At 40.9% G+C, this 70,240-nt stretch overlaps 7 protein-coding genes across 16 annotated transcripts in view; 3 read left to right on the top strand and 4 right to left on the bottom strand.

Moving 5' to 3' along the window:
• Positions 1–5,919: 5,919 nt before the first annotated feature.
• Positions 5,920–20,668, bottom strand: ccdc149b (coiled-coil domain containing 149b). Of its 8 annotated transcripts, none has more exons than XM_058386796.1 (13): positions 20,476–20,668; positions 18,417–18,578; positions 17,006–17,044; positions 16,791–16,898; positions 15,383–15,499; positions 14,423–14,595; positions 13,050–13,122; positions 12,827–12,911; positions 12,009–12,156; positions 11,642–11,718; positions 8,940–8,972; positions 8,720–8,806; positions 5,921–7,307 (listed from the first exon to the last, which is right to left on the bottom strand). In XM_058386796.1, the coding sequence occupies exons 1-13, from the start codon at positions 20,524–20,526 to the stop codon at positions 6,796–6,798; spliced, it is 1,665 nt and encodes a 554-aa protein (XP_058242779.1). In that variant the 5' UTR covers positions 20,527–20,668; the 3' UTR covers positions 5,921–6,795. The 8 variants fall into 8 exon arrangements, with proteins under 8 accessions (XP_058242783.1, XP_058242781.1, XP_058242779.1 ...); XM_058386794.1 differs by having other exon boundaries at positions 8,708–8,806; XM_058386793.1 differs by having other exon boundaries at positions 5,922–7,310; positions 8,708–8,806.
• Positions 20,669–23,695: 3,027 nt separating this feature from the next.
• lgi2b (leucine-rich repeat LGI family, member 2b) lies at positions 23,696–32,795 on the bottom strand. Its single transcript, XM_058386801.1, has 8 exons — positions 32,514–32,795; positions 32,303–32,374; positions 30,995–31,066; positions 29,290–29,361; positions 27,640–27,711; positions 27,203–27,372; positions 26,534–26,698; positions 23,696–26,441 (listed from the first exon to the last, which is right to left on the bottom strand). The coding sequence occupies exons 1-8, from the start codon at positions 32,705–32,707 to the stop codon at positions 25,627–25,629; spliced, it is 1,632 nt and encodes a 543-aa protein (XP_058242784.1). The 5' UTR covers positions 32,708–32,795; the 3' UTR covers positions 23,696–25,626.
• Positions 32,796–35,962: 3,167 nt separating this feature from the next.
• cdk2ap2 (cyclin dependent kinase 2 associated protein 2) lies at positions 35,963–39,634 on the top strand. Of its 2 annotated transcripts, none has more exons than XM_058386827.1 (4): positions 35,963–36,617; positions 37,446–37,537; positions 38,266–38,386; positions 39,382–39,634. In XM_058386827.1, the coding sequence occupies exons 1-4, from the start codon at positions 36,563–36,565 to the stop codon at positions 39,447–39,449; spliced, it is 336 nt and encodes a 111-aa protein (XP_058242810.1). In that variant the 5' UTR covers positions 35,963–36,562; the 3' UTR covers positions 39,450–39,634. The 2 variants fall into 2 exon arrangements, with proteins under 2 accessions (XP_058242810.1, XP_058242811.1); XM_058386828.1 differs by lacking the exon at positions 35,963–36,617 and adding an exon at positions 36,722–37,336.
• Positions 39,635–43,193: 3,559 nt separating this feature from the next.
• Positions 43,194–46,405, bottom strand: aip (aryl hydrocarbon receptor interacting protein). The gene is made up of 7 exons (XM_058385983.1): positions 46,252–46,405; positions 45,119–45,301; positions 44,812–45,000; positions 44,500–44,676; positions 44,110–44,251; positions 43,753–43,982; positions 43,194–43,642 (listed from the first exon to the last, which is right to left on the bottom strand). Exons 1-7 carry the CDS (start codon positions 46,348–46,350, stop codon positions 43,637–43,639), a joined length of 1,026 nt encoding a protein of 341 aa, XP_058241966.1. The 5' UTR covers positions 46,351–46,405; the 3' UTR covers positions 43,194–43,636.
• Positions 46,406–46,601: 196 nt separating this feature from the next.
• Positions 46,602–50,663, bottom strand: sod3b (superoxide dismutase 3, extracellular b). Of its 2 annotated transcripts, none has more exons than XM_058385985.1 (2): positions 50,504–50,663; positions 46,602–48,207 (listed from the first exon to the last, which is right to left on the bottom strand). In XM_058385985.1, exon 2 carries the CDS (start codon positions 48,190–48,192, stop codon positions 47,590–47,592), a length of 603 nt encoding a protein of 200 aa, XP_058241968.1. In that variant the 5' UTR covers positions 48,193–48,207; positions 50,504–50,663; the 3' UTR covers positions 46,602–47,589. The 2 variants fall into 2 exon arrangements, with proteins under 2 accessions (XP_058241968.1, XP_058241967.1); XM_058385984.1 differs by having other exon boundaries at positions 50,498–50,661.
• A 1,803-nt stretch (positions 50,664–52,466) lies between these two features.
• On the top strand, positions 52,467–55,977 carry ing2 (inhibitor of growth family, member 2). Its single transcript, XM_058386849.1, has 2 exons — positions 52,467–52,795; positions 54,419–55,977. The coding sequence occupies exons 1-2, from the start codon at positions 52,657–52,659 to the stop codon at positions 55,135–55,137; spliced, it is 858 nt and encodes a 285-aa protein (XP_058242832.1). The 5' UTR covers positions 52,467–52,656; the 3' UTR covers positions 55,138–55,977.
• Positions 55,978–66,160: 10,183 nt separating this feature from the next.
• stox2a (storkhead box 2a) overlaps positions 66,161–70,240 on the top strand; it is a 60,296-nt gene continuing 56,216 nt past the window's right edge. The window contains exon 1 of the mRNA XM_058385703.1: positions 66,161–67,155. Coding sequence (XP_058241686.1) covers positions 66,834–67,155 — 322 coding nt within the window. The 5' untranslated portion in view covers positions 66,161–66,833. The remainder of the gene's footprint in view (positions 67,156–70,240) is intronic.

Here is a 70,240-nt window from a genome sequence, read left to right on the forward strand (position 1 = left end):
ATCACGATTCTACTGAAACAGACTTGCACACGTGAATCCTGCGCATGTGAAATCAGCCTGAGGGTCAAACTGTCCAATAAACAAACATGATGCAGTAAACACAACTGTTACAATCACACCCTCAGGAAAAAACTGACAAAACAAGACAAAACACACACACACTTGGGGGTAGTTTATTATGTACACATATGAGCACATGGAGATGTGTATATATATATACCACTGTCCAATCTCCAGATGTGAACCCTATTGAAAACCTCTGGAATGTTATCAAGGGGAAGATGGATGATCACAAACCATCAAGTAAAGCTGAGCTGTTTGCTTTTTTACAAAAAGAGTGGTATAAAGTTCCCCAGTAGTAATGTGAGAAACTGGAGGATATCATGGAGCTAAAACCCATGCAGATCGGGGTTATTCCACCAAATACTGATCTCTTAATGTTATTTATCCAAAGCTTTAACACAATCTGTTTACAAATTATTTACATTTTGTTTTATTTGAGTTATTAAAGCTCTGTAATACTGCATGATCTGGGGTTATTTTGATGTGATTTGATGTCATTTCCTTTTATATTTTGAATTTAGGAGAAATATTGTCAGCAGTTTATAGCAGTTATAGCAGTTTATTTTTTTCCAGAGCTGTATATATATATATATATACACTATATTGCCAAAAGTATTCGCTCACCTGCCTTGACTCGCATATGAACTTAAGTGACATCCCATTCCTAATCCATAGGGTTCAATATGACGTCGGTCCACCCTTTGCAGCTATAACAGCTTCAACTCTTCTGGGAAGGCTGTCCACAAGGTTTAGGAGTGTGTTTATGGGAATTTTTGACCATTCTTCCAGAAGCGTATTTGTGAGGTCACACACTGATGTTGGACGAGAAGGCCTGGCTCTCAGTCTCCGCTCTAATTCATCCCAAAGGTGTTCTATGGGGTTGAGGTCAGGACTCTGTGCAGGCCAGTCAAGTTCATCCACACCAGACTCTGTCATCCATGTCTTTATGGACCTTGCTTTGGTCACTGGTGCACAGTCATGTTGGAAGAGGAAGGGGCCAGCTCCAAACTGTTCCCACAAAGTTGGGAGCATGGAATTGTCCAAAATGTCTTGGTATGCTGAAGCATTCAGAGTTCTTTTCACTGGAACTAAGGGGCCAAGCCCAGCTCCTGAAAAACAACCCCACACCATAATCCCCCCTCCACCAAACTTTACACTTGGCACAATGCAGTCAGACAAGTACCGTTCTCCTGGCAACCGCCAAACCCAGACTCGTCCATCAGATTGCCAGATGGAGAAACGCGATTCGTCACTCCAGAGAACGCGTCTCCACTGCTCTAGAGTCCAGTGGCGGCGTGCTTTACACCACTGCATCCGACGCTTTGCATTGCACTTGGTGATGTATGGCTTGGATGCAGCTGCTCGGCCATGGAAACCCATTCCATGAAGCTCTCTGCGCACTGTTCTTGAGCTAATCTGAAGGCCACATGAAGTTTGGAGGTCTGTAGCGATTGACTCTGCAGAAAGTTGGCGACCTCTTCGCACTATGCGCCTCAGCATCCGCTGACCCCGCTCCGTCAGTTTACGTGGCCTACCACTTCGTGGCTGAGTTGCTGTCGTTCCCAAACACTTCCACGTTCTTATAATACAGCTGACAGTTGACTGTGGAATATTTAGGAGTGAGGAAATTTCACGACTGGATTTGTTGCACAGGTGGCATCCTATCACAGTTCCACGCTGGAATTCACTGAGCTCCTGAGAGCGACCCATTCTTTCACAAATGTTTGTAAAAACAGTCTTCATGCCTAGGTGCTTGATTTTATACATCTGTGGCCATGGAAGTGATTGGAACACCTGATTCTGATTATTTGGATGGGTGAGCGAATACTTTTGGCAATATAGTGTATGTTTCAGTCCTTCTGTAAAGCTGCTTTGTTGTCCATTGTTAAAAGCGCTATACAAATAAACTGAACTGAAATATCTAATATATATACACTATATTGCCAAAAGTATTCGCTCACCTGCCTTGACTCGCATATGAACTTAAGTGACATCCCATTCCTAATCCATAGGGTTCAATATGACGTCGGTCCACCCTTTGCAGCTATAACAGCTTCAACTCTTCTGGGAAGGCTGTCCACAAGGTTTAGGAGTGTGTTTATGGGAATTTTTGACCATTCTTCCAGAAGCGTATTTGTGAGGTCACACACTGATGTTGGACGAGAAGGCCTGGCTCTCAGTCTCCGCTCTAATTCATCCCAAAGGTGTTCTATCAGGTTGAGGTCAGGACTCTGTGCAGGCCAGTCAAGTTCATCCACACCAGACTCTGTCATCCATGTCTTTATGGACCTTGCTTTGTGCACTGGTGCACAGTCATGTTGGAAGAGGAAGGGGCCAGCTCCAAACTGTTCCCACAAAGTTGGGAGCATGGAATTGTCCAAAATGTCTTGGTATGCTGAAGCATTCAGAGTTCCTTTCACTGGAACTAAGGGGCCAAGCCCAGCTCCTGAAAAACAACCCCACACCATAATCCCCCCTCCACCAAACTTTACACTTGGCACAATGCAGTCAGACAAGTACCGTTCTCCTGGCAACCGCCAAACCCAGACTCGTCCATCAGATTGCCAGATGGAGAAGCGCGATTCGTCACTCCAGAGAACGCGTCTCCACTGCTCTAGAGTCCAGTGGCGGCGTGCTTTACACCACTGCATCCGACGCTTTGCATTGCACTTGGTGATGTATGGCTTGGATGCAGCTGCTCGGCCATGGAAACCCATTCCATGAAGCTCTCTGCACACTGTTCTTGAGCTAATCTGAAGGCCACATGAAGTTTGGAGGTCTGTAGCAATTGACTCTGCAGAAAGTTGGTGACCTCTTCGCACTATGCGCCTCAGCATCCGCTGACCCCGCTCCGTCAGTTTACGTGGCCTACCACTTCGTGGCTGAGTTGCTGTCGTTCCCAAACACTTCCACGTTCTTATAATACAGCTGACAGTTGACTGTGGAATATTTAGGAGTGAGGAAATTTCACGACTGGATTTGTTGCACAGGTGGCATCCTATCACAGTTCCACGCTGGAATTCACTGAGCTCCTGAGAGCGACCCATTCTTTCACAAATGTTTGTAAAAACAGTCTTCATGCCTAGGTGCTTGATTTTATACACCTGTGGCCATGGAAGTGATTGGAACACCTGATTCTGATTATTTGGATGGGTGAGCGAATACTTTTGGCAATATAGTGTATATATATACATATACACTACTCACAGAAAGTTCAGGATATTGGGCTTTCGGGTGAAATTTCAGGATGCACCTAAAATGCACTATAACCTTCACATGTGAACTTAATTTGACCTTCTCTACACTTTTGAATGCACATGTCCAACTGTTCAGTGTTTCAGTACTTTTTTCAGAACTTGCTGTTCTCTAACAAGGTGCTTAACGGCAAAATTCACAACTGGTGTTTGATCCATGAATCCACCAATAAATTTTCTGGTTCAATTAGAATTGGTATTTAAACAGTCCTCTTCATCATGCTGTTCACATTTTGACATCATGAGACCAAGACCACACCTAACAACTGATCAACAGAACCTCGCCATTGTGAGGCTTCAAACAGGATGTTCTCAGAGGGAAGTGGCCACTGAGCTTAGAGTGTCACAGAGTGTCATCAGCATTGTGAACAGTGCCCTGCGGAACCAGATGATGAACGCCACTCAACTCCAGGCACATTTAAGGGAGGTGAGAGGAACCCAAGTGTCACATCAGACCATTCGAAACCGTTTACATCAGCGTGGTCTGCGTGCTAGACGACCTGCAATGGTACCTGACCACACCACCAGGCACAGGCGTCGGGGCCAGGGAGCATTTACGCTGGACGAGGGACCGGTGGGCCTCAGTGCTGTTCTCTGATGAAAGTCGATTCACGCTGAGCAGAAATGATGGCCACCAACGATGTTGGAGACGTCAAGGAGAGCGCTATGCATCAGCCACTGTTGTGGTGGTGTTACAGTCTGGGCAGGTGTGTCCACTCAATACAGAACTGACCTACATCTTGTGAATGGTACAGTGACAAGCCAATACTACCTGAATAACATCATTAATCCAGTCATTGTGCCCCTGCATGAACAACACAGGCCTAATTTCATCTTCATGGACGACAATGCTCCAGCTCATCGAGGTCGCATCATTAGGGAACGGCTGCTGGAGGCTGGGGTACCTCAAATGGAGTGACCTGCACTTTCTCCAGACCCGAATCCCATAGAAAACCTCTGGGATCAGCCGAGTCGCCGTGTAGAGGCTCGTAACCCTGCACCCCAGAACCTCAATGACCTGAGGGCCGCCCTTCAAGAAGAGTGGAATGCCATGCCTCAGCAGACAATAAGTCGACTCGTGAACAGCATGAGACGTCGTGGTCAAGCTGTAATTGATGGTCAAGGGTACATGACAGATTATTGAGACATTGAGATTTTTTGTTGTGGTATACCCACCACTGTTGTTGGCTTTTGTTTCAATAAATTGTTTGAGATGAGGAAATCACCACTGCAGCTTCTACTTAAATGCCCTACTTTCATGATATAATATCACTGTAGTGTGAACTTTTTACATTTTCCATAAATTTCACCCAAAATCCAAATATCCTTAACTTTTTGTGAGTAGTGTATATGGTTTACAGTGTTACCACAGTGTTGTGTTATAAACACTGCTTTAATGAACAGCATGACAGCCTCATTAAGAGACAAAGCTTCTTCAGATTCGTTCAAATATTTACTGAATCCTGGTTTCTGATTGGTCAGAAGGTCTTCATTCATTTTCAGGTGAAGATCATTTGGCTCGCTCACAGAGACCTGTCGCTCCACATAAACAGGTTTAGAAGAACTTGTGTAAACTTTAATAAGGTGACGTTTTCCTCACCGTGAGGAGACGTTTATTTATTTGATGGAAGGAGTCTCCAGTGTCAGAGCTAGATATCTTAATAATCTAATATCTTTATCTCTCTCTCTACACTGAACTCTTGGTTGCTGTTGTAGAAACCACATTATTTACATTTATATTATTATTTCCTGTCCAGTGTCACCCAGATGAGGATGAGGTTCCCTTCTGAGTCTGGTTCCTCTCAAGGTTTCTTCCTCAGATCATCTCAGGGAGTTTTTCCTCACCACCGTCACCTCAGGCTTCTCATTAGGGATAAAATAGATATATAGATGTATAGATCGATATAGTCTAATTTTATTCTTCTATGTTTCTATCCTTTTGTAAAGCTGCTTTGAGACAATGTCCATTATCAAAAGTGCTATACATATAAAGTGAATTGAATGTGAATTATAACGTAGCTACGATAGCGTAAGTGAGACACTGTTTCACAACATTAAGTGTAACTATAAATGGATAAACAGCACGTGTCGTTCTTTAATACATAAAAACTGTAAGGTTGCTGTAGTGTAAGAGGAATAAAACACTTAGCAATTAATGGAAATACGATGAACTTCTCAGTGGTGACAGAAACTCCTCTTCACCACACCACACTGTTGTTGATTATTTTCCCGTCACAGCACAGCACACTCCTTACCCAGAGCGTATTTCTTCCTCTGTGGACTTGTGCACGTGTTTGTGTTTCCCTTGTGACGGTGATCTGATGATGTTTGACACGTAGCATAACACTCTTCTTGCTAACAGACGCTTGAAGCCAGCTCCGGCCAACATCCTGTTTATAGCGTCCCAGAGTCCACCGCTGTAAACATTTAAAAATGTTTAGCTCGTCTTTTCCTCAGAAGTCTGTAGTTCCTAAGATTTACAAAAATGATCAGCACCTATAACCTACAGGATTACAAACACAGACGCAGTGAAAGTGACCTTACGACGAATATTTAATCGCTAATTAATCGCTAATCAGCATTGGGGTTAGTCAGCGTTAATAAAGCATATAAATATTCAAAAACTAGGTTTTTTTTACATATCCAAGACTATTTACTTTTAAAAGGAGTGATTTTTGGCTGTTTTCACTATTTCGATCCTTTAACCTGTAAGAGTCAACTATTTCAGTTCTTAAATGACTCACTTTCAGATCCAAAATGACTCACTATTTTTTCTAAACCGGATAAAACATAATCGTTCTCCTTTGTCTAACTATAGCTGGATTCTTGTCATAAAATCTTACAGTCTTTAGAAACATTTCAATTAAAACACTCTGGAAACGTATGAGCAGTGATAACGTTTACATGTTAATGATTCGTATATGTGAATCGACTCACCTAAAAGATTTGTTCAAAGAGTCGACTCATTAGCAAATGGCTCATCACTATGAGAAATATTAAAATAACGTCTGATGTACCAAGACTAAACCAGATAAAACATAATCGTTCTCCTTTGTCTGACTATAGATAGATTCTTGTCATGAAATCTTACAAAAAAACATTTTGGTAAAAATTTACACGAGTCGACTCACCTAAAAGATCTGTTTAAAGAGTCGACTCGTTAGCAAATAACTCATCGTGTCCGATGTTCCATAGTGTTTATGCACCAGAGATAAAGTGTGTGTTACTTTTGCGTAAATTTGTGTTTTTTAACACGGGAAGATGGAAACCAGGAGGATCAATGTTTATTTCAGATACGTTAACAAGACAAAAAAAACCTGACCGATGTTCTGAAGGCTACGAGAGCGTGATCTTATCGTAAAAGATGCTTATGTCTCTTGGAAAACTCAGATGTTTAGTAAAGGTACTGTGTCAACATTACAAACCGTGATAAAGGTGTAGAAGCATTGGATCAGTGTTTCATTAAGAGTTCTGCATTCTATGTGCTCTGATCTGGAGTGTCTGGTTCCGGTTCTTGTCTCATCATGTTCTCTGTTCTAGCATCAGACGGTTCTGTGCAGTCCACATTACACACCGTCTTGTTACTTGTGTCTCTCTCTGCTCCGTCCATATGAATATCAGGACTGTCCTCTGAACATGTGAATGGAGCTCCGCCCTCTTTCCCCTCTTTCCCAGCATCCTCTGCTGGAGGTGTGCTTGTGCTTCCATGGTCACGGGTTGCCAGATCTTCTTTACTGTGTAATGTTTCCGGCTTGTAATCATGTGTTCGTGTCTTCACAGAACTCTTCTGTGAGCTGCTGGAGGTTTCTGTGAGAGGATGACTGCTGGATTCAGATGTGTGTTCCAAGCAGACCGTGCTGTGAGGATGATGATGATGACGAAGATGATGAGGAGGATGATGATGATGATTATGATGATGCGGCCTGGAAAACTCCTCAGCAGTGAGAGCTGTATCTTCTGTCACTTCCTCTCCGGTTACGACTTCCTCGTCTCCTGAAACGATACGATCACAGTGTGATATCACAGTTCGCTTTAATACCTTATCGTTTCTATAGAAACAGCTTATTCACAGGAACTTGAACTGTCATCGTTCATGGTTTATGTAACATGTATGGAAGGAGTCTCCAGTGTCAGTGATGCAACTGTAGGTTTTCAGATATCTTCAGGACAGAGGAGTTTACACTCTCTACTGGTTTTTGTGGGACATGCTGCGATTTTTGTCTTATAAATTTTAAAGAGGCTGGTTAAGGGAAGGAATGTGTATAGCTGATATACACCGATCAGGCATAACATTATGACCACCTGCCTAATATTGTGTTGGTCCCCTTTTTTGCTGCCAAAACAGTCCTGACCCCTCGACTCATGGACTCCACTAAATCCCTGAAGATGTGCTGTGGTATCTGGCACCTTACAGGACTTAAAGGATAATTTTGATAAATATTGACCACTGTAGACCGGGAACACCCCCAAGAGCTGCAGTTTTGGAGATGCTCTGATCCAGTGGTCTAGCCATCACAATTTAATCCTTATGGTCAAACTCGCACAAATCCTTACGCTTGCCCATTTTTCCTGCTTCTAACATCAACTTTGAGGACAAAATGTTGACTTGCTGCCTAATATATCCCACCCACTAACAGGAGCCATGATGAGGAGATACTCAGTCTTATTCACTTCACCTCTCAGTGGTCAATATGTTATAGATGATTGGTGTAACTGCCAACCCAGAACAAGAGATCGAGATACATTATAATGTATCAGTCTTAAATAAATTAAAAATATTAATTATTAGTAATTTGCTGAGTTTAATCACAGTAACTGTAACTCCTCTTCATCACTGTAACACTATACACTGTATTTACATTGTTTTGAATGTTTTATACACTATATTATTATTTATTGTTTTTCAGGGGTTGGGCTCGGCCCCTTAGTTCCAGTAAAAGGAACTCTTAGGGGATGACCCCTTCCTGTTCCAACATGACTGCACACCAGTGACCAAAGCAAGGTCCATAAAGACATGGATGAGTGAGTTTGGTGTGGAGGAACTTGACTGGCCTGCACAGAGTCCTGACCTCAACCCCATAGAACACCTTTGGGATGAATTAGAGTGGAGACTGTGAGACAGACCTTCTCGTCCAACATCAGTACCTGACCTCACAAATGCGCTTCTAGCGGAATGGTCAAAACATTCCCATAAACACACTCCTAAACCTTGTGGAAAGCCTTCCCAGAAGAGTTGAAGCTGTTATAGCTGCAAAGGGCGGGACAACTCCATATTACATTCATGTGCAGGTTAAGGCAGACGTCCCAAAACGTTTGGCGATATAGTGTACTTCATTTAAATCTGAAACCATGTCTCTGTTCCTGTGATGCAGGATTAGCAAGTGACGTACCTAGCGTCTCACCTGCAGAGCCGTGCTGCGGCTGCACCGCATGGCCCACAGACGGCTGGACCTGCTGATGTTCTCTCAGAATGATCACGTCTCTTCCTCCTGTCAATCAATCACACTTCAGCTCATCACTAACTAAACTGCAGGTAAATTCAACATACAGTACATGAACACGTCAAGAAAAAGCTGACAAAAACGACAAGGGAATATAGAAGCAGAAGAAGAAGAAACATACTCCCCAGTCCCACAGTCACGTTATAGGTAAGGCCTAGGATTCATCAGGACAGGAAAAAGAAGGGGAAAAAAAGAGAGAAAAGAGGCAGTTAATAAAAGACACGATAGTCACAAAGCTGAAATAATATCTCAAAAACATTCATGTCTTAATACACTCACTCCAAAACACCTACATCAACATGAAGGGAAGAATTTCAGTATCTGATGTCCCAATGTACAGTAATATTTATACAGGGAAAGTTACACATATTCAGAGTCAGGTTACACACGAGAGTAAGACGGTTATAAAAGCAGAGACAGAAAAGTAAAACTAGACTGAAGAAGGAAAGAGTGTTTTATTTCTTTGCTGTCAGATGAATGAGAAGATCACGAGCACTGAAATATATATACACTATATTGCCAAAAGTATTCGCTCGCCCATCCAAATAATCAGAATCAGGTGTTCCAATCACTTCCATGGCCACAGGTGTATAAAATCAAGCACCTAGGCATGCAGACTGTTTTTACAAACATTTGTGAAAGAATGGGTCGCTCTCAGGAGCTCAGTGAATTCCAGCGTGGAACTGTGATAGGATGCCACCTGTGCAACAAATCCAGTCGTGAAATTTCCTCACTCCTAAATATTCCACAGTCAACTGTCAGCTGTATTATAAGAACGTGGAAGTGTTTGGGAACGACAGCAACTCAGCCACGAAGTGGTAGGCCACGTAAACTGACGGAGCGGGGTCAGCGGATGCTGAGGCGCATAGTGCGAAGAGGTCACCAACTTTCTGCAGAGTCAATCGCTACAGACCTCCAAACTTCATGTGGCCTTCAGATTAGCTCAAGAACAGTGCGCAGAGAGCTTCATGGAATGGGTTTCCATGGCCGAGCAGCTGCATCCAAGCCATACATCACCAAGTGCAATGCAAAGCGTCGGATGCAGTGGTGTAAAGCACGCCGCCACTGGACTCTAGAGCAGTGGAGACGCGTTCTCTGGAGTGACGAATCGCGCTTCTCCATCTGGCAATCTGATGGACGAGTCTGGGTTTGGCGGTTGCCAGGAGAACGGTACTTGTCTGACTGCATTGTGCCAAGTGTAAAGTTTGGTGGAGGGGGGATTATGGTGTGGGGTTGTTTTTCAGGAGCTGGGCTTGGCCCCTTAGTTCCAGTGAAAGGAACTCTGAATGCTTCAGCATACCAAGACATTTTGGACAATTCCATGCTCCCAACTTTGTGGGAACAGTTTGGAGCTGGCCCCTTCCTCTTCCAACATGACTGTGCACCAGTGACCAAAGCAAGGTCCATAAAGACATGGATGACAGAGTCTGGTGTGGATGAACTTGACTGGCCTGCACAGAGTCCTGACCTCAACCCGATAGAACACCTTTGGGATGAATTAGAGAGGAGACTGAGAGCCAGGCCTTCTCATCCAACATCAGTGTGTGACCTGCTTCTGGAAGAATGGTCAAAAATTCCCATAAACACACTCCTAAACCTTGTGGACAGCCTTCCCAGAAGAGTTGAAGCTGTTATAGCTGCAAAGGGTGGACCGACGTCATATTGAACCCTATGGATTAGGAATGGGATGTCACTTAAGTTCATATGCGAGTCAAGGCAGGTGAGCGAATACTTTTGGCAATATAGTGTATATATATATAATTAGGAGTCTTTTATATTTCTGCATAAATAATCTGAATTGTAATGATCACATAATGGCACAAAATGGGGTCAGCAATTATTCAGCAACTCACAGAATAGCACTTGATCCAGCTTATACTGACATTTTACATTTTATTTCTGTCCATTTCTGCTTTTTATTTTATTAGACATTTTTCCTCCAACAGATACTTGGGAATACAACTCAAAGAAAATATAAAGGCACAAGATCCTAAAATTCATATCCACAATGCCTCTTAAGCTTAAATTCAAGTTCAGACTCGAGTCCTAAACAGCTCTGAAGTCTGAATATCCATGTGTGTAATTTTGTTATTGAGTAAAATGTTTACAGACGGTGGAGAGCACTGGCTAACACATCACACCTCTGAATCCTCAGGGACTCAGGTCATTTCAGAACTTAAATATAAAAAAATATATACATACCAAATATCACCTAAATGTTTAACACAATATTCAGGATACACGCAGTTCAAAGCATAGACTTTCAGGTTAATAAAGTGTAGAAATAATCAAAAAATAGTTTTTTTTCCAACATACCAAGACTATTGACTTTTAAAAAGAGTGTTTTTTGGCTGTTTTAACTATTTAGATCATTTGACCAGTAAGAGTCAACTATTTCAGTTCCTAAATGACTCCTAAATGACTCACTAATTTTTCTAAACCCGAAAAAACATAATCCTTCTCCTTTGTCTGACTATAGATAGATTCATCATAAAATCGTACAGGAAACATTTCGATTAAAATGTAAGAGCAGTGATGACAGACATATAAATGACTTGTGTACATGAGTCGACTCGCATAAAAGATCCGTTCAAAGAGTCGACTCGTTAGCAAATGACTCATCATGTCTGATGTTCAATAGTGTTAATGCACCTAAGATAAAGTGTGTGTTACTTCTGTGTAAATTTGTGTTTTTAAACACAGTAAGATGAATGCCAGGAGAATGAAATACATACCAAATATCACATAATACACACAATATTTAAAATCCATGCAGTTCAGAGCGTTTATTAGAAACCTCAGTGTGTGTAAAGGTGTGATTACCAGGTAAACTCCACAGTCCAGACATCTCCAGTGCTTTCAGCTTCCCTTCCAGCTCGGCTACTCTGTTACCCAGAATCCTGTTCATCACACACAATAAACGTTCACATGACACTGTGTAGCTTAATAACATCAAGCATCTTGATCCAACAACACATTATATTTATTCAGGCTTTGGGTAATAAAAATATCCACATGGGGTGCTCCAGAGGTTTTGTGAGCTCCACCCCAGGTTCTCAGAACAACACTACATTTTCTCCGAACACTATGTCCAGCTCTGGATCTTATCTGCTGAAACATGAGGTTCACATCAGCTTTATGAAGTGTCAGAAGCACAGCTATGCAGTCTCTGTGTAAACTCAACACTCACTTGTTGGTCTGGCGTTGGTGCTGAATGACCATGTTCTTCTCGTGGATGGTCTCCAGCAGCGCTGTGGCTAAAGACTTCAGGTCGCTGATGGACTGTGGTGTCACGGGCAGACTGCAGCCGTTTTCCTCAGACAGCAGCAGTTCCTGAACTGCACACACAAAAGTGATGTAGTGATGTACAAAAGGGATGGCTCTACATGTGAGAAAATGTAATAAAGTGCCCTCAAGGATGTTCCTACACAAAATGATGAAATGTCCTGTAGAATACCCTGACCTGTATGAAGCTGGCATAATGTGCACTCTAGTATGCCCTTACAGTGGACAAAATGGGAAGAAATGCCCTAATGGCTGCCCTTCAAATGAAAAGGACATGATAACCAGTGAGCAAATGAGATGAAATGCCCTTTAAGGTGACCCTACATTTGAAAAAAACATTATGCACTGCCCTTTTGGGTTCTCTCCTAATAGAATAAATGATCTGCAGTGCCCTATAGGTCCTTCAAATGAGGTGAAAAAGGTGAAGTGCCCTATAGGGTGCCAATTCATGCAAGAGGAAGAAGTGCCCTTTAGGGTTCCTTTGCATGTGAGAAAATGTGACGAAGTGCCCTCTAGATTATATGGAAGAAAATGATTCCTCTAGAAATGAATCCTAGGTGCTTTGTTAATCATTTTCAACACTGCCCCCAGCCTGTGTCCACTTCTGCTTATTAGTAAACTGATGCATAATCACAGATAATTGATTCCAGAGATGACTGTGTCATTTATTTTACAGTAAACATGACGGATGGACGCTCAGTGACGGCTGAAACAGTTCACTACCTTGTTTAGCCGAGAGCACTCCGGTCAGTGCACTACTGTTGGTCTTGCCGTACACTTTACAGTTCTTCTTACTCTCCAGTGCAGTCTGCCATCCAACACAAGCAGGAGAAATGTGTTATACAGATGAGGAGGTGTTTATTCATCTCAGGATAAATAAATAAAACTACAGTAAAAGCTAAAAAGTCTGAGTGTGATATTTCATGTGAAATTACTTTGCACTGACCTTGTACTTCATCAAATTGGTTTTGAGGAGAGAGACTTCTTCCTGAAGCTGTACAAAGCGTTCATGGAGATATCTGCAAAACACAATCAAGAAAGATAACACAGAAGCCGCAGTACGTACAGTTTCCCTCACGGGACAGAAGATTCTTCATGATACATTCTTATTATCAGAGATTTGTGGATTCGCATCAGACATACACCGATCAGCTATAACATACTGACCACTGAGAGGTGAAGTGAATAAGACTGAGTATCTCCTCATCATGGCCCCTGTTAGTGGGTGGGATATATTAGGCAGCAAGTCAACATTTTGTCCTCAAAGCTGAAGCAGGAAAATTGACAAGGATTTGAGCAAATTGTAAGGATTTGAGCGAGTTTGATGAAGAGCCAAATTGTGATGGCTAGACCACTGGATCAGAGCATCTCCAAAACTGCAGCTCTTGTGGGGTGTTCCCGGTCTGCAGTGGTCAGTATCTATCAAAAGTGGTCCAAGGAAGGAACAGTGGTGAACCGGCGAAAGGGTCATGGGTGGTCAAGGTTCATTGATGGATGTGGGGAGTGAAGGCTGGCCCGTGTGATCCGATCCAACAGACGAGATACTGTTGCTCAAACTGCTGAAGAAGTTAATGCTGGTTCTGATAGAAAGGGGTCAGAATACACAGTGCAGGACGGGTCAGGGCTGTTTTGGCAGCAAAGGAGACCAACGCAATATTAGATAGGTGGTCATAATGTTATGCCTGATCAGTGTATAGTTTACTACTGCGAGAAAGTCATTTAAACTCTGAGAAAATAGTTTATGTGTGGTTAAAAAAAAGGCAGCGCTGTTGATAAGAAAGGAAATAACAGATTTTGTTTTGAACGAGTGAAAAAAGATAAAGAGGAATAAAATGTCGGTACGGTGATCAAAGACCATTAAGTGCTTTCATGTCATTATTTCTCATGTAATTGCAGCTAAATTTTAGATTTCAGAGTATAAACTTCAGCGATTTGATCATTTGCCAGTCAGCCTCCCATCAGCCAGCACTTTGCTATCACACCACAGCTCTGAGGGTAACACGTATTTCCTCCAAGACACGTGATGTATGTGTCTGAAGTTCCAGAGAGTGGAGTAACACACTCAGAGTAAAGCGATGTCCTCGTACATAAGCTCACAAATGCTCACGATGGGATTGGCTAGTCTCTCTGTGAGTGACAGGAGAGAGTGAGTAAGTCCCTCCCACCCAGAAAACACAGACGATTCTCTCTTGGCTCCCAGTCACGTATCATCACAGCTCTGTAGAGACCTGAATTCACCAAGACCCTTATCTGTTTCAGCTTTCAGGATTCTAATCATTTCTAATAAATCAATGTTTCCTTCTCCACAGCAGCACTCGCCTGTTCTCCATACACAGAGCGTCCACGTCTATGAGCCGGCCGTCATGGCGTCTCAGGATGTGGTTGAGCTCGACGTTGAGGCGGTGAGCTTTCTCCTGATACACGTTTCTTTCCGCCCGCACGTCCTGCAGCTCGTCCATGGCCGCCTTCACACTCTGCTCCAGCTCCGAGTTCTGCACAGAGCAAACACACGACATACACAATCAGTGTGTGTATACACACCGTCACACACCTCAGGCCCTGATTCTGACTTTATACAAATAGTCATCTTTTAATGGGAGAGGTCTGATAACGAGTCATGTGACCTGTTTGTTTAATACTATAATAGAATTGGTTATATAGTGTTAGTAACATGATTACAATAAGATTGAACCATTCAGACTCTTGTATGTTACATAAACACTGTTATAAAATTTTTTTATGTCACGGCGCTCTGGAATTCTGGATCGTGATTGGATGAACGCTGCATGTCAACGCTTTATATAAATGCTTTCGTTATGCTATCATTTCTATGGCAACAGCTCATTCACGTCTATTTAATGTAGTGTTTATGGAAAAAGAGTCTCCAGCCCCATCACTTTGTACCCGAGGTAAAACTTTGTTTTCTGACATTTTCCGGAGTTTATGCTGTGTGCTTTATCTGCAGTAAAAATACAAAATGCATCATTTTTTGTCTTAGAGAGAGAAACAAAAGACTGAGGTGAGGTGAGGAATGTTTATAGCTGCTATAACGTAAGTGAGGACAGGAATTAACCGAGTATTAAATGTAATTATGAAGAGATAAAACGTCTGATGTAATAAATTGCTGTGGAGAAGAAAATATTGTAGGATGTCTTCCATAAGCACACACACACACTGATCTCCTTTTTTTTTTTTTTTTTTTTTTTACAAATTTGTCTATAACTGTAATAACTACATTACACCTTCTCAGCTCATATGTGTGAGCAGAAGGATGGTCACCTGCTCTCGAGCTTTTTCCAGCTGCAGGACGAGATCTTCTCTCTCGTGAGCCGGAAAGTGGCGAACTCCGACCTCTTCATCACCAAGGCGTTGTTTAGCGATGGTCATCCTCAGCAGCTGTGACACAGACACACTCATGGTTAGTTAACTGAGAACTCCTTTACGTCACACTGGGTATTTCCTATTTAACTGAAATCTGCTGTTTCTTCTTATTTATTATTTGTGAGTTACAGATGGGTTCATTATAAAACTGTGAGAGTTAGCAGGAGTGAGCAGAGGAGTGAGCAGGGGAGTGAGCAGGAGTGATCAGACGAGTGATCAAAGGAGTGAGCAGGAGTGATCAGAGGAGTGAGCAGGAGTGAGCAGAGGCGTGAGCAGGAGTGATCAAAGGAGTGAGCAGGAGTGATCAGAGGAGTGAGCAGATGAGTGAGCAGGAGTGATCAGAGGAGTGATCAGAGGAGTGAGCAGGAGTGAGCAGAGGAGTGATCAAAGGAGTGAGCAGGAGTGATCAGAGGAGTGATCAGAGGAGTGAGCAGGAGTGATCAGAGGAGTGAGCAGATGAGTGAGCAGGAGTGATCAGAGGAGTGATCAGAGGAGTGAGCAGGAGTGAGCAGAGGAGTGATCAAAGGAGTGAGCAGGAGTGATCAGAGGAGTGATCAGAGGAGTGAGCAGGAGTGATCAGAGGAGTGAGCAGGAGTGATCAGAGGAGTGATCAAAAGAAGTGAGCAGGAGTGATCAGAGGAGTGAGCAGGAGTGATCAGAGGAGTGATCAAAAGAAGTGAGCAGGAGTGATCAGAGGAGTGATCAGAGGAGTGAGCAGGAGTGATCAGAGGAGTGAGCAGGAGTGATCAGATAAGTGAGCAGGAGTGATCAGATGAGTGATCAGAGGAGTGAGCAGGGAAGTGAGCATGGGTGATCAGAGGAGTGAGCAGGAGTGATCAGAGGAGTGATCAAAGGAGTGAGCAGGAGTGAGCAGAGGAGTGAGCAGGAGTGAGCAGAGGAGTGAGCAGGAGTGAGCAGAGGAGTGAGCAGGAGTGAGCAGAGGAGTGAGCAGGGAAGTGAGCAGGGACGTGAGCAGGAGTGAGCAGAGGAGTGAGCGGAGGAGTGATCAGAGGAGTGAGCAGGAGTGAGCAGAGGAGTGAGCAGAGGAGTGAGCAGAGGAGTGAGCAGGAGTGAGCAGAGGAGTGAGCAGAGGAGTGAGCAGGAGTGAGCAGAGGAGTGAGCAGAGGAGTGAGCAGAGGAGTGAGCATGGGTGATCAGAGGAGTGAGCAGGAGTGATCAGAGGAGTGATCAAAGGAGTGAGCAGGAGTGAGCAGAGGAGTGAGCAGGAGTGAGCAGAGGAGTGAGCAGGAGTGAGCAGAGGAGTGATCAGGAGTGAACAGAGGAGTACTGAATGTGAAGCATGTACCTTGTTGTCACCTTGAACCTCTACTAATCGCTGATTCAGCTCTTTCAGTTCATCACTCAGCTTCCTGTTCTTCTCCTCAGTGTCACGCAGCAGCTGCGCTAAATTCACCTACAAAATGTTCAACTCTCCTTAATGCAGAGATAATAACTACAGAAATATTGCACTTCTCTGTAACAAGCAATAAATCTTCATAAAATCAGATGAAAGATACACACTTGGTTCCTTTTTTCTGGAGGTAAAGTCGGGTCACCATCCTGAAAACAGAAGAACACAGTGAGTCTCTGCATCTGTGAACCAGTGAATCAGTGCAGAGTGAATCGTCACGAGGACAACCGCTGCCAAAGTGAATCAGTGCAGAGTGAATCACTATATCAGTGTATTGGTCTATCAGTGAATCCGTGAGTCAATACAGGAGAAAATAAGTAGGTCAGTGCATTAGTGAATCAGTGTCAGTGCATCAGTGAGTCAGTACAGCAGTGAATCATTGAGTCAGTACAGCAGTAAATAAGTGTGGCAGTGCATTAGTGTGGCAGTGAGTCAGTACAGCAGTAAATAAGTGTGGCAGTGCATTAGTGTGGCAGTGAGTCAGTACAGCAGTAAATAAGTGTGGCAGTGCATTAGTGTGGCAGTGAGTCAGTACAGCAGTAAATAAGTGTGGCAGTGAGTCAGTACAGCAGTAAATAAGTGTGGCAGTGCATTAGTGTGGCAGTGAGTCAGTACAGCAGTAAATAAGTGTGGCAGTGCATTAGTGTGGCAGTGAGTCAGTACAGCAGTAAATAAGTGTGGCAGTGCATTAGTGTGGCAGTGAGTCAGTACAGCAGTAAATAAGTGTGGCAGTGCATTAGTGTGGCAGTGAGTCAGTACAGCAGTAAATAAGTGTGGCAGTGAGTCAGTACAGCAGTAAATAAGTGTGGCAGTGCATTAGTGTGGCAGTGAGTCAGTACAGCAGTAAATAAGTGTGGCAGTGCATTAGTGTGGCAGTGAGTCAGTACAGCAGTAAATAAGTGTGGCAGTGCATTAGTGTGGCAGTGAGTCAGTACAGCAGTAAATAAGTGTGGCAGTGCATGAATGAATCAATGTGTCAATGCATCAGTAAGTCAGGACATTTGTAGGTCAGTGTAACAGTTAATCAGTGAAACCAGTACTTAAGTGAATCAGTACATCATCATTACCTCAGTCAGTGAATCGATGCAACAGTGAATCAGTACATCAGTAGGTAGGTGCATCAGTGAATCAGTGTGCAAGGGAAACAATGCAGCAGTAAATCAGTGAGTCAGTATGTCTGAGAATCAGTGATTCATTACATCAGTGAATCAACTCATCTGAGTCAGTAAATCAGGGATGCAGTGTCTCAGTGCATGAGGGAAAACACTGTATCAGTTAATTCGTGAGTCGGTGAGTCAGTGCATGAAGTCTCAGTGCATCCAAATGTGCATCAGCGAATCAGGAATCAGTGAGTCAGGAATCAGTGAGTCAGGAATCAGTGAGTCAGAAACTTGGCACATCAGTGAATTAACAGATCAGAATATATACTTGACTTATTCTTTGTATTTTATCAACATTATTTTAGCATTAAAATGAAGACGTGAGCTTAAGATGCTGAATAGAATGAAACGAATCACTCACGATAAGCTCTCTGTATTTTTTCTTCAGCCCTTGGTGGCGCTCTCGCAGCTGATTGGCCATCAGTTTAAACTGGTCCCGCTCCTGCTGGCAGGTGTCCAGCTCTTTGGACAGAATCAGCAGTGCCTCCTTCTTACTCTCCAGCTTTCTCTTACACACCAGGAACTGAGGGCAGGAAGGAAACACTCATGTTTTCATTTTTTCAGCAATTAGCCCTCAGGGCAGAAACAGCAGAAACATAAAACCCATTACACACACACACACACACCCAAATGCTGCCCTGTTAAAGCTGTCCTTTATCAAATATCAGCTGACCGGTCAGGTGTATGTTACATCCTCATCAACAAGGGTGTGTGGCTTAAACACATTCAGATGCAGAACATTATCCAGTGACCTTTTCTACAACATGTAAACCTGTTTATAAATTAATATACACTACGCTGCCAAATGTTTTGGGACATCTGCCTTTACATGCACATGAACTTTAATGACATCCCATATGTAGTAATTAATATGGAGTTGTCCCGCCCTTTGCAGCTATAACAGCTTCAACTCTTCTGGGAAGGCTTTCCACAAGGTTTAGGAGTGTGTTTATGGGAATTTTTAACCATTCCTCTAGAAGTGCATTTGTGAGGTCAGGCACTGATGTTGGACGAGAAGGTCTGGCTCACAGTCTCCACTCTAGTCATGTTGGAACAGGAAGGGGTCATCCCCAAACTGTTCCCACAAAGAGCATGAAATTGTCCAAAATGTCTTGGTATGAAGCTGAAGCATTATGAGTTCCTTTCACTGGAACTAAGGGGCCAAGCCCAACCCCTGAACTCAATGATCTGGTGGGGTGTCCCAATACTTTTTCCAATGTAGCATTCTTCAGGTGTTTTTTAGAGATGGCAAACTAATCTTTAGGCCATGATACGCTATCAGTATATCCAAAAACACGTCATAAGACGTCCTACATCAGAGTAATAGAATGAACTCCATTTTCTTAGATAAATATACTGTATATGTTTGTTAATTATTTAAAAGATTTAAAGTTGCACTATCAAACAAAAATGGTTTAAAGTGAAGGCAGAACTCCACACATGTACAAGAAATAATCAGAGGGAACAATTCCATTCGCAATCTATTCCTACATTTCCCGCTCTGTCTGAATTCTCCTTGTGTTTTCAGGTTGGTTATTGTGTTTTGCACTTCTCAGCCACCGTACTTTTGACACTGAATCCCAAATTAAACAAAAATATAATTTTATGCTAGACTGAAGATTTTTTTAACCTCCAAAAAATCAGCTGCTTTGTTGCTATCGTGTCCAAACTGTGTAACTTTGGTTGTGGACATTCAATATTTTTGCCTTGTGTGTTTATTACTGTTGTTTACAAACACATTGAAAGATTTTTTTTTTGTTTATTAAATTCAGGTATGATGTTTGATCCTTCATGGCGGTCCTTCTAATGGACAATCCATTTGAGATATTTAACATACAACCATGAAATAACATTATTTATAATAATAATAATAATAATAATAATAAACTGGATATGTTTCTAAACCTTTAAAGCAGAGGTAAGAGATGCACACAACAGGTCCAACAGATTCACCTGAGTCCAGTACAGTATCTTTAGTGTGTGTGTGTGCATATGTATGTGTGAAGTGTGTGTGTGTGTGTGTGTGTGTGTAATCATGTGTATATGTGACTAAACGCCATGAGGGAGATTTCTATAATCCTCTGTGGTGGCTTCTCTTCGTGTCTCTATGTGTAATGGACATTTTGTCTTGAAGAGAAGATAAATTTATCATCTCGTGCATTTATGAAAGATCATCTCGAGTCTCGAGGCAAACCGATAGACAGAGGGATCTGCGCGTTACCTTTGCGCGCGCCGCACTTATCTATTAAAGATATAAAAATAGCACTGCATTAAGAGCGCGCTTTAATCTGGGATGAGTGTCTGATGTCATGATCAGTGCATCTCTCTCTCTCTCTCTCTCTCTCTCTCTCTGTAGGTGAATATTATCCAGTAATCAGCTGACTGCCGGCGGCACGCGACGCGCACTTCACTGCCCTCACCTCGTTCACTAGCCCTTGCCAGTCGCTCTCACTTCTTCTCGAAGGATCCATTTCGCCCTCCGGATTACACGAAGCATGTAGAAAAACCCCGAGCGTGTCTCCAGGTATCTTTCAGCATCTTCATCCACCATGAGTCACAGAAGACAGATTTATCACCATGCAGTGCATCACTTCCTGTGGTCACGAGCAGAGCAGCTCGAGGGGGCGCGTCACAATTCACACACGTCTTCACTATATAGTGCGCCTAGGAAGGATGAGTGCGTCCGAAACCACGCTGTGTGTTATTGTACATCAAGACAATCTCTGAAGAGAATTAAGATAAAATAAAAAGGTTAGATATAGGAACCTAAAGTGGTGTTTGGTTTGAAGTACCGTTATCATGGTCCTATTCAGACGGGATTAGTTTTCCATGTGGATGTGTAGGATGTAATGATTCCTGGGAGTGTTCCTGGACTTTTAGTCTGAATCCGTCTTTCCCATCTGAACTGACATGCTAGTTTATGTTGTCTTTATTTTTATCACATATACATTACTGCACAGTCAAATTCTTTCTTCACATATCCCATCCTTGGGGGTTGGGGTCAAAGTGCAGGGTCAGCCATGATGCCACTGGAGAAGGGGTGTTGGGGGCCTTGCTAGGAGTGCTGGGTATCAACAACCCAGAGCCTTAACCATTTGAGCCATCACCGCCACAGGTTTTCACATGTCCCAGCTTATCAGGAAGCCGGGGTCAGAGCACAGGGTCAGTCATGATACAGTGCTCTTGGAGCAGAGAGGGTTAAGGGACTTACTCAGGGGCCCAACAGCAGTAGCTTGGCAGTGCTGGGGCTCGAACCCCCGACCTTCCGATCCCACTTCCCATGGGATATAATGCAATCTTGGTTATGATTGCATTATATCCCAAGGGAAAAGGAAACACTTGCTCTTTTTGTTCTTTTCAGTCATCTGGTCATGAAACCAAAAATTTAAAGAACAAACAAAATATTAGAGACATGATGCTTCCAGGGGTTTAGGTGCATTATTCAGTTCCTTAACCAGGTCCAGACTACATGGTCATGTGACCTCATTATTGAACACACACACACACACAGTATCTGTCCACATCACACTACATACACTTACAAACCTTAACAGATTAAAATCAAGTGTTTAATATTGTATTGATTTACTTAAGTCGATCATTTTCAGTAAAGATGAATCACGCTACCTAACCAGAACCGGAACCAGAACATACATGTAGCTACACCAAGCTGAGCAGTTTGAGGATCAGTTAGCAGAAATATAATGTTATAAAATTATTTTTTTCTGTGCATTCTGGTTTCATCCCTGCAGATATTTACATCTGGAGACATAGAAGTATAAGGGCATGTTCTGATACCTAGAAAACAGAGCACCTCAGAGTAAATAAATTAAATGAATCATAAGGAATCAAATTAAATGATCAACTCTTTCAGCTCGCAAACGATTCACTGATTTTTTTAATGGATAAAGATTGCAATGTTTTGACTAGTTATTGTTCTTTTTTTTCTGTGGAAGAAACTGTTTCAAGAAGTCTTTCAGAAGCAGCATGTGAATCAGTGTTCACCTCAAAGAGCCGATTTGAAGAGTCGACTCATTCATGAACAAATCCTCACTGCTTTATTGTGTATTTTTAGATGATTTCAGGTCAGATCCACAACAGGAAACACTTTCACTGGTTCTAATCTAGACAAAGGGAATTCGATGTGTCTGTCCCTGTTTGTAAACATTTTCCTTTTATGGTCAAAGCTTCCTGTTCTCATTAACCCTTCTCCTTTCTGCTGATTAGTCACACCCGTTTCTTGTTTCCTGCTTCCTCCGGTTCATGCTGATTGGATCTCTTTGTTCCCTGATTATTTATTTATTTATTTAAGCCCTATTTATCCAGCCTGTTGTGGTCAACGCCTCAGGTCAGGTCAAGAACCTTTAATGTCATTTCTGCCATTGCAGAACAGTGAAATGAACCAACGGTCCTTCAGGAGATAAGTACACTACACAGAACTACACAACCTGCATCAGGACACGAGATTGATCCGATCCTAACTTTTACTGAAATTGTAAGAGACCCCAGACAGACAGCATAATTTTTAGAGATTTTAGAGATCACACCACTACATGATCTTGACCCTCAGAAATCTTTCATGCAGCATTCTCTAGAGTGTGTTTTAATATAATCCACACACACACACACACACACACACACACACACACGGCTTGTTGTGTCAAAAATATTGAACACATTTAACAGGAACTGAAGTTATTTACCTATAATTCTAACAGAATGCATCATATCCCTAAGTGTTTTATTCCTCTTACACCACCACCACTTATCATTTTTATTTATTAAAGAACGACATGTCTTTATTCTCTTTCTCTTTATAAGATAAAAAAAAAATTAGAGCTTGTCGTCTTTTGTTACTATAGAAACGGTAAAGATGTGTAAACTCCTCTGTCCTGAAGATGTGGGAAAACTTCCAGCTTCACCTGTGACTGATACACAGCGCTGACACTGGAGACTCCTTCCACACCTCACACAGAATAAACATCTCCTTACAGAAACCGTAATCTGTTCAGCTGTTACTACAGAAACTATAAGCTATCAGTTTTAAGAGACTTCAGAGAGACAGTAAAGCATGATCAGGTACAAAATATTGCCAAAAGTATTGGGACACCCCTCCAGATCATTGAGTTCAGGTGTTGTTTTTCAGGGGTTGGGCTCGGCCCCTTAGTTCCAGTGAAAGGAACTCTTAATGCTTCAGCTTCATACCAAGACATTTTGGCCAATTTCATGCTCCCAACGTTGTGGGAACAGTTGGGGATGACCCCTTCCTGTTCCAACATGACTGCACACCAGTGACCAAAGCAAGGTCCATAAAGACATGGATGAGTGAGTTTGGTGTGGAGGAACTTGACTGACCTGCACAGAGGTCCTGACCTCAACCCCATAGAACACCTCTGGGATGAATTAGAATGGAGACTGTGAGCCAGACCTTCTCGTCCAACATCAGTGCCTGACCTCACAAATGCGCTTCTTCTAGAGGAATGGTCAAAAATTCCCATAAACACACTCCTAAACCTTGTGGAAAGCCTTATTACATTCATGTGCAGGTAAAGGCAGATGTCCCAAAACTTTTGCTAATGTAGTGTACACTAGAAACTATGTGACATGACAGAAAAACAAACAAAAGATACACAACGGTCTTTATTTTCTTCAGGATATACACACAGTTAATGCACACTGTGAAACAACCAAAGCGCTTTCCTTTTGAACGGAAGCCTTTAAGGAGATGCAGCATTGATCAATAAGGCGTACATTCTCTACAGGAAGTATTGCTAGCGCTCCATCTTCGTCTATCTTTGGTCAGCATTTTCTACATCTACTTGCATAGCGTTAAATCAGTGGAACGTTATTGCTCCTCTCAGCACGTAACAGTCTGGGGGAAAAAAAGATGTGAAAAGCCCTGGAGCTCAAAGACAATAAGCAGCGAGACTCGGATGGAATTCCCCGGACGTGTGGATTAAATATTCCACACACTGCAGGTTCCGTGCTTTGGGGAATCCGCGTCAGTCTTATTGAGTTAATATAACAGTAAATGTAAAACCATTGCATATTTGGATTTATAGACATGCACCATGTTTACACCTCTTCCAGAAAACACGGAAAGACCAGATTATTATTATTATTATTGTTATTATTATTATTATTATTATTGTTATTATTGTTATTATTTTTGCTGATATAATATTGCACTGGCCAAGACAGGGTTATAATGCATATATCTTCATCAGGAACGTTCAAATTATCATTATGTAATATCGTAAGACTAGAGCTGGGCGATATGAAAGGAAATTTTTGAGATGGGATTTTTTTATGGGAATGTTGAAGAACAGCCATGTTGGTGTGAATTTAACACATTTACTGCGTCTCTTTACTCAACATCAGAGTCGCTGTGGTCTTATTTAATCACTGGGATATGTTTCGACGAGCCGCTGAGGTGACACGCGGGGTTTATTTTAATAAAGTGTGGCCAGGAGATCATACTCAGAGGTCAAGAGTTAAGCTTCTCAAGATCTACATCGAGGTTATGAAACACTGCACTGTATTTCAAAAGGACAAAAATTTTAATATTACACTTTTAATCTTGGAATAATGCTACACAGATAAACTGTTAGTCTGTATCAGGGTCAGCGACTTATTCTGACCACTAAATCAATAACTGAAGAACAAATGTTAAGCCTGGCTGTGGCTACAGGAACGTCCTCTACAACGTCTCTGAGAAATTTCATCTCATTTCATCCTTCTCCAGCGCAGAAGAATGCTAACAAGTGTAATATTTAGGAACAAGCAAGTTAAATATTGGTCAAAGTTTTACAAAGACAATTTCCATCATTATTGGGAGGCAAAAGTTTGTTTTTAGCTAGCGCTAGCACCTGTTCCTGACTAGCTGCTGACTCATCAGTTTCTACCACTGGAGTACTTGAGTAAGAAGTACAGCTTTTTTATAGCTTGATAGAGACAAACTGCTGATGTCTGATAGCTTGTCTGATTACGCCATTTTAATGGTCAATATTTTGTAGATAAACACCCCAGTAAAGTCACTTGGTCTATAATGGCCATGACTTCTTGGTATCCACTGGTCACTTCAGAGGCTCTGTAGAAATAAAACCACTGAATTCATTAGAAACTATTTTGGGTCTGTACAAAACAAAGACAATACAGGAAGCAGGAGGGATTGGCCAAACTTTCTGTGGAGAAAATGTTTAGAAATGGCGTCCTCACCTCAAGATGGCTCACGTATTCTAGTTTTAACTAATAAAGGAATATTCTTCAAAAATTTCTTTTCACACAAAAATAAACTTTTAAACATGACATAAAAAATGATGTAAACTATCCACAGTTTATCTCTAAACCAGACTCACAGTGAATCATTTTTTAACTGAAGTCACATCATTTCTGCCTCAAGGCTTGCCCTGATTGGTTGAGAGCAGGATTAAATCTGTGCTCAAAGAAAGTTAGGGAAAACTATAAACAATATGGAATATATAGAAAAATAATAATGTCAATAAAACAGATGAAATGTAAAAGCTGATTATCGCCCAGCTCTACATCAGACCTCAGTGTTCTCATTCTCATCAGCTGTAATTGATCGAGACGTGTTCGAAAACCTTGGTTTTCCCCTTAAAACTGGTGGCTAGGAGAAAATCGCGCTGACCCGTGGATAACGGAGTGAAAGAACGAGGCCACTGAACGTACACCTCCCTGAATTTGATGAAGATCTGCTTCTCCATGTCCCATCTGAAGATCTGAGAGAAGGAGTAATCACTGCTCAGGATCAGATAGTGCTGATCTCTGAAGCTGAACGGCTGGAGGACCATGGCACCACGTGATGGGAAGCCCTGGACTTCCTCGAATCGCTTCCCGGTCCACTTCAGGACCTTCGAGTCTCCAATGTAGCAGGCCAGAGCTAAATAGAGGACGCGATCAATCCTGAAGGCCTTCACGCTCACCATGTCGTCCATGTTCGGTATGTCCTCGAAGAAGACGAACGTCTGGGTGCTCTTGTTCCACTGGTAGATGACCGGAGCCTGAGAACGGCTCGTCAGGATGAGCACGGATTTCCCGTCCAGGTCGAGGAACTCTGCGTCCGTGTCGCGGAACCACTCGTGGAGAAACTGATACGGGAAGAAGCCGGTGTTGTTCCACTTGAACAGGGTGGACATGCCTGCTTTGGAGCTGTCCACGATCAGGAAGAACCACTCGTTCCCGAGTCGGAACACCTCGATGTCGTTCGGCTTGGACACGTTGAGCATTTCCACTGTTTGGAATTTGGTGAACTGGTTCTGCTCCTGGTCGAATCTGTAGATGCGAGAGCCGTCGAAGAGCTGAGCGACGATCACAAATGCCTGCTCGTTAATCGACACCGACCTGCAACCAATCACGGACCGTCCTGCAAAAAAACAACCCAGGTATCACATCCACGATCCACATCCTCCAGATCCCACCCACACACAATCACAACCAATCAGATTCCGATCAAACCTGTGATATTATCGAAAGGCCTGAAGTGGGTTTCGATGTGATCCCACTCCATGATGATGCAGCTGTCCGAGTTCGGGACGGCCAGGGCCACGTACACATCATCTTTATAGGAGAAAATGTCCGCTGACATGGACTGAGTGTTTATGGTCTGATGAGGAATGAAATCTGTGCAACAACACAAGTAAAGTGTTAGATTTACAAGCTTACATTGGACATCTAGTTACAATACAGATATTTTTATTTAAATTTTATATATTCTAATGACATACACACACCGTCCTCTTTATTAGGAACACCTGAACATTCATAAACAACGTGTTGAGGTGAATGAGTTACAGTCACCAGGAGTGGAATCTGATGCTACGGTGTCCAGGTTTCAGCACTTTTCTGCTCACCATGGTTGTACAGAGTGGCTATTTGACTCAATGTAGCCTTGAACCTCTCATCAGTGAGATGTTTCCACCTACAGACCTGCTGCTCACTGGATGTATAAACTTATAGAGAATCTCAGGACATCAGCTGCTTTTGTTTGCTTGAATGATGTTCTGATGTTGGAGGTGAACCTGAAGATCTTAAACTGTACCTGTATGACTGAATGAGCAGGTCTGCAGATGTTCCTATTAAACTGCAGTTTAGTAAAACTCTGTACGGTACAGGGATCATAGTTACCAGTGGAGACACACTTGGCGTGTTTCTCGGGGAAGTCCTTCAACAAGATGCCCTTCGTCTCCTCCGGTTCTGCACAGGAAACATCTAAAACCGTGGCGTTCGTCTTCTTCACCCACAACATCAGCCACATGTTCTGGCAGTCACACTGAAACTGGTTTCCTCTCAAATCTCTGAGAGCAAGAGGATCACATGTCTCAGTGTCACAGCAGAGTTAACATTTTTCTTAAAGCTAGGTACTGAGAAATGATAAGCGGCCCATTCTGTGGAATCGTTTTCCAGCAGAGAAGCATTAGTGAACATTTTAGAAAATCTTCAGCAGAGACGGTGGATAAAGTGTACGATCCATCAGACCATGAGTCAGCGGTGTGTACTGAGCAGATCCTGAGGAGACGTGATCTAACAGTGTCTCAGGTGAGGAGCAGAACATTAATACTCACAGCTCAATGAGAGAGTGCATGTCAGAGAACAGGCCTTTGGGTAAACTTTTCAGATTGTTGTTCGCTAAAGACCTGCAAAACATCAGGTGAAGAGAGAGAAGGCAATAAAGAGTGTGTGTTTTGGGAAAACACAGGAAAGTTAACGTTCATTAACATCAACCTACATAACGGGTTTATTAAGTTATCCTCTGTATCTGCCTGGTCAGGGACTCGGTGCTTCGTTAAGCTCATAAAACTGCAGGCTACAGTGACCAAGAAGTGCATTCTTCCCTCTGATTGGACGAGACATTGGTCACTCAGGATCTACAGGAAGTCCAGCAGTAGCTGCAGCAGTAGAAAGTGGATTGGTGTGTGTATGAACACAGCTCTGCTCTTATAGCGCTCCTTACATCCTTTAATCTGGAATAGTTTTGTATTCAAATCATTCCTGGTGTGTTTTTAGTGATGGCAAACTAATCTTTACTCCATGATACACTATCAGTATATCCAACGTCACGCCATATGAATGTCCTTCATCAGAGTAGCACTGAATGAACTCTATTTTCTCATAAAGATAAATATACATACTATATTGCCAAAAGTATTGGGACGTCAGTCTTTACATGCACATGAATGTAATATGGAGTTGTCCCGCCCTTTGCAGCTATAACAGCTTCAACTCTTCTGGGAAGGCTTTCCACAAGATTTAGGAGTGTGTTTATGGGAATTTTTGACCATTTCCTCTAGAAGGACATTTGTGAGGTCAGGCACTGATGTTGGACGAGAAGGTCTGGCTCACATTCTCCGCTCTAATTCATCCCAAAGGTGTTCTATCATTTACAATAAATAAAAAAATAAAGATAGATACACAATTTCCTACTTCCTGTACATCCTGAGTGACAGATGTCTCGTCCAATCAGAGGTCAGAATTCCATTTGCAAACTATACCTACCCTTTCCACTTTGTCTGATTCTCCTCGTGTTTTTGGATGTTATTGTGTTTTTTTTTTTGTTCTTGCCCATCGTAGGCAGGCAGATACAAATACAAAGAAACCTAATAACAGTGTGGTCAGGATTACGTTAAACAGACCCATGATGATGTTTCTCTATCTGAGGGACATGTAGGACTCGTTTATTGTTTCGTCTTGTCTCCATCTTGCTAGATATGATCTTGTTCATTTTTAAGAGAATTATTAATTTTTGGGGAAAGTAAAGTAAGCTAATCTCTGCATGGATACCGCCTGCTGCTGTGTCACTAGCATGCTGGAAAGCCTTATCTACCAAGTTCAACAGCTTACAGCCTCTCCTGATTGGCTAGCGTCTCTGTGATTGACAGGGGGAGAGACAGAGCGTATGCCCCTCAAACTAAGATAGCACCAACAACACAAAATTTGACAAGACCACCTCCTTCTTCTAGAAAACGACCTAGAGATTGTCACACTGCATGAATGTGACAAGATAAAGTATGTGATTTAGGACTCGATCTGGGCTAGTCCTGCTCTTGACGACAAACCTACTTCCTGTTTAGGCCACACCCACTAAAATCTAAAGTGTGTTACAGATTTTTGGAGCATCACTGTCCTACGTCCCTGTAGATACTCATGTAAAGCACAGAGTTGTGTAAAAGCTGTGGTGTAAAGCGTCCACAGAACACGTGATGAAGACGACTCACAGATGCGTGACGTCTCGCAGTCCTCTGAAGGCGTGTTTGCTGATCTCCTCGATCTTGTTCCCCTCGATGAATCTGAGACACAAACACCGGGTCAGCGTTTACAGAAAAATAAAACCGCTCATATTTCACACGCTGAAGGATAAAACACTCCAGCCGTGGTTCAACATCAGGCTCTCTTCTAGATTTCTGTCTCTCAGGTCAGTGCAGGAGACTCAGAGATACACCACTGATGTGTGTGTGTGTGTGTTTGTATGCATATGTATGTATGTGTGTGTGTGTGCATGTGTATGTATGTATGTGATATGTATGTGTGTGTGTGTGTGTGTGTGTGCGCATATTTATGTGTGTGTGTGTGTGCGCGCATATGTATGTGTGTATGTGTACATGTGTATGTATGTATGTGATGTATGTGTGTGTATGTGCATGTGTGTGTGTGCATGTGTATGTATGTGTGTATTTGTATGTGTGTGTGTGTTATGGTGTGTCTATGTGCATTTGTGTGTGTGTGTGTGCATATGTATGTGTGATATGTGTGTGTGTGTGTGGTGTGTTTGTGTGTGTGTGTGTGCGCGCATATGTGTGTGTGTGTATGTGTGTATTTGTATGTGTGTGTGTTATGGTGTGTCTATGTGCATTTGTGTGTGTGTGTGTGCATATGTATGTGTGATATGTGTGTGTGTGTGTGTGTGGTGTGTTTGTGTGTGTGTGTGTGTGTGTGTGGTGTGTTTGTGTGTGTGTGTGTGTGTGCGCGCATATGTATGTGTGTATGTGTACATGTGTATGTATGTGTGTGATGCATGTGTGTGTGTGCATGTGTATGTATGTGTGTATTTGTATGCATGTGTGTGTTATGGTGTGTCTATGTGCATTTGTGTGTGTGTGTGTGCATATGTATGTGTGATGTGTGTGTGTGTGTGGTGTGTTTGTGTGTGTGTGTGCGCGCATATGTGTGTGTGTGTGTGTATGTGTGTATTTGTATGTGTGTGTGTTATGGTGTGTCTATGTGCATTTGTGTGTGTGTGTGTGTGTGCATATGTATGTGTGAAGTGTGTGTGTGTGTGTGTGTGTGGTGTATTTATGTGTATATGTGTGTGTGTGTGTGTGTGTGTGTGTGTGTACAGCTCTGGAATAAAATAAGAGACCACTGCCCAATCTCCAGATGTGAACCCTATTGAAAACCTCTGGAATGTTATCAAGAGGAAGATGGATGATCACAAACCATCAAGTAAAGCTGAGCTGTTTGCTTTTTTACAAAAAGAGTGGTATAAAGTTCCCCAGTAGTAATGTGAGAAACTGGAGGATATCATGGAGCTAAAACCCATGCAGATCGGGGTTATTCCACCAAATACTGATCTCTTAATGTTATTTATCCAAAGCTTTAACACAATCTGTTTACAAATGATTTACATTTTGTTTTATTTGAGTTATTAAAGCTCTGTAATACTGCATGATCTGGGGTTATTTTGATGTGATGTCATTTCCTTTAAATATACACTCTATAGTTATATTTTGAATTTAGGAGAAATATTGTCAACAGTTCACAAAAAATGAAACCAAACTCTTCATCTGACCAATACATGACCCTGGAAGAAAAAAACAGAAGAAACTCATTATTCTGCAGTGGGCTCTGATTTTTTTCCAGAGCTATGTGTGTGTGTGTGTGTGTGTGCGTGTGTTGTGTGTGTTGTGTTACTTGTACACTCACAGGTATTCGAGGCGAGGAAGGCCTGAGAAAGCGTCGTCCTTTATGAGAGAGATGGAGTTGGAGTTGAGGAGCCTGAAACATGAGAGATTTTTATTTCTCTTGATGTTTTATTCTGTAAAATGATTTTCAGTTTCTGTACACACCTGGACACACACACACACACACACACATTTCATTTGAGTCCATTTCAGCTGTTTTTAGAAAAGTCATGTGTTATAAACCTTATAGTGTTTATATGGATTAGATGCTACACATTATCTCTAAATAATAAATAACACTGCTTTTACCTAGGAGTCACTCACACACACACACACACACACACTTCACCTTTAGACATAAAATTAATTATTTATCATTTTTCAGAGTGGGTTTTTATTTAGGATGTGTTATTCACATCTTAAAACTATAAACTGAGATGCTTTTAAAAAAAGATGATACGCCAAGTAACCTTAACATAAATTTATAATAATAATAATAATAATAATAATAATAATAATAACAATAATATTAATACAATAAATAATATTATAATAAACAATAAATAATATTATAATATATAATATAATAATATATAATGTATGACAATAATAATAATAATAATAATAATAATAATAATATAATTATTATTTTGTTTTTTGTTTTTTCTATACTTCACAGAAAAAAATATTTTATCGAATATGCCATGTATATCATAAAAATATATACAAAATTCATATTCAGATCATTTTGACAGCTTTTAAGCTCCATATAAATGTATACAATGGAAGGGTTTTTCACATTAAATAATTGTTTACACTTACAATTACAGCTATCAAGCCCCCGCCCACTTTTTCTTCCGAATTTTCTCGGTAATTTTGCTAATATGCGCTTCTTCTAACTGCGTCACAGATGGGCGTAACACACTTGAAGGAAAGCGTTGTCTGCCCTCTTCCACATACAGGAGCTCACAGTCTCCCACGATTGGTTAGTGCCTCTGTGATTGACAGGTGATTGACCGTATGCCCCTCCCACCCAGAGAGCCTGCTCTGGTGCTCTCTTGGACTCATGTCTGCAGCAGCAGCAGCAGGGACTTTAACTCAGCATCTCTGGTCGCTTTAAAAAACTAAAACCCTGAAGAAGGTTTTGAAGTCATTTGTGCATGAAAGGGTTAATCCAGTAAATTAAATTTGTGCATGCGACTTGAGATTTCTGTCTGTTTATGAAGTCTGACATGAAAGTTATCTGTGAGATGTTTCAGGAATAAATGCAGTAGGAGGAGATGATGATGATGATGATGATGATGATGATGTGCTGTAATGCAGAACTCACAGCAAGTGCAGTGATGGCATCAGGGCAAACGTAGCTTCTCTGATTTCTGGAAAAGTGCCATTAACAATACTCCTGCAAAGAATTCATCAGAAAGTCATCATTCTGACACACACACACACTTTCTGATCACGAGCTCAGATGCGTTCAATTCTCGTTCAGTGTTAATGCATGCAATTCAGACCAGAGTTAGAGGCGTCTGAAAGACTCTTACAGAGAGGTGATGTCGGCTGGGACAGTCCGGGGGATGAAGGATGACCCGACGCAGATGATGGTCTCGGTGGTGCAAGTACATCCTGAAGGACATTTAAACACGCGCTTTCCTCCTGACCAACTCACGCAGAACGAGAAGAGCAAAATAACTAAGACGTAGTGTCGCACAGGAGGAGTGTGAGCCGCACTGGTCATTGCTGAAGCTGGAGTGTGTTTATTCACAGTCTTGGACAGGAATGCAGCACTGCAGGAGATCTCAGATCAGCATGACTGGGGCTTTTGCTTTTTCGATGAAACGCGCATGCGCGAAGTTTTTTTCGCATGCGCGAAGTTCTGTCCTGCTAGAGTCGGAAAATATGAATAACTTTGTTTTATGAAATATATACAATTTAAAGCTAATATATATACAACAGGGTGTGTGTGTGTGATAAAGCAGATTCTTCGGTATTTGTTATTGTTTTCTGAATAAATCTGCTCTGCAAATATGATCTATGACCTAAGGGGCCGAGAAACAACACATAAATTCACTGATTTGGAGGGGTGTCCCAAAACGTTTGGCAATACAGTGTATTTACTTTCATGTTCTTCAGTTATTTAAAGGTTCTTAAAGTGTTCTTTGGAGGGTTTGATAGCAGGAATCTTATTTCACACAGTCAGAGTGCATCATCCAGCCTGCTGTGGATGATGATGATGATGATGATGATGATGATGCGTTACACTCATATTGTTAAAGAAAACCGTATCAGATTGTCAACTGAAAAGAAAAAACAGCATCATGCCAACTATAGTAAATATCTAAGGAATATAACAGAAATAATCTTTTTATTAGAGATCAGTGTGTTAGTGTGGATGCAGTGAAACAGCGCTACTGCTTCATCATGCTTGAAGGATCTGTTTCCTCATTTCATATGAGTAAATTTAATTAAAGAGAGATTTCATCATTAAACTTGAGTTAAGGCTTGTAGATAGTCTAGGACTTGTGTCTTTATAAACCTCTTATTAACTCTGATCTGATTCAAGCCACGTGGATTATAAACAGATTAAAAACTGAGGTTTTGGAAATACCACTTTAGTGAAGAATGGATCAACTTCCACACAGTGGAACAAAGAGGTCTCAGTCTTTTTTCTTTTTTATATGGATTCAGTGAGGGATTATTTTAAACTCCATTAGGTTCTCTCCTGGAAACTGGTGTTCTGTGTGCTTTCATTAAATATTCAGAATGAGATAAGTGTAAGAGGATCAGTATGAGTGGAAGCTTTTTAGAGCTACTCTGAGAAACCTTTTAGAGTAAAGACTGCTCACTACGGCTCATAGGAGCTCACTTACTGGGGCTCACTTGGGCTCACTGGAGTTCACTGGGGCTCACTCATTGGGGTTCACTGGGGCTCACTCATTGGGGTTCACTGGGGCTCACTCATTGGGGTTCACTGGGGCTCAATGAGGCTTACTGGGGCTCACTGAGGCTCACTGGGGCTCACACACTGGGGCTTACTGGGGCTTACTGAGGCTCACTGGGGCTCACTGAGGCTCACTGGGGCTCACACACTGGGGCTTACTGGGGCTCAATGAGGCTTACTGGGGCTCACTGAGGCTCACTGGGGCTCATACACTGGGGCTTACTGGGGCTCACTGAGGCTTACTGAGGCTCACTGGGGCTCACTGGAGCTCACCAGGGCTCACTCACTGGGTTAACTGGGGTTCACTCACTGGGGCTCACTGGTGCTCACTGAGACTCAATGGGGCTTACTGGGGCTCACTGAGGCTCACTGGGGCTCACTGGGGCTTACTGGGGCTCACTGAGGCTTACTGAGGCTCACTGGGGCTTACTGGGGCTCACTGAGGCTTACTGAGGCTCACTGGGGCTTACTGGGGCCCACTGGGGCTCACTTACTGGGGCTCACTTACTGGGGCTCACTAGAGCTCAGCCGGGCTCACTCAGTGGGGCTCACTGGGGCTCACTGGTCTCACTTGGAGACCACTGAGGCTTACTGGGGCTCACTAGGGGCTTACCGAGGCTCACTGGGGCTCAATCACTGAGGCTCACTGGTGCTCACTGGTGCTCACTCACTGGGCCACACTGGAGCTAATTGTGGCTCACTAGAGCTCACTTACTAGGGCTCACTGGGGCTCACTCACCGGTGCTCAATGGGGCTCATTGAGGCTCACTGGAGCTTACTGTGGCTCACTATGGCTCACTTACTGGGGCTCACTGAGGCTCACTGGAGCTCACTGGGGCTCACTGGGGCTCATTGATGCTCACTTGGAGCTCACTGAGGCTTACTGAGGCTCACTTGGAGCTCACTGGGTCTCACTGTGGCTCACTGAGGCACACCTGGAGATCACTGAGGCTCACTGGGGCTTACTGAGGCACACTTGGAGATCAATGAGGCTCACTTGGAGATCACTGGGGCTCACTTGGAGATCACTGAGGTTCACTTGGAGATCACTGGGGCTCACTTGGAGATCACTGAGGTTCACTTGGAGATCACTGGGGCTCACTTGGAGATCACTGGGGCTCACTTGGAGATCACTGGGGCTCACTTGGAGATCACTGGGGCTCACTTGGAGATCACTGAGGCTCACTTGGAGATCACTGGGGCTCACTTGGAGATCACTGAGGCTCACTTGGAGATCACTGGGGCTCACTTGGAGATCACTGGGGCTCACTTGGAGATCACTGGGGCTCACTTGGAGATCACTGAGGCTCACTTGGAGATCACTGGGGCTCACTTGGAGATCACTGAGGCTCACTTGGAGATCACTGGGGCTCACTTGGAGATCACTGAGGCTCACTTGGAGATCACTGAGGCTCACTTGGAGATCACTGGGGCTCACTTGGAGATCACTGAGGCTCACTTGGAGATCACTGAGGCTCACTTGGAGATCACTGGGGCTCACTGGTAACAATCGTACAGAGTGGTTATCTGTGTTCCTGTGGCTTTTACGTCAGCTCAGACCAGTCTGGACATTACCTGAAGCTATTGTTCTGTATCTACATGATTTTAAGCACTGTACTGCTGACACATGATTGGCTGATAAATACATGAATAAGTATATAGGTTTATGTGTGTTCCTAATAAAGTGCTCAGTCAGCATATAATGACATTTATCTTGAAATATTACCACTTTATTCTTGACTCCTTTTTCTTTCTTTTTACATTTTTAAAAACAGTAGCCTTAAAATGATCATTTTGCTTTTTAGAGTGTAGTGTTTAAATACTTCAGAAATATAAGTACATAAATGAAGTAATGAAAGGACAAAACTAATTAAAACAGCAAAATCCCGGAAGTAAGATTTCTGTTTCGTTGTTTTATGTTTTATTCGGGGAAAATAAGTACACACACACACGCACACACACACAGACGCACACACGCACACGCACACACACGCTGGCTACGCCATGACGTCACGCGCGTATTTTTCCAGCACGTCGGCGCGAGCGACTTCCTGTGCTTTGCCATTTTCGGCTTTTTGACAAGAGCTCCGGTTTTCTTTTCTTCTCTTCCGTGTGCTTCCTTGTTTGTTTGTTTTGTTTGTTTATTTGTTTGTTTTAAATCAACATAACTTTTTTTAAATTAGAGTTCGCTTCTGAAGCGGAACATCATTATTGTACTGTTTGTAGAAAGGTTTAAAATCTTTAGTTATAAACCGTAGGTGTAAATTAAGATAGTTGGTCGAATCGGTGTTAGCGGTTTGCTAGCGGCTTTGTTAGCATTGCGGAGGGGGTTAGCATAGCGCCTAGCCTAGCCTAGTTTAGCTAGCACTTTCATTAACACTGTGAATGAAAGTAATTGAGGAGACAGTATATTTGTGTTTAGGAGAAAGCCAGGTTAGTAAAAGAGCTTTGAAATAGTTTCAGTGATCTTGTGAGTTCCTGAACGATACTTAGGGATAGGAGTGTGTGTGTGTTAAGGTGTGTGTGTGTGTGTTAAGGTGTGTATGTGTGTGTGTGTATGTGTGTGTGTTAAGGTGTGTGTGTGCTTGGTTCACTCACTGAACATCCTTACAAACTTGATTGTACAACACGGAGCAGCTCAGCGAGCTCAGTATGAGTTATAAACCCATCGCTCCAGCTCCTGCAGGCTCCAATCACACACCTCCAGGTGAGCTCCTCTCATTACTGCACCTTCATCATCATCATGTACAGGTGAGCTCCTCTCATTACTGCACCTTCATCATCATCATGTACAGGTGAGCTCCAGGTGTGAGTGAGTCACAGGTTAGGTAAAGTTTAGGGTTGAAGGCAGTCAGTCATCATGTAAATATCTCCATGACACCATACAGTGAGGTCCAGGTGTTGGTGATGATCCAGCCATCAGACAGGAGTCTGCTTCATCCTCATGCTCTTCCTGACTCACTGTTTTGACGCCATGAACACACACACACACACAATTCCCAAAAAACAGATTGCTTTTTCTTTGGTGTTTAATCTCACCTGGATTCTGTAGATTTGCACACAGTCCAGATTTTATAATCCCAGTCTGCTTGTACTTTTCTGTCTTTATTCTCCTTCTCTTTGAGTCTGAAGGTTTCGTCCTTGCATCGTCGCCGCTGTCGTCTCTGGATTCTTTATTAGAGATCTAAAACTTCATGCTGATTTCTGTCACACTGCTTCATGTCAGAAAACTTAGTTTGCACTGACACGGGATACTTCTTCCTCAAATCTACCATCAGAGCTGCTATAGGACATTAATCTTATTTATTTATTCATTTATTTATTTATTTATTTATTTTCACACACGTTCAGGAGAGTGAGTGGAACAGATATTCAAGAATTTTTTTACATCGTAAATGCACCCTGACGTTTCTCCTCTTTCCTGTGGTACACCATGCCTCTTTGCTCACTGGTTAAACGAATCAAAGTTACCTAAAAGCTCCATTATTTTTTCATAACCTCAGTGTTTTCACCTTTCATCATGTCTTTGTCTCAGGGTCGTGCGGCTCGTCTCCGTCTCTGCCCTCGGCCTCCACCTTCAGACCAGTGTTCAGCGACTTCGGTCCACCATCCATGGGCTTTGTACAGGTACGGGAAAATGTTACAAGTAATCAATAAAATATCGATATGGCTGATGGGGTGCTCAAATTTTCCACTTGTTTCTTTTTGAATACAGAATAAATCATTTTTTCTCTGCAGTCGCAAAGTTTTAAACTCCAATACAAGTGCTAATATTCTCTATTCCCATCCATATCAGGAATCAGGAACATCTTAATGTATCATGATATGTTTTTATTTATTTTTGGGCCACATCAGACTCTGTAACATCCAGTTATTGTGATTTTTGTAAAATCACGTTTCCCGTCATTTAAATTAAAATATATCACAGATATTTTTGTTAGCAGATAACTTGATAAGTTTTTATAGTACTACTGAAGTGTTTATTTACACCATTTTTTTATTTACACTATTTATTTACACGAAGTGTTTCTTTACACTATTGATGCTTTGGACTCATTTAGAGTAGCATTTAGGGCTGGGTGATGTGGTGATACAATATCCATCATGATAAATTAGAGCAAAATATGCTTTTGAGACTTTTGCCTTTTCACTGTTAAATTTTTATTTATTTTTTTAACAAATTAAATGTTTTTATAGACTGAAAATACATTTACATATTTTAGTGCAACACCGCTGTTATGTTTATCAGTGGTGTGATTTATCCTCTAAATACAGTTTAAATAAAGAGCTGAAATTTCAGGGGGAACATTTCTGAAGTCTAATTGATGGTGTGTTTTTATTTCTTTTATTTCCAGCCTGTGAAAGTGTCTCAGGGCTCCACCTACAGCGAGCTGCTGTCTGTTATAGAGGAGATGAGTCGAGAGATCAGGCCCACGTACGCCGGCAGTAAAAGTGCTATGGAGAGATTGAAAAGAGGTACCATGTTAACACTGTGTACACACACACACACACACACAGTGTCATGCTGTTATAGTTAAAACACAGTGACGTAGTATGTGATGTGGAGTCACTGTAAGCACACCACAGTTATTTTAACAATTTTCCCCCGAAGGATGAATAAACTAGGCTCTACTCTAATATTGTCCACTAACAGCATGTCCCCAACTGCTGCATTCCTCTTATTCCACAGTTACACTTTTTGTCTATGTCTAGATATTTTTATCCTTTTAGAGTTACATCTACAAACGTTTTACCAGTTCTCTCCTACGTCATAGCTACAATAAACACTCCTTCCCTCACCAGCCTCTCTTTATCTCTCTTGAAGTTCATAAAATCAAAGAAATGCAGCTTGTGTATTTAATAAAGCACTGGAGTGCACTATACTACCTGCAAAATATAGAATGGTGTAGTGTTTTGTGTTGTAAGTGTGGTATAGTACAGCATAGTAGAGTGCTGTAGTACTGTGTAATGTAGTATAGTAAGGTGACTGTAGTACATAAAGGGTATAGTGGTGTATAGTGAGCTGTAGTATAGCAGAGTGTACCATAGTATACGGTGTAGCAGTATACTGTAGTACATAAATGGTATAATGTGCTGTAGTATAGTAATGTAGTACAGTGTGTTGTGTAGAAGTACAATAGTGTACAGTCTGTATAAGTAACAGTGTAGTATAGTAACATGTAGCAGAGTATAACAGAGTAACGCAACATTTCATCTGCACTCATTTAACATTCTACTCCTCACTATTCCACACCTCCTGACCAATCACAGTCCAGTTTCCACTCACCCTCCTCAGGTGAACAGAACTGTAGGATTAGAATGTGATTCTTCACACGCGTGTCCTCATTATCCTCCATTCTGACTCAGACTTACTGGAGCAGAAACACTGCTCAAAAATATCGGGACCCTCAATGCTGTGACTGATAGAGAGAAGAGAATGTGTGTAATTCCTCTTATTGTGTGTGTTTCAGGAATCATCCACGCCCGAGCTCTAGTGAGAGAGTGTCTAGCTGAAACTGAGCGCAGCGCTCGCACATAACACACACTCACACACACACACACACACACACCACTCTATCTCTCTCTTATTCACACACACGCACACAGAGACACACACACTTTTACACACCTCTGTTCCACATAATTACTTTTGTAATTTCAAACTTTTTGCAGTTCTGTATTTAAAATGCGAAAAACACAATAAAAATCCGGTTTTACAATTAAACATGAAACCGCTTGTGTTTCTGCACTTTACACTTCAGCTTTTAGATATTTTGATATATTTTTTATTGATTTATTTTGATTTGAAAATAAATGTGATAATTATATAAATCAGCAGATTGCATTAACAAGGTTCCAGCTGGATGAAATATCTTTAATTAAAAAAATTATATAATTTTAAAAAACAATGAGTAGCAACAATATCTTAAGTGCGACTCGCATTCTAATTCTATTTATTTAATTTTATAAATTCAATTGTATATCTGGCTCATCACAGACTCTGCCTATTTAAGCTAATTCAATTTTCTTTTTTCCATTTTATAATATTAGTGTTGACTTTTATTTCACAGGCTTTGACCTGAAAATCTGAGATAAAATCTGAAATTAATTTCAGTGATTTCATTATAAATATTCTTTAAGCCATGAATTCAAGGTGTGAGCATTATTCTGACTGCCCTTGGGTGTAGGAATGGTGCTATATAAAGCTACACTATATTTCCAAAACTTTTGGGACGTCCCTCTAATTCAGGTGTTGTTTTTCAGGGGTTGGACTCGGCCCCTTAGTTCCAGTGAAAGGAACTCTTAATGCTTCAGCTTCATACCAAGACATTTTGGACAATTTCATGCTCTTTGTGGGAACAGTTTGGGGATGACCCCTTCCTGTTCCAACATGACTGCACACCAGTGACCAAAGCAAGGTCCATAAAGACATGGATGAGTGAGTTTGGTGTGGAGGAACTTGACTGTCCTGCACAGAGTCCTGACTTAGTCCTGAATTAGAGTGGAGACTGTGAGCCAGACCTTCTCGTCCAACATCAGTACCTGACCTCACAAATGCGCTTCTAGCGGAATGATCAAAACATTCCCATAAACACACTCCTAAACCTTGTGGAAAGCCTTCCCAGAAGAGTTGAAGCTGTTATAGCTGTAAAGGGCGGGACAACTCCATATTACATTCATGTGTAGGTAAAGGCAGACGTCCCAAAACCTTTGGCAATATAGTGTTTATTGTATCTAAACTCTCAGTAGGTTTGTGGAGATCTATTTGTTAGTATTTTACTGTGGTTATGGGAAGTGAAGCTAATTTCAGTAAATCAGATCAAACCTTTTTTTTTTTTACACACCAAAGACGTTTCAGGTCAAAACATTCTCATGAATCTTTATCGATGATGAAGCTCAGCAGAATAAATTGAAAAGACCACTCAATCATAATCCGATCATTTACAGAGGAACACATCTACATTAATCTGGAGGAACCGAGACTGATCCAAAACACACTGCCAGATCAACACTGGACTACATCAGGGGGAAGTGGAAGGTTTCAGGTGTGTAGACATGAACCAAATTAGATAAGATAGAACTTTATTAATCCTGAAGGAAATTGTTTTGCCTCAGATTACAAGAAAATAAATATAAATAGTTTACGGAAACTATATAAAAGAAAAAGTATAGAAAATGAATAAACAGTAATAAAAGACACACAACATAACTGAGCATCACTGGCTGCCGTTTGGTGCAGTGCAGGAATCACCGACTGTAGAGGAGACTGAAGGGAGAAACCTCCTGAAACACACAACAACTGAAAGAAGCTGTGCTACAAACCTGGAAAAGAGTCACAGAAGAAGGCAGCAGTGTGATGATGTGGTCACTGCTTGTGAAAGAAATCAAAGCAGTTATGAACCTAATCAATTGTGTGGTCTGGTGTACACTGATCAGGCATAACATTATGACCACCTGCCTAATATTGTGTTGATTCCCCCTTTTGCTGCCAAATCAGCCCTGACCTGTCCTGCACTGTGTATTCTGACCCCTTTCTATCAGAACCAGCATTAACTTCTTCAGCAGTTTGAGCAACAGTAGCTGTTGGATCGGATCACATGGGCCAACCTTCTCTCCCCACGTCCATCAATGAGCCCTGACTGCCCATGACCTTGTTGCTGGCTCACCACTGTTCCATCCTTGGACCACTTTTGATAGATACTGACCACTGCAGACTGGGAACACCCCACAGTTTTGGAGATGCTCTGATCCAGTGGTCTAGCCATCACAATTTGGGTCTTCGTCAAACTCACTCAAATCCTTACTCTTGTCCATTTTTCCTGCTTCTAACATCAACTTTGAGGACAAAATGTTGACTTGCTGCCTAATATATCCCACCCACTAACAGGAGCCATGATGAGGAGATACTCAGTCTTATTCACTTCACCTCTCAGTGGTCAGTATGTTATAGCTGATCGGTGTATGTATTAAGCTGTTGAACATGTGTAGATATACAGTATCTCACAAAAGTGAGTACACCCCTCAGATTACTGTAAATATTTTATTATATCTTTTCATGTGACAACACTGAAGAAATGACCCTCTGCTCCAATGTACAGTAGTGAGTGTCCAGCCTGTATAACTGTAAATTTGCTGTCCCCTCAAAATAACTCAACACACATTAATGTCTAAACCGTTGGCAACAAAAGTGACTACACCCCTAAGTGGAAATGTCCAAATTGGGCCCAATTAGCCATTTCCCCTCCCCGGTGTCATGTGACTCGTTAGTGTTACAAGGTCTCAGGTGTGAATGGGGAGCAGGTGTGTTAAATTTGGTGTTATCGCTCTCACACTCTCTTATACTGGTCACTGGAAGTTCAACATGGCACTGTACACTCACTACTTTACATTGGAGCAGAGGGTCATTTCTTCAGTGTGAAAAGATATAATAAAATATTTACAACAATGTCAGGGGTGTACTCACTTTTGTGAGATACTGTAAATATCATGAAATGAAAAGCTGAAATCCTGAGCTATCATCTCATATTCATCTGAAAGTCAGTGGTCTTCAGGATATACGAACCTACCTTGCTGTTGCAGTATCCATAGGGGACTGTAAACGTGAGTCAAAACTCATCACATTGTTTACTTCCAAAATATAAATGAAAAAGCCGACTCGTTTGTGAATGACACGTCTGTAAACGTTTACTTTCCTACTTTTTTTCGGGCATTTTCTTTATTTGGCGTTTTGTTATAACATAAATGCAGCGTTGTCTTTACAGTGACATATAAGGCATAAACACACACACACACACTTCAGTGAGAGTAAATGGAGTTAATGTGTCTTGGGAGAAGGTCACTGGTGTGTCAGGATGGAAACATCACAACACCTTTTAGTTTCATACTGAACATTTTCACAGTGAAATGTGTCACCATTCTGGATATTTATCATTACTAAGAAGTTGGAACAAATATATAATAAAAAGAAACTCACAGGAAGTGTAGTGTAACAATTATAAATGCTTTTAAAAGCCATAACATATTTGGTAATAATTCCACAAAATATTTCTAAAAACATTTAGAAGACAATCACGATGTCCATACACGAGCAGATCGTCCACCCCGGCTTCATGCGTGTGCACACTTTCATTACTACACACTATCTGTGACCATGTGATGGTTTTATACGTTAAAAAGAAAAGATTACAGGTGTACATGTAAAGATGATAACTAATACAAAAACAGGAAAGATGCACAGGATTACTACAGAAAGAATAATAAGGTGCCGAATGACTGTTATGTATGATTGTCTCTCTCAGGGGGCGTGTCTGTCTCTCTCTCTCTCTCGGGGGGCGTGTCCCACATGCAGGTTCCAGCCTCTGAGGTGTCGTCCCTATAAATTTTGTGCAAAATCAAAAGGTGTGTTCCTTTGAATTAGCCTCTCACCTCACTTTTAGGGCGTGTCCCAAACGCTAGAGGTCAGATCTAGTGACCCCACCACGGTGTAAGACTCTGTCCTTCATCATGCTGCTTTGTAAGAACTTTAGCGTTTAGGACCCAGCCTGAGTTACACTGCAGGGATTGTTCTGTGTTGTAATTGTGTGAGAGTGTTAATGAGGGGGTGTGTGTGAGGGAAATAAATCAAGAAAGCTGCTCGTGTTGAAATGATGAAGAGTTCTTGTGCTCAGGTGTTACAGCCTCTCTGTAACGGAGCATCTCTTCAGGAGCGACTGCAGAAAGCCGGTTTCAGCTCTGAAACAGAACACACTGATTATTTTCCTGGAACAGCACAACGCACAGAGTTTCATTACAGAATCTTATTAAAAGCGAGACTGAGAGCGCAGCGTGTCTCTGTGACTGACCATAGTAGCTGCTGCTGAGGTGCTGCTGGAGTTGAAGAGATTTTTGTAGCGTCCTTTCTCCTCTTTTTCCTTCTCTCGGATGCGCTTCTCCATCGCTTGGATCTCTTTGCTCACGGCCGGACTGAGAGAAGGGTCCAGCTGCAGAACCTTCTGAAAATCAGCTCGGGCTTCGGCTTCGTTCCACACGGCCGCGTGAGCTTTTCCTCGCTTGAAGTAGGCCTTCACGTTATCTGCAGGGGCAGAGAGAGAGGGGGAGAGGGAGAGAGAGACAGGGAGAGAGAAAGAGAGAGAGTATGAGCGTCTAAGCAATGGCTCTATAAAGCCCTCCTGATGAGCACTGAGCTGTGGTTCTCTTACCCTCGTACTTGTTGAGCAGAGAGGAGCAGTGGTCCAGCACCTCGTAGTACTGACCCTGGATCAGTTTACACTGGCAGTAATTCAGCAGCAGTGGCGTGATCATCAGATCCAACTTAATCCACGGCTGATCGCCTGGCTGCTCCTAAACCCACACACACACAAACAGCAAACTTTAACCACTAACGACAATTTAAATGCTTATTAATATGAATGCCTAATAAGTTATTACACATGAATTAGGGTGTAATAATATATCAGTATTATATCAGTATTAAATCTGGAATTTCCTTTGGGATCAATAAAGTATCTATCTATCTGTCTGTCTGTATACTGTAATACACCGTAAGGAGGAAATGTCTCTCTCTCATACACACACAGTGTAGGTTCTACCTTCATCTGTAAGTTCTTGAGGCAGGCGATGGCGTTGTAGTATTTTTCTGTGGCTCCTGCCGTGTCTCCCTTTTTGAAGAGTGCGTTTCCTTCCTCGTGGATCTGTGGCACGGCAGCTAGCTTCTCCTCATCCGACATCGCCCACGTCTCCAAAGTGAAGGAGCCAGGAGGCAAAACCTGCAACACACACACACACACACACACTTACTTATAACAAAGTGTAGTTCTATGAAAGATTCATGTAGAGCTTTTGGAAAATTCCACAAAGTCTACCTTCTGATACTCCAATATGACCCTTTAAACCACACCCACCTCCAGGAGCTCCATGGTGAAGACCAGGGGCTGAGGGTTGGCCTGGAGCTTTTCCAGATCTTTGTGTCCATGTAAGTGGTGAGAGTGGACCTGTGCGATGCCACAGCAGTGTCTCTGTCCCTCCAGAGGATCTTTACCCACGCTGATGTTCCTCAGAGACTGAGACACCAGCGGGTACAGAGCCGTGTGCTGGAGGAGAAAACCCAGAGGGACGAGATGATACAAATAATGATGATGCTTGCTTTTGTGAAACTCAGAAAACCATCTACTTAAATATGAGCGTAACACGACTCTGAACACCACATACCTTGACGTCACAGGTAAACTCTGCGATCTCACAGACCCGCATGGTGCTGACCACACGCTCCCACACGGGCAACTTAAACTTCTTCCCCAGGATGAGCTCCATGGGCTTACTCTTCCCTCCCATGGTCCTGGAGTCATCCAGCACCGTGCCGTCACACAGGCTGCTGCGGTAATGAAACTTCACCTGCAGAAACATACACACAGTTCCAGAAATATTGGCACCCTCGGTAAAGCATCAAAGCACGCTATTCATTGGTGGATGATAAGGGGGTGCCAATAATTATGACCCATATTTTGATAAGGTTTTTTTTTTTTGTTTTCTACAATAAATTTACTATAAATTTACTATCAGAATTTCACTGTGAGATTAAGCTAATTAACCACAAACACAAATTACAGAGAATTAGTGAGGAGGATTCTGGCTCTTTTCAGTGAGTCAGATCAATTGACTCAGTTCACCAATATGAGTCGACTCAATGAGTCAATTCCGAAATATGTGACATTTTCCCCGCAAATCGTTCGTTTTGGCTTAACCATGGATTAAATTATTCCATAAGAACGCATCCATAGAAGTGCCTATAAAACAGTTCAGATGTGTGAGTTCACTAAAACAAAAGACAATTCATTCGCAAATGACACTTCACCACAACGGAGCTTCAGTGAGTCAAACACAATGCTATGACTGTGTGTGTTTGTGTGTGTGAGAGAGACAGAGAGGATTTGCATTAAACTGAAACTGTACATTATGATGTATAGCGAATAAAACCATGTAGAATAAAAATAAAATATTCAATAATTTCGAGAATAAAATGTAGTGATGTGGGTACCAGCATCTGATACCCATCTAGCTAATGCTCATTAGCAACAACGCTAACTTGTTGATTTAAGTATTTAAAAATTATTATTCATCACCGAAGCAAAAATATCTACCTGTCATGAGAAATAATTAAAAAAAACAATTTTACATTTAACATGGTTTAAGAGTAAATAATGCGGTTAGCAAGGCCAAGCGCCGCTAGCTAGGTTAGTTAGCCGGTTAGCTTTGTAGCTACGAAGTATTGAAGAACACGCAGGAATGAAACCCTTTAATAATTTAAAATATTCTTCTAAATATTGCACGGTTACACATTTTACCTTCGTGCCATCCAGATACTCTAGGATTTCCCCTTTTCCAGGAGAAAGCACTTTTTTCTGGATGCCATCCGCACTCAGCTTCAGAGCAAGTTCCTCCATTCTGGTAATGTAAAAGATACCGAACCAGAACGCAGGGGGCGCTAGAGTCCGCGAGCGGTGTTTGGGAAAGATCGGCAATCTTCGGGGAGGGATCGGACTTGTTCGGGTAAGATCGTTTAAATAGACAGTGAGTTTTTATATTCTGACATTGTATTTGTATTTTGACAGAATTTATTATTATAAATTCATTCAAGAGTATAGAGTTTAGAGTCTAATTCATTTGTGGATATCAAAATATACTCTGAATGACATAATTTTGGATAACTTTATTACTGAATTTTCACATACAGCTCAAAAAGATTAAACAAGTTTACATGATTTCAGGAACAAGATCATTTTCTAAACTTACCTTCATCATTTTATGCCTGGCATATTGCTTCTAATTTATTATAATTATTTGTCCTAGAGACTTGACTCTTCTTTTAAAATATAAAGTATTAAAATTAAAATTAAAAGAGAAACAATCACAATGCAAATCTACATGTAATATAAAATATCACTCCAGTTTTGTATTACTCTTCGTTTGACATGTTCAGCATGACCAGAAATCTTCACATGACCCAGACTTTTTAAACATAACACAAGGTCATATGCATGGAGATCTATAAACAGAAAAATACAGATGAATCCTGAATCACACATTATTTATTACACATTGAAAGCGGGATTGAGTAAACTGGATTAAAAGGGAAAAGGCACAATTACACAAACAATTAACTAACACTGAGAGTTCATTTTGTTTTTTCAGCTTGTAAGGAATGACTGAAATTGTATAATAAAGAAGAAGAATCTTCTGACAATTCTGTTATTGTTAAAAATGTAAACTATTTAGATGTATCACACAAAATAATTCCGTATTTATATAGTAATATAGAGACAGTAATACATTCTCAGCCCAATGAGTGAGGGAAATCAAACAAAAAGAAAAAAAAATACAGAATCAATGTATGTTAAGAAGAACAAAAACATTTTAAAAGGTAAATAATAATCAGTAATAAAGAAGGAGACATAGAAATGGAAGAAAAGTAAGTAGTAAATTGTGTAGAAATATTTCTTCATCTCCTTTAGTGTTTGTTTCTTGGTTCCTTTATTCAGTTTGTTCTGCATATATTACGCTTCCCTATTCATGACATCATTATATCCTCCCAGTGAGCATTAACAGGATGATTTCATATTTTCCCTCCTCAGAGCCTCAGATCATCAGAGCTGTGTGTACAGACTCCCAGACCTCAGATTAATTCAGTGACGAGATTTATTCCAGGGTTTGGAGCTGCTTATTCCGATTACACAGCAGGCCAGTCGTGCTCCCGCATTCCCATGCAGAAGACTTCCTGCGTCTCCTCCGTGTCCCATGTCGTCCTCCTTCTCGTGGATCACCGCGGCACGGCCCAGCACCGAGGAGCCGCCGTACAGAGTGGCTTTAGAGGTTACAGACCGCCGGATCTTGCCGTTGCGGCTTATAAAGTTTCCAAAATCCCCCGGATGAAGCGGATGGTCGACTCCCTGTGGGTTGTAGTGGCCGCCGGTGGAGGTGCAGCCCTCGCTGAGATCTCCGTACTGGTGAATGTGTATTGCTCGGGATTTTGAGTAATTCTCAGGCAGGTTGTACAGCTTGAAGATCACCTGTAACTTCTCCTGTGGGCCGCTTTGTTTAAACAGGACGTGACCGTAGACCCGGGGCATTCCTGCCAGCAGCTGGGTGTTGGGTTTCATCCTGCATGTGGCGTACAGAGAGCCGTTAAACATCTCATGCTCAGGAGGCTTCAGTGTGAGCTTCTCACTCAGCATCGGTGTGAGGAACATGAAGCTGAGCAAGAGCACCACTGGGAGTGTGGAGAGCATCTTCACTGATTATTCCTAAAGAACAGAAGGAATAAAAGCATCATTTCACTCTGAAGCTGTCATCTTCAGGAAGTGTTTTATTCCTGTCAGATTCACGCAGATCATTCACCTATCAGCAGGTTTTTGGGAGGAAACTGGAGAACGCTGAGGAACTCACACAGTGCATTCAAACTAAAGTTTTTGTTCTTCGAGTTTAAGTCAATGAGAGCGTCAGTGCTTCCAGGGGAAAAAAAACAATCCAGTTTTGAGCTCTGGATTTTTAATATTTATAATTAGTAATATAATTTAATTATAAAATAAATAATTGCTAAAATAATTTAATAAACAATTAATAATATAATTTAGTAATATAATTAAATAATAATTTAGTAATATAATTAAATAATAATTTAAAGATATAATTTAATAAATAATTAATAATATAATTTAATAAAATAATGAAATAATAATTTTGTAATATGATTAAATAAATAATTAATAAAAATAATTTTTTTCTTCGTGTTGCTGCAGAATTCTCATGCAAGTTTATATTAAGGCGCACGCTCTGTTGATGTCACGGTTTCTACAGTAACAGCTCATTCGCAGTCATGTAGTCATTACTATGGGGACGTTTTCTCCAGGGAACATTTATGGAAGGAGTCTCCAGTGTCAGCGGAGTAGAAGATTTGATATGGTATAAGTGGAATAAAAGACTCACGCTGTACTGGGAAAATAATCAGCTTCAGGCTGGAACCAGTAACTCCGCTTATCACACCACCTCAGAGTGGATTATTTTCCTGTAACAGCACGTCCTCTGTGTCTGTGTTTGCGTGTGTGTTCTTCCTTTTCTTTTAGATTGTAATGTTATTTAACCTAAGCTACTTTTTTGCTAAACTCCATACACTAAAGCACTAAAGCTTCACCGAACAAAAGCCTGGCCCTGCCCCTGGTCCTGCCCCTGGCCCTGCCCCTGGTCCTGCCCCTGGCCCTGCCCCTGGTCCTGCCCCTGGTCCTGCCCCTGGTCTCCACCAGGGTGTACTTTCAATAAACATGACTCTGGACTGTTCGTGCTAGCATGAGGAGATCTTCTCTCTCAGCAGAGATAAGGATGATAAGCAGGGGCGTCTGCGCGGCGCTGTACACACAAACAACGCTGATTCTAATAACTTCTAGTGTATATATTAATATTATTAAAAGCGCTATATAAATAAATAGATTGAACTTGAATTTAATTGTTTCAAGCCTGAACCTGAACTAAGATAGAAAAACAGAATTTATATAAATAAATAAATAACCTGCACACTCTGCCATTATTCATTCATTCATTGTCTATACCCGCTTATTCCTAGGATTCCTAGGGTCATGAGGGTCTGCTGGAGCCTATCCCAGTGCACATAGGCGAAAGTCTGCCATTATTATTATTAATATTATTAATATTATTCATATTGTTATTATAATAATAATTAGTATTAATATTTATTATTATTACTAATTATTATTATTATTATTATTATTATTATTATTATTATTATTATTATTATTATTATTATCATTATCATATTTATTACAGTCAAGTCAGTATAAAATATGGTCTGTACATACATACATACACACACACACACCATATCTGATTTTGTATTTTTTTAATCATATTAATATAAAAATGTCTGTGTCTGTTGTTGTAACTGTTTAAACAGCAAAATGACATTAAAGCTCACTGATTTGGAATTGAACTGAATTTAGATTTAGATTAGATTTAGATTAAATGTAATAATATAACAATAATAATAATAATAATAATAATAATATCTTCCGAATTTCAGAAATGTAATGCAATGAAATATAATAATAATAATAATAATAATAATAATAATAATAATAATAATAATAATAATAATAATAATAAGATCCTGAGTGTTTCTCTTCAGGAGTGTAATAAAAACCTTTTAGCTAATATCAGGCACAGTAAAATTCTTTTTTATTCATAATTAATAACTAATCCTAACTAATAATAATAGACTTTATTATTTTTATTATTTTATATAGCTTTTTATTAAAAGCTTTTATATATTTACAATGCAGCTCAGCATGCTTTACAGCATGAAAACGGGCAGAAATAAAGCAAAGATAATCATAAATAAAACTCATTATTTTTTAAAACCTAGTTATTCTTCTAAACTTTAGACAGAAGTGACTATCTGAAGTTTGCATTTGTCACAGATGAACACAGCTCTCTGTGTAAAGTGCCAGGCTGTAACACACACACACACTTCATCACTAGCCAGGTCTTATTCCTGTCAGGATCTCAAAGTATTAATATACTCACCTTTACCTTTATCTCGGCTGTCCCGGTCCTGCTCGGTGTGGTGTGTGTTCTTCTTCCTCCTCCTTCCTTTGCTTCTGTGTTTTATAACCAGGCAGAGAGAGAGAGGTTGTGTAAGCCAGGCTGAGATGTCATACACATTTTTGCACACGTGTGTGTAGTTAGTGGAGTGAGTCAATACTGCCTCCTGAGGAAGAGAGCAAAATAGGGCAGAAAGGAATATGATGATGATGATGATGATGATGATGAGTAGTAGTAGTAGTATTTGTGTATTATTTTGATTTACCAATCGACAAGAACAACAACATTAATAACAATGCAGATTCACACTAGATTTGACTTTCTACCTTTTACTGTATATATTTATGCTAATTATTTTGTAGTGTTTATTAAATTATTGTGTTAATTAAAGTTTTTATTCATTATTTTATTCATTAAAACTAATTATAATTACTTTTAAAAAAACATTTTCTTTCTTAGTATGTGCGCTGTATAATGTGTGTATTTGTTGGTTGAGAATTTAAAGCTACATTAATACCTTATACAAAATAATAAAGTTTATTTAAAGTTTGTTTATTTTCATCGCAAGCCGAGAGCTGAAGCAACTGAGCCGTAGCCAATCAGAAGAGCGAACGAAGGAATCAATTTGCATACCGATATTCTGGTGTACAAACTGACGTTTTGTATAAAATACACGAGTAAAATCAACGGTTTTGACAGTTTAACACCATTTCTAACTCACTACACACACAATACAGTCATTTTTATGTGAAACGATAAATAATATACCGTCATGAAAACACCTAGTTATCAGTCGTCCTATATAAATGTCTCGGGAGCAACCTTCTACTGCGCATGTCTGAATACTTGCTCTCTAAGCTACATACTGAGAACCTGGTTTCTCTTCCCGCGCTTAGGGGAAAGTCCCCGGACACCGAGCAGAGATGCTCCGCCCAATCGGCGGGTCATGAGCTTGTCACGATACTGTCTTCTGCTAAGACGTCACTTCCTGGCTGAGCAGAGTATCACAGGCCATGTTGGTCATCACAAGAGAAATGCAGGTACTGGTACGCTGCAACTGAACGGGGCTCATTCTCAGGATGCGCGTTCACTTTTGTTTTGTATTATTGTTACATCATTTTTTCCCCATGAAAACAAAACAAACAAAAACAACAGAAGCACTTAAATATGTAAATAAAATATTTTAAACGTAATATATGTTATAAAAGATGATACACTGTTTAAAAAGTTTCAGGACTGAAAGTAACTCCCCCTCCTTTCCATCGCTCAGTGGAATGATCCGTTTCCGTGGAAACAAGGACCGCCATTTTCAAACGTCAGCTCTGTAGAGGAGGAGGGCTTTCATTTCTAGGGGACGCCGAATAAAATGCCTTCTTCAAATAAATGTTCTTGATAAACATCGGCTTAGGAAGCCTTTTAATAGTATTCTGATAAAATGCCATTTACTTTAGATGAAATACGAAAAATCAATTTTTATGTTTTCAGTACCAAAAGAGAGAGAAAACTTACATTATAATCAGAACAAATAGAATTAGGGTATCAAGATACAAAACATTAGGTGTTAAACTGTATAAATTATAGATTTGAACAAATCTTTCTTTTTTTTTTTGCTTTATTATTTCACAGAGTTTTGCCATCTTGTAATAACACTGTAAACCCAAAGTTAGGGTTATTTTCAGCGCTTCCATTTAAGAAGAAAGAATCTAAAAGTAATAAAGGAATTCATAGTAATTTAATTAAAAAATAATTGAGTTGAAAATATAGAAAAATATTGTTTGTTTTTATTTGTTTGACTATTTAGTAAGGCGATTATAACAGCTGCCTAAAACGGGTCCTGAGGACGCAGAATGACACGAGCTCTGCTTAACCGCCCCCCACCCCTCCCCGCACCAAACGCGGCAATTTTTCAAGATGGGCGGATCTTGCGCATGCGCATTAGCCTCAGTTTTGTTTGAGGGGAGTTCTCGTAGTCAGAGAAGTGAATTTTGCCCGGAAAGGCAAGAAGAGGGAGAGAAACACACACACACACACACACACACACACACACACACCTCTACAGCGATTCAGTCGGTTTTATCAAACTTATCAGTGGTTTATTTGATACCAGACATCTCCTGGCTGCTTAATGCGTCGCTTTGACAATGTTAGGACAATATCCGAACGCGGAGAAATCGCAGCTCGTGAGCTATGTGGAGGATTACCTGGAGTGTGTCGAGTCTCTTCCTCTGGACATTCAGAGAAATGTTTCACTTCTGCGCGAGATCGACACCAAATATCAAGGTGGGTCACCTTAAACCCTCTCAAAGTCCGTGTTTTAATACTGTGTGTATGTGTGTGTTCCATATCTAGTTACCTTCTCCGATCTGATCTGTTTTCTCTTTCAAACACATTCAGTGTTTTTAAATCCGTAAAGACCCCCCCCACACACACCCCATCATCATCGTCATCAACCACACTTTTCATATTAATCAACGTTCAGTCAGTCAGTCTCTCTCTCTCTCTCTCTCTCTCTCTCTCTCTCTCTCTCTCTCCCCACCCGCCTTCAGCCATTTTGCTCCTCACTCCTCCACTCTTGAGCTTTTAATGTTTTCATTTCACTTCAAATGAAACTTCTTTTTTTTTTTAAAGAAATCCCTCACTCCATTCTGTTCTTCCTCACCTCCCTCATCTCCCTCTCCCTCTGTCCCTGCAGGCTGCTGGATAAAGTGCAGGCTTATAGTATGTAGAGTAGAGTTTCATCCCAATCCTGACTAATCAGATCCAGGCCATGTTTTGTATAGTGTTCCAGCTACACACACACACACACACACACACACACACCTGAGCAGGTAATAAAGGCCTTGTTGTGAGTGCGCTACATGTGGTCTGTACAGGTGGTCACAGTATATGAGATCTTTTGGGATTTTACTACGTCCTTCGAAGTCACCCTGTTACCATGGTGACACAGGTTACCTTAACGTAAGCCACGATGTTTTGGGACTTCAGTGATGAAACGTTGATATTACGTAGCGTCCTGTCCTCTGTCAGCTAGCTTTGAGTCACATGTGTACCGTAGTGTGACATCAGACATTTACACAGTGTGCTGTAACACACAAACGCTCTGATTGGTTAGTAAACCGTCTGAAAGCTCTGATTGGTTAGTAAACCCTCTGAAAGCTCTGATTGGTTAGTAAACCGTCTGAAAGCTCTGATTGGTTAGTAAACCGTCTGAAAGCTCTGATTGGTTAGTAAACCGCCTGAAAGCTCTGATTGGTTAGTAAACCCTCTGAAAGCTCTGATTGGTTAGTAAACCGTCTGAAAGCTCTGATTGGTTAGTAAACCCTCTGAAAGCTCTGATTGGTTAGTAAACCGTCTGAAAGCTCTGATTGGTTAGTAAACCGCCTGAAAGCTCTGATTGGTTAGTAAACCGCCTGAAAGCTCTGATTGGTTAGTAAACCCTCTGAAAGCTCTGATTGGTTAGTAAACCCTCTGAAAGCTCTGATTGGTTAGTAAACCGTCTGAAAGCTCTGATTGGTTAGTAAACCGTCTGAAAGCTCTGATTGGTTAGTAAACCCTCTGAAAGCTCTGATTGGTTAGTAAACCCTCTGAAAGCTCTGATTGGTTAGTAAACCCTCTGAAAGCTCTGATTGGTTAGTAAACCCTCTGAAAGCTCTGATTGGTTAGTAAACCCTCTGAAAGCTCTGATTGGTTAGTAAACCGTCTGAAAGCTCTGATTGGTTAGTAAACAAATGACCAGTGAGGCTCCGTGTGATGGCTTTAACTTTAGCATAAAAGCAACAGTGTGTCAGACGTTTAGGATAAAAGGAAATGGTGTAAATTAGTTCCTATAAAAGTTCTTTGATTAGAACTCACAAGCACAGAACCTTCACCCCTGAACTTCCTGTTTGTGTTTTTTTCCCTTAGAGATCTTAAAGGAAGTAGACGAGGTGTTTGATAAGTATAAGAAGGAGGCAGATGGAGCTCAGAGGAAGCGACTGCAGATGCAGCTGCAGCGCGCCCTGATCAGCAGCCAGGAGCTCGGTGACGAGAAGATCCACGTGGTCACGCAGATGATGGAGGTGGTGGAGAACCGCTCGCGCCAGATAGAGGCTCACTCTCCCTGCTTCCTGGACCCTGGCGAAGCTGAAAGACCGGTTGAAAAATCTCGGCACGAGACGGGAAGTGGCGCCGCTAACGCCATGGCCGAGCGCTCGTCATCACGCAGACCTCGCCGACATCGCAACAGCGAGAGCCGAGACTCATGTTACAGCGCTAACGGGGCTAACGGGGTTCTGGATGACCCGAGTGACGAACCCACGGGTCAGCCGCCGCGCGAGAAGAAATCCAAATCGGCTAAGAAGAAGAAGCGCTCGAAAGCCAAGCCGGAGCGAGAGGTATCTCCTGCCGTGGAGTTCAACATCGACCCCAACGAGCCCACGTACTGCCTTTGTGAGCAGGTGTCCTACGGTGAGATGATCGGTTGCGATAACGAGCAGTGCCCCATCGAGTGGTTCCATTTCTCCTGCGTTGGACTCACCTACAAACCCAAGGGCAAGTGGTACTGCCCCAAGTGCCGAGGAGACAGTGAAAAGACCATGGACAAAAGCACAGAGAGGCCCAAGAAGGACCGCCGCTCCAGGTAGTGAGTCACGTTCACGTGAGAGAGAGAGAGAGAGAGAGAGAGAGACACGTCGAGCCTGAGCCACACGTACGGAACGTTCCCGAATGTTCCAGACTCTTCCAGAACGTCCGTGCTCCACAGAGTCACGCTGATCTTCCTCACTCACTCAACACAGTGTGCTTCATTCAGCTTCACTTCAGTGTGTTTACTCATTAACACCCGTCTGGTTCAGATTAGACTCCATAGCAGCAGGCTGTAACTCAGAGGAAGTGACATCAGAGGTCTGAGTTCAATTGATGGATAGTGAGTGTTGAGTGGATGTGAGGAGCATGGTCGTGTTCCAGTTCAGACAGCGACTCTTCCTCGTCCACTTCCCTTCAGCGCTCGTCCTCGTCCTCCGTCTGTCTGTTAACACGAGTCACCACCGCTACACGCGTTCCAGAATGCTCTAAGGTCTGACGCCATTTCCTGTTTGAGTGCATGAACTAAAACATTAACACTCGTTTTTCCAGAAATAAACGCGGATCTGATGTCGGAGAACGCAGGAGAGCTGGAACACGGAAAGTCTCACCAAACTGCCATCAGTGTTTCTAAAATACAGCGAAGAGACTTTTCCAGACTTTATTTTTATTTCATTAGAGTTGTGAAAAAGACACACGCAGGATCGGACCTTCCTCACGTCCCTGACTTTCTGTTCATTTCATTTAACACCAAGATAAGGAGAAATGTCTTCCAGCGGGACGGAACGCTTCTGTGTTTCTCTTGCTTTGTTGAGTCTGGTGTAATTTTTTTTTTTCTTGGTTCTAGGTTTCCTTTTTTAAAAAAACAAGTTTTGTGTATTTAAATAAACCAGTGCTTTACATCTCGGTGTTTGTGTTTGTTTGCAGGTTTAACAGCACAGATGCGACAAGTCATGTGACACACACACACTAACACCATTCCTTCGTGTGTGTGTGAGAGAGAGAGCGAGAGCGAGAGACTTGTGATCTCGTGTCTCACAGTTTGCTGATTTTTCTGACAGAAATGTTACTTGATGATGTTAAAGTTTTTGAGAGTCTTGGTCTGACCCCTGTAGCGCTTGAGTCCGTTACACAAGAGCCAATAGCATTTAAGATCCTCCAGGCCACGCCCATGTCCAGTGTAAACAAACATGACCTCTGTTCTTCTTGACGTGAAGTAGCTCCACGTCTAATCAGCAGTCCAGCTGTGATGACCGTTAAAGCTAGATTGAAATAGATAGATAGATAGTTAGATACAATATACTGCCAAAAGTATTGGGACACCCCTCCAGATCATTGAATTCAGGGGTTGCACTCGGCCCCTTCGTTCCAGTGAAAGGAACTCTTAATGCTTCAGCTTCATACCAAGACATTTTGGACAATTTCATGCTCTTTGTGGGAACAGTTTGGGGATGACCCCTTCCTGTTCCAACATGACTACACACCAGTGACCAAAGCAAGGTCCATAAAGACATGGATGAGTGAGTTTGGTGTGGAGGAACTTGACTGACCTCACAAATGTCCTTCTAGAGGAATGGTCAGAAATATCCATAAACACACTCCTAAACCTTATAACAGCTGTTATAGCTGTAAAGGGCGGGACGACTCCATATTACATTCATGTGCATGTGAAGGCAAACGTCCCAAAACTTTTGCCAATATAGATGTTTCAGCACTGAACATCTGAGTCGGGGAAAAATCGTCACAAGATCGCAATAATGAACATCAAGTTGTTATTCTAAACGCCCATGGGGGCGCGGCATATACATTCTTGAGAGAATTTCATTGGATAAACAGAAGACTAGCTCAGGATGATTCATTAAAACAAACACTCTAATCCTTTTACAGATGAGATGAATTATAAAATTCATATTCACAGCAGTGTTCTGGATGCTGTTCTAGAACCTCAGTCCTAACACTAAAATACAGAAAAGTGAACTCCTTAACTTGAATGAGGAAACATCACACAATTCAGAGAAAATGCCGGAATGTTGAGTTTCTCAGCATCACAGGAATGAAGCGATTAGCGCTGAGCTCTCACTGATGATGTAATAAGAATAAATTTGAGTAAATTATTACACAAACAATTAAAGAGACAGACACATTCATGACCTCTTTCCAAAAATTTCCATGTTCTGTGTGTTCATGGTGATTCCTCTGAATACTACGGTGGCTGAGAAGTGCAAAACACTATAACTAATCCAAAAACACAAGGAGGAGTAAAGATTAGTTTGCAATCTCTAAAAACACACCAGAAATGTTCCGGAAGAGCAAACTATTCCAGATTAAAGGATGTAAGGAGCGCTATAAGAGCAGAGCTGTGTTCATACACACACCAATCCACTTTCTACTGCTGCAGCTACTGCTGGACTTCCTGTAGATCCTGAGTGACCAATGTCTCGCCCAATCAGAGGGAAGAATTCCATTCACACACTATACCTACCTTTTCCGCTTTATCTGAATCGTTCTCATGTTTTCGGATTCGTTATTGTGTTTTACGCTTCTTGGCCACCATAGAATACCAAACAAACAGGAAAGATGAAACCTTTCATTTAAACAAACCTGCTGAGTCTGTGATAGATAGATAGATAGATAGATAGATAGATAGATAGATAGATAGATAGATAGATAGATAGATAGATAGATAGATAGATAGATAGATAGATAGACCATGAGGTTCATTAGTGTACTTTTATTCTTTCACATCACGTGTTACAGATGTGTGTGAAAAATATCATCCCGTATGTCAATCAAATCTAGTGGGCGTGTCTGATGATGTAACTGTCACTGATTGGCTACATGAATCTGCAGTGTGGGTGAGAAAGTAGTCAGCCTCAGGACAAACTAATAATCCTAAACTACATAAAAAACAATCTGATGCAGATGTAAAGCATGAAAAACATTACAATATGTTTATATTTTAGAAACACAGACAGCTGAGGGAAAGTTTATCCTGAGAGCACGCTTCTACACTCCACTCCTGGAGAAAGAGCAGTACTGTAGGGAAGTGTCCTGCAGGGGGCAGTAACGAGCTAGTGCTCAGCTGTGTCTCAGAGTAAAGCTCCATGTCACGACTCCACATTTCTGTCTGAAATCTTTTCATTTCAAAACCAAGACATGAAGGAAAAACGTCACAGAGTCAGGGTGATGAGTATCTCCTGCTGACTGACCATAACGCTCTGGAGATCTGGATTGTGATTGGTCAGCAGGTGTTGATTAATTTTCTAGAACAGCACCTCGGAGGCTACTGCAGATATTAATGTTGTTTCCATAGTAACAGCTTGTTCATAACAGGCGCTCCACCGATGATAAAGTGTATGGAGACGTGTGGTTAAAGGAATGTAATGGTGGCAGTAACACCTTCATCACATCACCTTCATTATTGTGTGTATTCATAGACATCTACAAGTATAGACTGGACACATCCGCCGCTCCTATTGGCTGGTTCAGTGACATCATGATGCCATACACTATATTGCCAAAAGTTTTGGGACGTCTGCCTTCACATGCACATGAATGTAATATGGAGTTGTCCCGCCCTTTGCTAGCTTCAACAGCTTCAACTCTTCTGGGAAGGCTTTCCACAAGGTTTAGGAGTGTGTTTATGGGAATTTTTGACCATTCCTCTAGAAGGACATTTGTGAGGTCAGGCACTGATGTTGGACAAGAAGGTCTGGCTCACAGTCTCCGCTCTAATTCATCCCAAAGGTGTTCTATGGGGTTGACAGCAGGACTCAGGATTCATGTCTTTATGGACCTTGCTTTGGTCACTGGTGTGTAGTCATATTGGAACAGGAAGGGGTCATCCCCAAACTGTTCCCACAAAGAGCATGAAACTGTCCAAAATGTCTTGGTATGAAGCTGAAGCATTAAGAGTTCCTTTCACTGGAACTAATGGGCTGAGCCCAACCCCTGAAAAACAACACCTGAACTCAATGATCTGGAGGGGTGTCCCAATACTTTTGGCAATATAGTGTATTTTTGGTTCCCTAAAGAACCTTTCAGTAAATAGTTGTTAAAACAACCCTTTGAAAAACATTTCTATAGCCTAAAGAAACTTTTTTCCTCTACAGAGATGCAATTGATGTGGTGTGAAAGTGTGAATCCATGCGTGTGAAAGGTTCTTCATAGAACCACACACTGTGAAAGAAAATCATTTTATTTTTAAGAATGAAGAGTTTCAGTAGAGTTAAGCGTCTGTTTGTTGCTCTCTGATGCAGCAGCTTTTCTTGTTCACGATGATTTACTTCAGAGAGTGTTTCATGTGACAGGCTCAGGGTGTCGAGTTCACTCACAGGATCTTTAACAAAAAAAACAAAAACAGTGTCGCTTTCACCTCCCCAAAGATCTTTAGCTCACAGTCCACTGATCACACACCTTTCACAAGAATCCTGCTGAAATGATCACATTCCCGTGAACAGGAAGTAGGTTTCAGGTCACTCCCCTTCTCACAAGGCTTATTTCTACTTTTAAGTATGACATTAAAAGGTTTTCTTTTTCTCATTTTTTGGTGTCCTAAATGATAAAATTCACATATTAAAGTATTTGTGATAAATGCAGTGTTGAAGCAGTCATCTAATGTCTGTAATGTAGATGTAGGTGCAGGTGTATGTGTAAAGTGAAGTGGAGGTGTAGTTAGAGGTGGAGATGAAAGTGTAGGTGTAGTTATAGATGTAGATCTGGGTGTAAGTATAGTTTTAAGTGTAGGTGTAGTTATAGATGTAGGTGTAGGTCTGGGTGTGAGTATAGTTTTAAGTGTAGGTGTAGTTATAGATGTAGGTGTAGGTCTGGGTGTGAGTATAGTTTTAAGTGTAGGTGTAGTTATAGATGTAGGTGTAGGTCTGGGTGTGAGTATAGATTTAAGTGTAGGTGTAGTTATAGATGTAGGTGTAGGTCTGGGTGTGAGTATAGTTTTAAGTGTAGGTGTAGTTATAGATGTAGGTGTAGATGTAGATCTGGCTGTAAGTATAGTTATAAGCATAGGTGTAGTTATAAATGTAGGTGTAGATGTAGATCTGGGTGTAAGTATAGTTTTAAGTGTAGGTGTAGTTATAGATGTAGGTGTAGATGTAGATCTGGCTGTAAGTATAGTTTTAAGTGTAGGTGTAGTTATAGATGTAGGTGTAGATGTAAATCTGGCTGTAAGTATAGTTATAAGCATAGGTGTAGTTATAGATGTAGGTGTAGATCTGGGTGTAAGTATAGTTTTAAGTGTAGGTGTAGTTATAGATGTAGGTGTAGATGTAAATCTGGCTGTAAGTATAGTTATAAGCATAGGTGTAGTTATAGATGTAGGTGTAGATCTGGGTGTAAGTATAGTTTTAAGTGTAGGTGTAGTTATAGATGTAGGTGTAGATCTGGGTGTAAGTATAGTTATAGGCATAGGTGTAGTTATAGATGTAGGTGTAGATCTGGGTGTAAGTATAGTTTTAAGTGTAGGTGTAGTTATAGATGTAGGTGTAGGTCTGGGTGTAAGTATAGTTTTAAGTGTAGGTGTAGTTATAGATGTAGGTGTAGGTCTGGGTGTAAGTATAGTTTTAAGTGTAGGTGTAGTTATAGATGTAGGTGTAGGTCTGGGTGTGAGTATAGTTTTAAGTGTAGGTATAGTTATAGATGTAGGTGTAGGTCTGGGTGTGAGTATAGTTTTAAGTGTAGGTGTAGATCTGGGTGTAAGTATAGTTTTAAGTGTAGGTGGTTGTGTATGTGTAGATGTAAGTATGTATAGGTGTAGGTGTAGTTATAGATGTATATAGATGTATAGTTATAGATGATATAAGTGTAGGTGTATGTGTATTTATAGATGAAGGTGTAGGTATATGTGTAGTTAAAGATGTAAGTGTAAGTGTAGTTATGGGTGTAAGTGTAGATATTTGTGTAGTTATGGATGTAGATATTTGTGTAGTTATGGATGTAGATATTTGTGTAGTTATGGATGTAGATATTTGTGTAGTTATGGATGGAGATATTTGTGTAGTTATGGATGTAGATATTTGTGTAGTTATGGACAGAGATATTTGTGTAGTTATGGATGTAGATATTTGTGTAGTTATGGATGTAGATATTTGTGTAGTTATGGATGTAGATATATGTGTAGTTATGGGTGTAGGTATTTGTGTAGTTATGGATGGAGATATTTGTGTAGTTATGGGTGTAAGTGGAGATATTTGTGTAGTTATGGATGTAGATATATGTGTAGTTATGGGTGTAGATATTTGTGTAGTTATGGATGGAGATATTTGTGTAGTTATGGGTGTAAGTGGAGATATTTGTGTAGTTATGGGTGTAGATATTTGTGTAGTTATGGATGGAGATATTTGTGTAGTTATGGGTGTAGATATTTGTGTAGTTATGGGTGTAGATATTTGTGTAGTTATGGATGGAGATATTTGTGTAGTTATGGGTGTAGATATTTGTGTAGTTATGGATGTAGATATTTGTGTAGTTATGGATGGAGATATATGTGTAGTTATGGGTGTAGATATTTGTGTAGTTATGGGTGTAGATATTTGTGTAGTTATGGATGAAGATATATGTGTAGTTATGGGTGTAGATATTTGTGTAGTTATGGGTGTAGATATTTGTGTAGATATGGATGGAGATATTTGTGTAGTTATGGATGGAGATATTTGTGTAGTTATGGGTGTAGTATTTGTGTAGTTATGGGTGTAGATATTTGTGTAGTTATGGATGGAGATATTTGTGTAGTTATGGATGTGGATATTTGTGTAGTTATGGATGTAGATATTTGTGTAGTTATGGATGTAGATATTTGTGTAGTTATGGATGGAGATATTTGTGTAGTTATGGATGTAGATATTTGTGTAGTTATGGACAGAGATATTTGTGTAGTTATGGATGTAGATATTTGTGTAGTTATGGATGTAGATATTTGTGTAGTTATGGATGTGGATATTTGTGTAGTTATGGATGTAGATATATGTGTAGTTATGGGTGTAGGTATTTGTGTAGTTATGGATGGAGATATTTGTGTAGTTATGGGTGTAAGTGGAGATATTTGTGTAGTTATGGATGTAGATATATGTGTAGTTATGGGTGTAGATATTTGTGTAGTTATGGATGGAGATATTTGTGTAGTTATGGGTGTAAGTGGAGATATTTGTGTAGTTATGGGTGTAGATATTTGTGTAGTTATGGATGGAGATATATGTGTAGTTATGGGTGTAGATATTTGTGTAGTTATGGGTGTAGATATTTGTGTAGTTATGGATGGAGATATTTGTGTAGTTATGGGTGTAAGTGGAGATATTTGTGTAGTTATGGGTGTAGATATTTGTGTAGTTATGGATGGAGATATATGTGTAGTTATGGGTGTAGATATTTGTGTAGTTATGGGTGTAGATATTTGTGTAGTTATGGATGAAGATATATGTGTAGTTATGGGTGTAGATATTTGTGTAGTTATGGGTGTAGATATTTGTGTAGATATGGATGGAGATATTTGTGTAGTTATGGATGGAGATATTTGTGTAGTTATGGGTGTAGTATTTGTGTAATTATGGGTGTAGATATTTGTGTAGTTATGGATGGAGATATATGTGTAGTTATGGGTGTAGATATTTGTGTAGTTATGGATGGAGATATTTGTGTAGTTATGGATGGAGATATTTGTGTAGTTATGGGTGTAAGTGGAGATATTTGTGTAGTTATGGATGGAGATATATGTGTAGTTATGGGTGTAGATATTTGTGTAGTTATGGGTGTAGATATTTGTGTAGTTATGGATGGAGATATATGTGTAGTTATGGGTGTAGATATTTGTGTAGTTATGGGTGTAGATATTTGTGTAGTTATGGATGGAGATATTTGTGTAGTTATGGGTGTAGGTATTTGTGTAGTTATGGGTGTAGATATTTGTGTAGTTATGGATGGAGATTTTTGTGTAGTTATGGGTGTAGGTATTTGTGTAGTTATGGGTGTAAGTGTAGATATTTGTGTAGTTATGGGTGTAGATAATCGTGTAGTTATGGGTGTAGGTATTTGTATAGTTATGGATGGAGATTTTTGTGTAGTTATGGGTGTAGATATTTGTGTAGTTATGGGTGTAGATATTTGTATAGTTATGGATGGAGATTTTTGTGTAGTTATGGGTGTAGGTATTTGTGTAGTTATGGATGGAGATATTTGTGTAGTTATGGGTGTAAGTGTAGATATTTGTGTAGTTATGGGTGTAGATAATTGTGTAGTTATGGGTGTAGGTATTTGTATAGTTATGGATGGAGATTTTTGTGTAGTTATGGGTGTAGATATTTGTGTAGTTATGGATGGAGATATATGTGTAGTTATGGGTGTAGATATTTGTGTAGTTATGGGTGTAGATATTTGTGTAGTTATGGATGGAGATATTTGTGTAGTTATGGGTATAGGTATTTGTGTAGTTATGGGTGTAGGTATTTGTATAGTTATGGATGGAGATTTTTGTGTCGTTATGGGTGTAGGTATTTGTGTAGTTATGGATGGAGATTTTTGTGTAGTTATGGGTGTAGGTATTTGTGTAGTTATGGGTGTAGATATTTGTGTAGTTATGGGTGTAGGTATTTGTGTAGTTATGGATGGAGATATTTGTGTAGTTATGGATGGAGATATTTGTGTAGTTATGGGTATAAGTGGAGATATTTGTGTAGTTATGGGTGTAGATATGTGTGTAGTTATGGATGTAGATATTTGTGTAGTTATGGGTGTAAGTGGAGATATTTGTGTAGATATTTGTGTAGTTATGGATGGAGATATTTGTGACGTTATGGGTGTAGATATTTGTGTAGTTATGGATGGAGATATTTGTGTAGTTATGGGTGTAGGTATTTTTGTAGTTATGAATGGAGATATTTGTGTAGTTATGGGTGTAAGTGTAGATATTTGTGGATATGGGTGTAGATATTTGTGTAGATATTTGTGTAGTTATGGATGGAGATATTTGTGACATTATGGGTGTAGATATTTGTGTAGTTATGGATGGAGATATTTGTGTAGTTATGGGTGTAGGTATTTTTGTAGTTATGAATGGAGATATTTGTGTAGTTATGGGTGTAAGTGGAGATATTTGTGTAGATATTTGTGTAGTTATGGATGGAGATATTTGTGACATTATGGGTGTAGATATTTGTGTAGTTATGGGTGTAGATATTTGTGTAGTTATGGGTGTAAGTGGAGATATTTGTGTAGATATTTGTGTAGTTATGGATGGAGATATTTGTGACGTTATGAGTGTAGACATTTGTGTAGTTATGGATGGAGATATTTGTGTAGTTATGGGTGTAGGTATTTTTGTAGTTATGGATGGAGATATTTGTGTAGTTATGGGTGTAAGTGTAGATATTTGTGAAGTTATGGGTGTAAATATTTGTGGTTATGGGTGTAGATATTTGTGTAGTTATGGATGGAGATATTTGTGTAGTTATGGATGGAGATATTTGTGTAGTTATGGGTGTATATATTTGTGTAGTTATGGATGGAGATATTTGTGAAGTTAAGGGTGTAGATATTTGTGTAGTTGTAGATGTAGATATTTGTGTAATTATGGGTGTAGATTTTTGTGTAGTTATGGGTGTAGATATTTGTGTAGTTATGGATGGAGATATTTGTGTAGTTATGGGTGTAGATATTTGTGTAGTTATGGATGGAGATATTTGTGTAGTTATGGGTGTAGATATTTGTGTAGTTATGGGTGTAGATATTTGTGTAGTTATGGGTGTAAGTGTAGATATTTGTGTATTTATGGATGGAGATATTTGTGTAGTTATGGGTGTAAGTGTAGATATTTGTGGTTATGGGTGTAGATATTTGTCTAGTTATGGATGGAGATATTTGTGTAGTTATGTGTGTAGATATTTGTGTAGTTATGGGTGTAGATATTTGTGTAGTTATGGATGGAGATATTTGTGTAGTTATGGGTGTAGATATTTGTGTAGTTATGGGTGTAGATATTTGTGTAGTTGTGGATGGAGATATTTGTGTAGTTATGGATGGAGATATTTGTGTAGTTATGGGTGTAGATATTTGTGTAGTTATGGGTGTAGATATTTGTGTAGTTATGGATGGAGACATTTGTGTAGTTATGGGTGTAGATATTTGTGTAGTTATGGATGGAGATATTTGTGTAGTTATGTGTGTATATATTTGTGTAGTTATGGATGGAGATATTTGTGTAGTTGTGTGTGTAGATATTTGTGTAGTTATGGGTGTAGACATTTGTGTAGTTATGGATGGAGATATTTGTGTAGTTATGGATGGAGATATTTGTGTAGTTATGGATGGAGATATTTGTGTAGTTATGGGTGTAGATATTTGTGTAGTTATGGGTGTAGATATTTGTGTAGTTATGGATGGAGATATTTGTGTAGTTATGGATGGAGATATTTGTGTAGTTATGGATGGAGATATTTGTGTAGTTATGGATGGAGATATTTGTGTAGTTATGGGTGGAGATATTTGTGTAGTTATGGATGGAGATATTTGTGTAGTTATGGATGGAGATATTTGTGTAGTTATGGATGGAGATATTTGTGTAGTTATGGATGGAGATATTTGTGTAGTTATGGGTGTAGATATTTGTGTAGTTATGGATGGAGATATTTGTGTAGTTATGGATGGAGATATTTGTGTAGTTATGGATGGAGATATTTGTGTAGTTATGGATGGAGATATTTGTGTAGTTATGGATGGAGATATTTGTGTAGTTATGGATGGAGATATTTGTGTAGTTATGGATGTAAGTGGAGTATTTCATGTTTGTGTAACTGTAAAGTTTTATGTTTCTATAACAGTACACATACAGGAGTGAGAAGACTAATGCACCAAATAAATAAACATTTGTAGCTTTTTAAATGCTGCAAATTCTTGAATTTTACTATTTCTAAAATATTCTATTCTTGCAGTAACTTTAGTTCATTTAAATATCGCGATATCGCGGGACAATGATCGCTGTAAATATCGCGATACCGTGCACGCGGTCAGTAATTTGCATCGCTGCAGTCCGGCCTGTAGGTGGAGTGAAGGAAACATCTGCACGCGCTCTCCTCCTCCTCCTCCTCTTCCTCCTCCACCACCACCTCCTCCGCCTCGTTCTCGCGCTCTCGCCTCTCCGCCGCGCAAAAACCCTACCGGAGGGAGCGTCTGGAGTCTCGATCTGCCGGGCACGTAGAGCGCGCGGCACCGGGAGACAGGCGTGAAGAGTAGAGAACAGAACAGCGCGCGCTGTTTCTGTCGGTGTCATTTCATATAGGAATCATAACCCGTTTGTGTGTTAAACATTTTTCAGTCACTTTAAAATTTATTAATTAAAAAAATAAAATAAAAACGAGGCAGAGTCTCTAGCGTGCGAGCCTCCGTGAGGACTAATGGAGGGAGAAGGGCGCGTGCCGGTGCATTTCATAAAAGGCGTGAAGATGAACGGATGAATTTTGCGTGCGCGAGATGATGTGCTCAGTGAGGCAGGCGGTGAGTTATTAGAACACAGCCCAGTGATGATTGACCTGTTTTCCGTCAGCGCATGTGTTTTTATTATTTTTTTATTTTTTTTATCGCACATTTACCGATTTCGTTATGATCCGAGGCTCGGTGATGGACTGCATGGATTTACCGTGAACTCGCTCCTCAGATCAGAGATGTGGCGGTGTGTTGGTGTGTTGCATGCGCAGTGAAGCTGCAGTGTGGAGTGTAGCCTTCATGGCCTTCTTTTGAGAAGCTGAGTGAGAAGGAGGAGATGGAGAAGTTCCTGCAGATCGCACCTCACTCCCTGGCCATCGTGCTGAGCCGCGTGGGCTCGGAGGACTCTCCCACGGTCACCGAGAAGCTCCAGCACCATCACACCGGATACGAGATCTTTGCCGACTTCAAAGCCGAAAACATGCAGCACTTCTGGAACAAGAAGGTGACAGACGCCATAGCAGAGACCTTCTTCCTGGGATGGATAGATGAACACGTCCTGCTCATCCAGGGCAAGGAGGACCACTTGGAAGTGCTCAGGGAAGGATGGACACGGAGAGCCCTCAAACCTCCACGAGGCTTCGAGATCAAGTGCATTGGTGAGTCTGGGGAAGCAGTGTGTGTCTGGACTCTCGGGATGGTTTGAAGTTTTTCTCTGTTGGTTTCTTCACTTTCTCTTCAGTGTCACTGTGATGAGTTAAACCTTCTCAGATGTTCTTCGATCACATTAACACAATATATGACTCAAATGTGGTTTATCACATTAAACACAAAACCTGAAATGTGTCTATTATCAAAAACGATGCACCGTAAATACACTTTACTCATGCTGTCTTATAGATGTGACCTACCTAGGGCCCCTCTTCTAAGGGGTAGTGCAGATGCTTTAAAAAGGCAGGAATAGCATCATGATAATATTACAGCACATTGAGTAACTGGTGTGTAACAGTACATTGTGTAACTGGTGTGTAACAGTACATTGAGTAACTGGTGTGTAACAGTACATTGTGTAACTGGTGTGTAACAACACATTGAGTAACTGGTGTGTAACAACACATTGAGTAACTGGTGTGTAACAGCACATTGTGTAACTGGTGTGTAACAACACATTGAGTAACTGGTGTGTAACAGTACATTGTGTAACTGGTGTGTAACAACACATTGAGTAACTGGTGTGTAACAGTACATTGTGTAACTGGTGTGTAACAGCACACTGTGTAACTGGTGTGTAACAGCACATTGTGTAACTGGTGTGTAACAGTACATTGAGTAACTGGTGTGTAACAGTACATTGAGTAACTGGTGTGTAACAGTACATTGTGTAACTGGTGTGTAACAACACATTGAGTAACTGGTGTGTAACAGCACATTGTGTAACTGGTGTGTAACAACACATTGAGTAACTGGTGTGTAACAGCACATTGTGTAACTGGTGTGTAACAGCACACTGTGTAACTGGTGTGTAACAGCACATTGTGTAACTGGTGTGTAACAGTACATTGAGTAACTGGTGTGTAACAGTACATTGAGTAACTGGTGTGTAACAGTACATTGTGTAACTGGTGTGTAACAACACATTGAGTAACTGGTGTGTAACAGCACATTGTGTAACTGGTGTGTAACAGCACATTGTGTAACTGGTGTGTAACAGCACATTGTGTAACTGGTGTGTAACAGTACATTGTATAACTGGTGTGTAAAAGCACATTGTGTAACTGGTGTGTAACAGCACACTGTGTAACTGGTGTGTAACAGCACATTGAGTAACTGGTGTGTAACAGTACATTGTGTAACTGGTGTGTAACAACACATTGAGTAACTGGTGTGTAACAGCACATTGTGTAACTGGTGTGTAACAACACATTGAGTAACTGGTGTTTAACAGTAAATTGTGTAACTGGTGTGTAAAAGCACATTGTGTAACTGGTGTTTAACAGTAAATTGTGTAACTGGTGTGTAAAAGCACATTGTGTAACTGGTGTTTAACAGTAAATTGTGTAACTGGTGTGTAAAAGCACATTGTGTAACTGGTGTGTAACAGCACACTGTGTAACTGGTGTGTAACAGTACATTGAGTAACTCGTGTGTAACAGTACATTGTGTAACTGGTGCGTAACAGTACATTGTGTAACTGGTGTGTAACAGGACATTGAGTAACTGTTGTGTAACAGTACATTGTGTAACTGGTGTGTAACAGCACATTGAGTAACTGGTGTGTAACAGTACATTGTGTAACTGGTGTGTAAAAGCACATTGTGTAACTGGTGTGTAACAGCACACTGTGTAACTGGTGTGTAACAGCACATTGAGTAACTGGTGTGTAACAGTACATTGTGTAACTGGTGTGTAACAACACATTGAGTAACTGGTGTGTAACAGCACATTGTGTAACTGGTGTGTAACAACACATTGAGTAACTGGTGTGTAAAAGCACATTGTGTAACTGGTGTTTAACAGTAAATTGTGTAACTGGTGTGTAAAAGCACATTGTGTAACTGGTGTGTAACAACACATTGAGTAACTGGTGTGTAACAGTACATTGTGTAACTGGTGTGTAAAAGCACATTGTGTAACTGGTGTGTAACAGCACACTGTGTAACTGGTGTGTAACAGCACATTGAGTAACTGGTGTGTAACAGTACATTGTGTAACTGGTGTGTAACAACACATTGAGTAACTGGTGTGTAACAGCACATTGTGTAACTGGTGTGTAACAGCACATTGTGTAACTGGTGTTTAACAGCACATTGTGTAACTGGTGTGTAACAGCACATTGTGTAACTGGTGTGTAACAGTACATTGTGTAACTGGTGTGTAACAGGACATTGAGTAACTGGTGTGTAACAGGACATTGAGTAACTGGTGTGTAACAGTACATTGAGTAACTGGTGTGTAACAGTACATTGTGTAACTGGTGTGTAACAGTACATTGAGTAACTGGTGTGTAACAGGACATTGACTAACTGTTGTGTAACAGTACATTGAGTAAGTGGTGTGTAACAGTACATTGTGTAACTGGTGCGTAACAGTACATTGTGTAACTGGTGTGTAACAGTACATTGAGTAACTGTTGTGTAACAGTACATTGAGTAAGTGGTGTGTAACAGTACATTGTGTAACTGGTGTGTAACAGTACATTGAGTAAGTGGTGTGTAACAGTACATTGTGTAACTGGTGTGTAACAGTACATTGAGTAACTGGTGTGTAACAGTACATTGAGTAACTGGTGTGTAACAGCACATTGAGTAACTGGTGTGTAACAGTACATTGTGTAACTGGTGTGTAACAGCACATTGTGTAACTGGTGTGTAACAGTACATTGTGTAACTGGTGTGTAACAGTACATTAAGTAACTGGTGCGTAACAGTACATTGTGTAACTGGTGCGTAACAGTACATTGTGTAACTGGTGTGTAACAGTACATTGAGTAAGTGGTGCGTAACAGTACATTGTGTAACTGGTGCGTAACAGTACATTGTGTAACTGGTGTGTAACAGTACATTGTGTAACTGGTGCGTAAAAGCACATTGTGTAACTGGTGTGCAACAGCACACTGTGTAACTGGTGTGCAACAGCACACTGTGTAACTGGTGCGTAACAGTACATTGTGTAACTGGTGCGTAACAGTACATTGTGTAACTGGTGCATAAAAGCACATTGAGTAACTGGTGTGTAACAGTACAT

This window comes from Hemibagrus wyckioides, linkage group LG03 (assembly GCF_019097595.1).
Source record: "Hemibagrus wyckioides isolate EC202008001 linkage group LG03, SWU_Hwy_1.0, whole genome shotgun sequence".
NCBI classification, from domain to species: Eukaryota; Metazoa; Chordata; class Actinopteri; order Siluriformes; family Bagridae; genus Hemibagrus; species Hemibagrus wyckioides.

Coding starts and splice junctions, on each gene's coding strand:
- sod3b (XM_058385985.1), bottom strand. CDS start 48,192: ATGCTCTCCACACTCCCAGTGGTGCTCTTGCTCAGCTTCATGTTCCTC.
- aip (XM_058385983.1), bottom strand. CDS start 46,350: ATGGAGGAACTTGCTCTGAAGCTGAGTGCGGATGGCATCCAGAAAAAA. Junction 45,001..45,118: donor AGTTTACCTGTGACGTCAAG/GTATGTGGTGTT, acceptor TTTCTCCTCCAG/CACACGGCTCTGTACCCGCT. Junction 43,983..44,109: donor TCTGCTCAACAAGTACGAGG/GTAAGAGAACCA, acceptor CTGCCCCTGCAG/ATAACGTGAAGGCCTACTTC.
- ing2 (XM_058386849.1), top strand. CDS start 52,657: ATGTTAGGACAATATCCGAACGCGGAGAAATCGCAGCTCGTGAGCTAT. Junction 52,796..54,418: donor GATCGACACCAAATATCAAG/GTGGGTCACCTT, acceptor TTTTTCCCTTAG/AGATCTTAAAGGAAGTAGAC.
- ccdc149b (XM_058386793.1), bottom strand. CDS start 20,526: ATGGATCCTTCGAGAAGAAGTGAGAGCGACTGGCAAGGGCTAGTGAAC. Junction 12,912..13,049: donor CCAATTTGATGAAGTACAAG/GTCAGTGCAAAG, acceptor GTTGGATGGCAG/ACTGCACTGGAGAGTAAGAA. Junction 8,973..11,641: donor TGGACTGTGGAGTTTACCTG/GTAATCACACCT, acceptor GATGAATCCTAG/GCCTTACCTATAACGTGACT.
- cdk2ap2 (XM_058386827.1), top strand. CDS start 36,563: ATGAGTTATAAACCCATCGCTCCAGCTCCTGCAGGCTCCAATCACACA. Junction 37,538..38,265: donor CATCCATGGGCTTTGTACAG/GTACGGGAAAAT, acceptor TTTTATTTCCAG/CCTGTGAAAGTGTCTCAGGG. Junction 38,387..39,381: donor TATGGAGAGATTGAAAAGAG/GTACCATGTTAA, acceptor TGTGTGTTTCAG/GAATCATCCACGCCCGAGCT.
- lgi2b (XM_058386801.1), bottom strand. CDS start 32,707: ATGACCAGTGCGGCTCACACTCCTCCTGTGCGACACTACGTCTTAGTT. Junction 29,362..30,994: donor CTTCCTCGCCTCGAATACCT/GTGAGTGTACAA, acceptor TTTGTGTCTCAG/ATTCATCGAGGGGAACAAGA. Junction 27,712..29,289: donor CTGCGAGACGTCACGCATCT/GTGAGTCGTCTT, acceptor GATGTTTTGCAG/GTCTTTAGCGAACAACAATC.